The sequence below is a fragment of the Pinus tabuliformis genome, chromosome 8 (genome assembly GCF_031772625.1).
Source record: "Pinus tabuliformis cultivar Carrire ecotype Pingquan chromosome 8, CPIR1, whole genome shotgun sequence".
In the NCBI taxonomy this organism is placed as follows: Eukaryota; Viridiplantae; Streptophyta; class Pinopsida; order Pinales; family Pinaceae; genus Pinus; species Pinus tabuliformis.
In genome coordinates this window covers 1,620,724,407-1,620,796,495 of record NC_142294.1, presented here as the reverse complement: position 1 = coordinate 1,620,796,495, position 72,089 = coordinate 1,620,724,407, and the positions used below count along the sequence as shown (strand labels likewise).

The window sequence follows — 72,089 nt, the reverse complement described above, 5'->3', positions numbered from 1 at the left end:
CTCCACGCAAATGCGGCAAAGGTAAAGATACCTTTTTCCATTCTTTCTCGATCCATCTATAGGAATCTCCCCAATGAATTTCCAATGCCTTATAAAACTTGATGGTGCCAAAAAGGCAACGGGAGGTTGTGTAACCTTACCCATACCATCATCTTTGTAAACATCATTATTGTGGCATCAAAAGCTGGAAACCATGGAGTGATGAAGAGACCCTCCCTTCCCCAAAACCATGGTCCTTCGTTTATGACATATTACAGATATTTTGTATTGTCGAGTTAAACCAAAAAAAATCCCTTGGCACACAAGTACATATCACATTTTTTTATCCAGATGAGGTAGATCCATTGATGTAGATCTTCATACTTGGGTCAAAATCCATTAAATCGGAAAATTAGAGCTCTAGCTTAAAGAACAGTGAAAATCCCACTCACTTCTGACAATTTTAATGATAGATATGGTGCTTTCTCCATCTTCTCAACTAGGTAAGGCACTGGGATTGTCAGGTTTGGGGTTTGTCTGTCTGGCGTGGCAACTTTCCATCTCACTACATCCTTAAAAGAACTTAGACCCTTAGTCGTTGAAGTTGTTACATGTGGAATGCTCGTTCCTAAGGCTCCACCCCGCGATCTCAAATTTATAATGATTGTATAATTGTGTGCGATGTCATACTATTTCAATTTGATGACATCTTGTGTAGTATCTCTCCCCTTAATAATAAATAATAAATAATAAATAATAATAATAATAATAAATAATAAATAAATAAATAATAAAAATAATTAATCATTAATAATAGAAATAATAAATAATAATAAATAAATCACTTAATAATAAATAATAAAAATAATAAATCATAAATGTTAAATAATAAATGATATTAAAAATATATACAAAGAAAATAAATAAAAATAAAAAATAGTAATAACCATACTAAAATTCTAAATAAGAATAAATAAAAATAAAAACAAGAAAACTATCAAAAAGAAGGAAATAAAACAAGAAAAGCTAAAAATCATAAATAATAAAAATAATACATAATACATAATACATAATTCAACATAACTTATGTAGTATCCCTCCCCTTAATAATAAATAATAAATAATAAATAATAAAAATAATAAATAATAAAAATAATTAATAATTAATAATAGAAATAATAAATAAATCACTTAATAATAAATAATAAAAATAATAAATCATAAATGTTAAATAATAAATGATATTAAAAATATATACAAAGAAAATAAATAAAAATAAAAAATAGTAATAACCATACTAAAACTCTAAATAAGAATAAATAAAAATAAAACAAGAAAACTATCAAAAAGAAGGAAATAAAACAAGAAAAACTAAAAATCAAAAGAAAAGTAAAGAAATAAAACAATAAAGCTAAAGAAAGTTGCATGTAGACACATGGAATGTGTGCATGTGGTTCCCCTTCCAATGTTGTTCTATTTAATAGATGGTGAGGAAGATGAGAGGCATTCTTGCATTCCATCTTTCCGAGATTTTGTCTTCATTCTCTTGGGAGAATGGTATACTAAGACCTAGGAGTCACTGACAGTAGTATGTTGATTGAGGGCTCGGGGGTGACCAATTGTAGCAAGACGTTGCACAATTGAGCCTACGGTTGGGTGGAGAGTCGTCCCCAAAACCTTGTTGTGGTAAGCGTACTTCGACCACAGGTAAACAGGTAAGCACTATTCCTTCAATTTGAATTTAGTTAATGTTAATAAGTTAATTAGATATTTATTTTGGGTTGTTACATCTTGCAATAATTTTCCCTCGTAAATTAGGTTATGAACATTTTCTGGTAACCCCAATTTTTCCTGCACCTTCTTTTTAGATTTGAAACTAGCTCCACTAACCAAGCCCCTGTGAGGATTGATTTCTTGTTTAGGGTCTTCAAAAAAAATTGAAATTCTTACCCACGATCCAAATGTGAAACCCCAAGTTGATGCAGAAGCATTAGAGCTTCAAAGTCATCAAGTTTTTCGAAGATAAAACTCCAAACGAGGTTTCAATATTGTAAAGGAATTGTAAATATTCCTAGTTATTTTATTTATTATATTGTAAAGGAAGTGTAATTCCTTAATAGTAAATATTATTATTTATTATATTGTAAAGGAATTGTAATTCCTTAATAGTAAATATTATTAGTTCTTTTAATTATTATAGAATATTTTTAGAAAAAACTATGGATAGGAAAATTGTGTCTATAAGGCAAAAGCTAATTTACCTTGACAAGCATGAGAGCTTTATGGAATAAATCATTAGAGAAATCATGAGAGTTTTATGAATGTAGAAAAATATACTTTTATTCCAACTTTGTATTTAATCATTGTAAGCCTACAAGCAAAGCTAATGGCCAAATGACTGTAGAATCCGGTCAAGAGAGAAATGAATGATTATGAGTTATGCATATATAATTTTCCTTTGTTTAATGGAAATGTGGATTTTCCAGAGGCTTTGTGTATGACTCTTTGTATTATTATGTGTGTTATTTTAAATCCTTTGAGATGTGGTGAATAATATTTAATTGAGTAAATAAAGAAATATTTGCATGTAATCCAGATTGAGAAGTGGAACTTTACAGGAAAATCCAATTTTTCATGCATCAAAGCAGGAGATCTAGAGACAACATAAGAATTTTGTGCTACAGTATGGAGAAGAATTAGAATGACATTAAGACAACCAAAGGTAAATTGATTTTGGGTTTTTTATAATTTGTGGATATTGATGATAGGTAGCAGCGACTCGAAAGGAGGATGTGGTGAGAATTATGATAGCTAGCGCAATTGTGATGGAGGAAAAAGAGTGACTATAGAAACCGGAAGAGCAAGGAGTGCTTAAAAGGAGTTCCAGAGGAGGGAACTAAAAATACAAATAGTCCACGCTTAGAGGAGATAGCTTGGTGAGGCATGTGTAGCAGGAAGGAGACATGTTATTGTAAAGGTTATTTGTAGTTCATAGTGGGCAGTGGAAAGCTCACAAAGGAAGAGGAGAAGATGAAGATGACTATGGGAAGTCATTTGAAGAATTCAGAGGGAAGCCACAAAGATGCCAAAGTAGTTGGCATAAGGAAAATGAGTGATGAAGAATATGAGAGGGAACTCGTTGAGATAAAAGCACGGTTGAATGTGCTTACAGAGTTGCTACAACAAAATGAGGAGAACCAGAGGTATGGGTGGAACCTGAGGAAAAGGGTTAAGTGGCATGTTGAAAGATTATGGGCCAAGAAGCAGAGACAAAAGTTGAGACACAAGTTGAAGGAAGAACTCAAAGCTACTAAGTGTGAGGAGGAAATTCACACAGGTGAACCTGAGCAAGGAGAAACCCTTGAAGAGGATGGTCACAAGGTTGATGGAGATTTGATTTTTGATACATCAAATGAAGCTACAAATCATTACGTTTTTTTTTTGTTTCCCTGGTGATTCGTTTATGGTTGCAAGTGTAATTGTAGATGATGGACAATCTTTTGAAATTCTCATGAAGAAAGAAGAAGATATTGGAGAACAAAGTTCAAATTTTGTTCTCAACAGAGAGGAGGAGCAATACTTGAATGGGATGCTCACAGGGAATGATGAGCCGATGGTAGAGACAACATTTAGTCTTAACATTGATTGTGTGCATGCAGGTGTGGCAGAAGTGATTATCAGTTCTCAAAATCATGCAAGTGGAACAAAATTCAAGGGTGAACAAGTTGTTCTAAGCGAGGATACAACAAAGTCAAAGGAGGAAGAGTTTGCTCCAAACATGGAGATAGATCTCAATCAATAGATGTGTTCAAAGAGAAACTTTACATGTGTGGAATGAGGATGAAAGTATGCTTGGATGTTTGTATCTTTTCTTTGTTTTTGTGAGCGATAGCATGGTGAAAACAACTGGTTTGGCAAGGAAGGAAAAAGATGAATTATAGTGGAACTCAAAAAGGAACACTACAACGGCATGACAAAGTCAATCCTCGGCAGCAAAACTATGTATGGAATCCAAGAGGACCTCAACAAAAACAAGTCCTGGTCAAGAGACCATGAAATTCTTTCTACCTAGCTTCAAGTCATCAAGCTTTTTGGAGATAAAACTCCAAACGAGGTTTCAATACTATAAAGAAATTGTAATTCCTTAATTGTAAATACTCTTAGTCTTAGTTATTTTAATTATTATATTGTAAAGGAATTGCAATTCCTTAATAGTAAATATTATTAGTTATTTTAGTTATTATAGAATAGTTCTAGAAAAAACTATGGATAGGAAAGATTTGTCCATAAGACAAAAGCTAATTTACCTTGAAAAGCATGAAAGTTTTAGGGAATAAATCATGAGAGCTTTATGGATGTAGAAAAATATACTTTTATTCTAACTTTGTATTTAATCATTGTAAGCCTACGAGTAACCCTAATAGCCAAATGAATGTAGAATTAAACCAGAAGAAAAATGTGGATTTACCAAAAACTGTGTATGACTCTTTGTATTACTGTGTGTTATTTTAAATCCTTTGAAATATAATTAATAATATTTAATTAAATAAATAACTAAATCTTTACATATAATCCAGACTGAGAAATTAAACTTTACAGGAAAATTCAATTTTCCATGCATCACAAGTGTGCCTGGTTTGAATGAGTGAGTGCCCATGACTTAGATCCTGGACGGATTTGTTTTAGCCTTCGTCTATCCAATCCATGAGCTATCCGCAAACGTAAGCGAAACAATACCCTTGCTTCCATAAGAAAAGAAAATTCACAACGCCGAGCATATATTCTTGGATCCAGATCATATATATTTATTAGTGATTGGGTATAGATTCGACGTATAGCCACCAGTTCTGCGAAAAGGTGCTGCAAATGGAAATCGAAACATACCCGCTGACAAATTCCACAACTAAGAGCCAAGGCTCGATGTCAATATCATAGGAAAGAATTGCATCGATACTGTCCTGGTAAGCCTCCAAGTTTTGCTGAAATTGGCTAGCGATCAAGCCGTCATAATCCATAAATTTTGTCATCTGCTAAAAGGAAAATAGACTAACCAGTAACAGTGTTCGGCTTGCAAAACTTCTTAAAGCTACGAATTCCATAAGCTAGGAGTCGCATGGAGCCATGCATTAAGAGTTCCCTGGAGCTACGAGTTGAAAGCCTCAAATTGGAGTCGCACTGACCCACGAATGTCAACCTCCATAGACTTGTTGACTGGTGTCTCGGAGGCCATGTGCTAACTTGCATAAACTTGTTATCTGGTGTCCAAAAAGAATTGGCGTTCGCAAACCACAGCCTTCTCAAACCCAATTTCCCACATATATGCACCAGCACACAACTTGAGCCGTCAAATTGCTAACAAAACCCGCCACCTTTATTTCTTCCACGCCTGGCGAAGAGCAAACTGGGCAATTGTTGAGAGGAGTCGACTTTTGAGAGGGACATTGGAAAAGTATCGCCGGCTAAATAGCATTCCAAATTCCCACAAACCCTTCTGCTAGTATGACCAACCATAGACAAATTTGAGCATGATACTTGATTAGGGCAATTGATAAATTGAGAAGAGAGTCTTACTCTGTGGGAGAGTCGAGTTGTCACAATTAGTCGAGCTGGCCAATTGTAACCCCCAAGAGACCATACAAATGTAGAAGGGAAATGAGGGCCCAACGTGAAGTACAGGGAAATACCATGCCTTCAATGTCTCGCGAACCAATAAGCACCAAAAGTTGGGGCGACTATCAGGTGCATAGCAATAGTAAAAACCTAAGACATGACTGCCATGAATGAGCATAGTTGACCACAATTGAAGAAAGGCAGAGTTGCTAACCAGGCGCCAAGGCATGTCTAAAGGAGAGCTCCACCACCACCTCCTTATACCACCTATTGCCATGAACGCGAAGAGCACCACCTAATAATGATTATCAGTAATTAATAACAGGCGAACCCGATAGGCATAGGACGCGAACCTGACAGGCATAGGCATACTTCCGCCCGAGACTAATAAGATTTCCCCGCATGAGAAAATATGATGGCATGCTCCACTACATAGTTGGGAGTGTTGAAGAAGCTAGGTGGCATTTGTCCGCATTATGGATAAGATGAGTTGCCTGATTAACCCTCATCGTGGGGTTACAAGTTTTAATTATTATTATAATTTTTTTATTTAAATTTTTAGATTAAAATTTTAGTTTAGAATATGTTTATAGGTTATAAGTAGAATTTTGGCTTAAATTACATATAGAGAGACTTTTGTCGACGCGTTTCGAACCAACCAGTGTGGTTCATTGTAGGGACTTTTAAGTCAAAGTCAAAATTACCAGTGTGTTCATCGTAGGGACCTTTCAAAGTCAAAATTAGTGGTTGGTCAAGATAGCCGTTGGAGGCTCTGCTCAGACTATTTAACATGCGAAGCTGGATCTGTTTCTTCAACTTGTCTTGAGGATGAAGCCTCAATTCAACAAATGTTTATAGGTTTTGAGGGTTTTTAAATCCATTAAAAAAACATTAAATCAAATAAAATTAAATTAATTAAATGATAAAAATAATAAAACATATATAAATATATATTTTTTTAAATAAAAATTTATCTTTTAATGAATAATAAATTTAGAAATAAGTATCTCATATTTACCCAACATTGAATTCATATCATCCAATGATCGCTTTGAAAAAGATAATGTATCTCTAAATGAAACAGGAATATATATATATATGTCAAATATATATTTTCCAAAATAAAAATTTATCTTTCAACGAATAATAAACTTAGAAATAACTATCTCATATTTACCCAACATTGAATTCATATTATCCAACGATGGCTTTGAGAAAGATAATGTATCTCTGAATGAAACAGGAATATATATATAGATATTATTTACTAATTTATTTAAAAATAAAATTATAAATATATAAAAAATAAATAAATATGTTTTGAGATTTTTTAAAAGGGTTATTATTTAAATCAAAAATAAATTATAATAATAATGGTATTTATTTAGAAATTGATGATAAAATAGAAGTATAATCTAGATTTAGTAAAATAAAACAATATTTTGAAATATAAGTTCCATAAATAATAAGAGATGAATTAAAAAAATTCAAAATATCTGAAAACTCTTAAGGTCATTGATTTACATGATTTATGTGATTTATGTGATAAAACAATTTACAAAATTATTGATAAATTGTGATTATTTATTTATTTATTAACTTTCATAGATTAAGGAATACTACCAAAAAAAATAAGTAAACAATTTTTTATTAATAAAGGTGATCATTTATAATGTAAAATAACACATTATCAAAAATACATGATTTTAAGAATAAATTGTGAATGTGTAATAAGGTTTTGTAAAGAAAATTTCTCATTTAGAAATTTGAAACAGCACCTTACATAAGTTTAAAAAATAAAATAATAGAGGTTGAAGTTGTCAATAAAGATGACCCAATTGAATTAAATATATTGTTCAAAAGCATCTACTAATACATAGGTTTCAACAAATTCAATCAAACTTAAGAGTGGGAGTGTCCTTATTAATAAAATATCAAAAGTTAACAAAACAACACAAATATATGACTTTGATATAAAACATAAAATGAAGCAGGAGCATCCTAAACCTGATATCAAGAAGAATCAAGTTAAATCACAAGAGTGACCAAATTGATTGATAAACTTATCAATATGATTTTAAATGGAGACAATCTTTTGTGTATGTTCCAAAGAATCCTAATTCCAATGCAATTTGGTATCAAAGGTCAAAAGCATTCTTGGAATTGGAATCCGAATCTAATAAGTTTTGTCCAAGGGCCTTGCAAAAAAGCAATGCCACTGAAAATCGATCTATTTACAATGTAACAACATAGTTTATAGTTTCTAAAGTCTTTTAGCTAGGATTCCTTAACTACTTCAAATATAAAGCATAAAAAGTGATATATATAATTAATATAACAATACATATACATATACAGAAAATGCAACCAATAAACTAAATTCTCAAAAGTTTATCCATCTATACTTCATTTAATGGTAATTGTAATGTCATAGTTATAAATCTTGTAACTCATTTATATAAAAATGAATGAGTTGCAGATTCTTTTTTGTATTTATTTTTTATGACTCTGTATAACAACCATTGTGACTTGATGTCTATTGGTGTGAAATTCATACATATTCAGATTTTAAATTAATTACACATTGCAATACAAGAAAAGGTACTTTATGATGTTATAAATTGACTATAATCTTTATATGTATATAAATATTTCTAGATATACTAAAAATTATTAATCATTATCAAACAGCTTGTTTCAAGTAGGATCAAGAAAAGGTACTTTATGATGTTATAAATTGACTATAATCTTTATATGTATATAAATATTTCTAGATATACTAAAAATTATTAATCATTATCAAACAGCTTGTTTCAAGTAGGATTAAAACTAGGGTTAAAAGTAAATCCATCAAGATACTTCATAGGAATCTGAACCTACTCTAAAATCATGATAATTTAGAATTTGAACCAAGAAATAATTTTTGAATTTTAAATGATATTTATTAATGAAAGTGTCAAAATTCAAACAGAAAAATTGCATTTTCTCCAACCCATCATGCAAATTTCAATGATGAGTATAAAGGATTTGGGTCTTTACTCTCCATGATGTATACAAAGGATTTGAGTCTTTACCCTTCATGATGTGTATTATCATGTCCAAGGAAAAGTTTAAGAATCCATACTTGTGTAGAATCCTTGGCAAATTTGACTAATTCTTAAGATGCCAACAAATTGTTTGGAGACTTATTTGTAAAAGTACTCAAATTTCTAAGCTTAAGATGCCAACAAATTGTTTGGAGACTTATTTGTAAAATTATTCAAATTTCTAAGGGTTTTATTTTTAAAAAATTGAGAATTTTTAAGCAAAATAATCTTATCCTACAAAATTTAGACAAACTGGCTTTGGGGAAATAATGGAAATTAGGGAACCATTTATGGAAGAAGTAAAATGAAAAATTAGTCAACTGACGAAAATCTAGCCCCTTAGATTTTTTGTTGTTGTGTCACTACAACATGCATCACATCAAAACTCAAATATCATTTAATTGTAAACAAGCAAGATTAGTGTTTAGTATTTGGCCACTTTTAGTTGGCCAAAATTTATTGTTTGAACAAATTGACCACAGCTAACAACAACTTCAGCTACATGCAACAGATTGATCAAGATTTGACAAAATCATCAGCAACGCACCAATCATGTGACACATGGCATTCTTTCATTACCTGTACCATCCAATGCATCCCCATCTTCCCCTAAGTCATGCCTCATTAATTATCACAAGATAGAAATTTCTTACCATTAAAGATAGATATTTCTTACCATTAAAGGTGCCACAACATGGCAATTGTTAATTAAGAAGCTTGTACAATTTGCTTTTTGGTGGAACCTCATTAATAGATTTAGATAAGGGAGTTTATACAATTTGTGCTTTGGCACAACCTTATTTGAAAATTGTTTTGCAGCCTGAGGCACCATCGATCCTACCCAATAGTAGGTATTTAATATGAGTTTCAGATGCTCAACAATATGCTCCTGCATGATTCATCCTTCTTTCTTTGTCTTGATCCCCATTCAACAAGCACAATTAGTCACCTGCATGATAGAAATTTGTGATGGCTAGCTGCAGGACGTGGTTTTATGAAGTGAACATTGGTCTCCAAGCATGTTGGTGGCAACAAGCCCATCTGACTCAGCTCTCCCCATCAATTTGCAGGGACTCTGCTATTTCTAAGTCCTTTTTCTTAAGACTCCTGGTTATTATTGATATTAATACATTGATGTAGATGTGAAACTATGTCAGCAACCCCATGCTGAATCACTATTTTGAATTTTCTCTATTGCACCCTTTCAAGTGTGTGAAGAATTTATAGTAGATTGTTTCTGAGTTTGTGGCTATTTGTTTGTTATTCTTTGTGTAATTTGAACACCCAAATTGTTGGCCAACCATTCAATGCACATAATTCTGGTTACTAGCTTGACAGACAGCATACAATACAAAGTACCCAGGAGGTAAGTTTGTTCATAATGATCAAAGTGGAGGTCACTTCAATAAAAATAAAAATGATTCAATAAAATAAAAGAGCTTATCTAATTATGACAATTTTGACGCGTTACTTTAAAAGCCACAGTAAAATTCCATATTTCTACAGTGTCATGACGATTAGAATTTAATTTAAAACTCTACTTCCCCATTTTGGACTTATCCAATTTATGCATTTCTTTCCATATTCGTATCTGCATTGTTCATTTTACTTCACAGCTTAGGATTTCATACAATATGAATTTCATGTGTTAAACATGAAAGAAGTAAAAGTGATATTTGGGTTCGAGGGAACCAACTTTTGAACGAAGTATTGGGTACAATGAGATATATAGTCTCTCACTAACAATTGGATAGCAAAGTAATATTCATTTGCCAAGAGTTTAAAAAGATTCTTATGTTTTAGTAAAACAGATGCACTTGCTTGAACATTATGGATTAACTTTAACATCATTGCACTTCGTAAAATAAATTAATCCGAGCTAATGCAATATTTGCGAACTGTAACTTCAATTTTTTCAATTTCACAACTATATTTAGCTCAGATTGCATATTTTATGTTAATTACTTTATGTGAAGTTTTACAGCCATGTCGCCCAATTTCACATCGTTGTTTTAATTACACAATCGTATTGCACACATTTATGGGTGTGAAATTCATGTTTCATGAATATCTTGACATTGCACACTAAATATAACTCATAATTGCACATTTCAAATATGATTAGAAGGTAATATTTTATTTAGTATTTTTTCATATAATGTGTACTAGTTCATCCATCAATTGACTTCTAATTATTCAAGTAACTTTCTGTCATAACAAAGTTATCCTTACTAGTCCCAAAAACTAGTAATCATATGAAACTCTTCGATCGAAGACTGATAATTATGTTGACCTTTTAACTTCAACTCTCATGAAGTGATTTATAAAACCCTGAAAAACTTAATTGCAAAGATACTATAGGCCCATCTAATTTGATATAAAAGAAAGTCGGATACATTATTTTATGAATATGGATTTACCTCGATAATTCCAATGCAACCTCATGAACCATGTTTAAAAATTACTATTGTGCCATTTACAACATCAAATGAATTAATTAACAACAATTTTAAAATGGTGTGAACTATCAAAATAATTTTGTTTGATTTGGAAGATTTGAGAAATAGAACTCCATGAGGTTGCAATGCAAAGTACAGACTTTCTTTCGCTTTAAGGGGTATATATTCCGGGACTTCCATCTAACCTCATCCCTTATTGAGCTCATGCCAAGCAGGTGCTGCAGACCACAGCAGGAATGGAACCTTGAAAGACAGCTTGGCAATTACCAAAGTCACCAGTGAACTAATGCCCCATTAACAACACAAGACTTTTACCACCATTGCTTAACAAACAGAGAACTAGCAAACTTACAACATAACTGAGGCCTTATCATTGGAATGACCCTTTTCTACCTATAGCTCTTTACCCTTTTCCACGTATAATTCTAGCATAAACTAAAATTATCAGATGCACCTGCATTTATAGATATAAAAATAAGGTCCTGCTGTCCATGTAATAGTGAAGGAAATTGGTCAATACAGAGTAGAAATGACAGTCAAATAACATCAGAAATTACATTTACAATGAGAAATTTCTTAAAAAACTATTTCTCAAATTGCAACCCATGTTAGCATGATAGCATCCAATGTCCCAATCTTATTAAGCAATATTTCTCAAACCGTAACCCATGTTAGCATCCCGTGTCCTATTCCTCAGAATGAATAAAGCTCATCCCTGTTCCATTTTCCTTCTAAATACACCAGCATGAAAGACAAAGTTCATTTTACTGCTTTGTATCAACAATGGTAATCCCCACTGAACAAACCTAGACAATCAGAGAGCAGCATGAACTCATCTTCTCAAAAGTGCTCCACAATGGAAATATTTTTGCAAGCTTTATACTGCATAGATGAGTCCAAAGAACATAATTAAGAAGACAATGAAAAGCTTAGATCCTCAAATCCTTTCAGCCACTTCTATCTTTGCACTCTAAAGCTATGGTACAAGTTTCAAAAACCAAAAGAAAAAGAATAAACTGGAAGCTATCGCTTCTAATAATAGGGGTGTATAGCCTCCCTGGGCTTTGAATTAGTTTCTGTACTTCCTCGAAGATGGATAAAAACAGTTTACACTATACAGGGAAGGCAGTTGCTTTCCTTGGTCAAACCAACAGGCATTACATCAAATTTAAAAAAAATCGAAATCTAAATAATTCCCTGAAGAATTTGAGTCTGCAGCAATCTTTTTCTCACTGGCAGTAGTAGCTGTGGCCACCTTCTTTGCAGGCAATTCAATCTCAAAGGGCTTTGGAATGTCAGGGGGCGTGGTACAGCGAATAAGAGCCCAATTTACACCCTCAAAGAAAGGGTGCTGTTTGATTTCAGTTGCTCCTCGCTTGACTGCCAAGCGATGTTGAGGTTCTTTTACCAGCAAACCTCTGATCAAGTCCCTGGCTGCAAAACTTGCTGTGGGTGATTCAGGAAACCTTAGAGGTTGCCCAACTACATTAAAAAGAGTAGCACGATTGCCTGACCCTTTGAATGGTGTCTTTCCAAAGATAAGTTCATGTAGAAATATCCCAAAGGTCCACCAATCTACAGCACTACCATGCCCTTCTCCTTTGATAATTTCCGGTGCCAAATACTCATGGGTTCCTACAAATGACATGGAGCGGGCACTAGTTGGCTCTGCAATGAGCTCAAGAAGAGGAGTCACTTGATTGCCAACTTCCAATTTGTGTTTTCTTCCTTTTTTTGATCTTTGAGGGAAGAATCGAGGTACAAAACACGAAGGCTGTACACAAGAAGGCTGAACACATACTGGCTGAGCACAAGATGGTTCAATGCAGGCTGGTTGAACACAATATGCTGGAACTCTCTTGGATGGATCATGATCAATAGATGATGATTTAACTAAAGTAGGATTGACAGCACACCGCAAAGACAAATCAAAATCTGAAAGCATGATATGTCCATCGTCCCTTACTAGAACATTTTCAGGTTTGAGATCTCTGTACACAACTCCGAGCATATGCAGATACTCCAAAGAAAGAAGAACCTCTGCTGCATAAAACCTGTCACACATGATATCAGTTAAAAGCCAATGCAATCATTTTATTATAAAAACAACTACTAGGGTTTTAGATTCGTTTAACCATGCAGTCAATCCTTGTTTATCATTATTTTCAGGTTAAAACCAACTGCAAGTAGAGAACCCTCTGTGCAAGGAACTTCAAGAGAGAAGATTTTCTGTGAACAAATATGAATGTTGAATAAGCTTAGTTAAATATGAAGCAACTCATGGGTATTCAAGATGACCAAATTTTCTTCCATCTAACCATGTTAGGAAGAAGAAATGCAGGCATGAAAAGCCAAAAACATTTTCCATGCAAGAGAAAATTAAGATGATCTGGCTATTTTCAATTAGCACACTGTGGTATATGGCTATTTTCATAATAAACTACAAAGAAATCCAATATATTTTATTATTTCTGTATAAGCTGTTCAAGAACCATCAAAATCATTCTCAGGGAATGCTCCACAGGTTTCCCGAAATAAAGTTTGAGGATAAATCTAGCTAATAAAAGGGGAAATGGAGAAAAAAATTATGTTAAAAAAGCAAACCAAAAAAAAAAAGTTATACCTCTCTGGTCAAAAAGACCCTTTTGGACTTTCTCGGCAAATCAAAAGAGCACATTCTAATCATTCCTAAGTGAAATAATACCCCCTAAAGTAGTGATTTTCAGAAGCACTGATAGACATCATTTGGAAGACAAAATAGATACTGGTTCACACAAGATGCACTCAAACAGATCTTTTCTGATCAATATCAATCTCAGGTAGCAGCAAAGGTTACTGAATGATGAAGGGAGGCAGACATCATTTCCTTATTACTTCTGCCTCTCTTAACAGTGCTCAGTTCTATCCAGATCCTGTAGGTAGCTAATTGAGAGGGCAGGTTTGCAAAACATTGTGGATGATCTTAGAATTTCTTGCATCAGATTCAACTCGATCTGGAGAAAGTGATTTTGGTAAGTGGATATTTTGTTTCAAGTGCAGGAGAGGATTGTGTTGGTACTTCACCAACTGTCCAAGGTAAATGTTAACAATGTGCAAGCACAGGCAGGCTCATATTCAAGTTGAGCAATGGTTCATTGGGGGACTGAAAATCTCTATCGGGACTGATTTGAGATGATGATTCTCTGCATTGTCTATGCTTATTTTAGCTTGTACATTGCTAGGTCTTACCTTATTTTGCGGTTGTTCATCTTATCAGTAAGCTGCAAAATATTGGTCATTTTGGTGGCTGAAAAAATTATTGAGTAGCTTTCAAAGTCTTTTTTTACAGTACTGGCTTAAGAATCATTTGTAACGATTTTATCTTATAATAAAATCACTGTATTCCACCAAGGTTCAGGGATGGGAATGAGGGATATGATTAATTTCAAGTATGGCTAAACAGAACTCCCAAATTTCAGTGGACAGCATAGGGGATATAACCCCATGAAAAATATATGAGATTATACATAACATTGAAAACTACATTCATAAAATGATAGAAGTAATTAAAAAAACCTTTTAGATAATTGAATTGATGAATCCTGAAACTTAGAAACTCTACTGCAATGAAATAATTTCAAGTAGCCACATTGTTTTTCTCATTTGTAAACATAATGAAAATATATTGATAGATACATCATTATTAAAAATGAAATTTAAATCTAATTTGCATCCATGTCCATAAAGGACCAAAGAATATTTGAGACTAGAATAAATATACACGAAATAATAGCACCAAGAGCCCCAAAAGACGCAACTCCTCCAACTAATATATCAGTGTCTCATGACGACATATTCCCCAGGTTGGGAGACCTGTTACCTACCAAAGGGGGACAGGGGTATGCATCCCACATCCCTAGGATATTGGGGACACTAGTTTGACATCCTTGGGATGTCTCCAACGCAGGTCATGTCAAGAGTTAATACCAGGTCTGATTTATTTTTCTCCACAACTGTTTTATACCCAGAAAAATATTTATGCTCAAATAAATTTTGAAATTGCTGGAAAATAGATACACTGGTATTTATAACTTTACAACCAAATTATGCAGCAGCAAATAATAGAAAAAACAATCACAAGACAACAGGAATTTTCCATCCAATGAATCTCCCTTCACTTGTATTATGGAAAATTTAGGGCCTTGACCCACAGAGAAACACAAAGAAATTACAGCAATTATTTGAACCTATAAACGACCCACTCGATTTTTAGCATAGAAGAAATTCGGCCTCTGAAATCAGCTGGCTCTAGAGAATAACTCTGCCCCTGGCAAAGTCTCAGCCCCCACCTATACAGCTGCACCATGGGAGAAACACAGCCCCTCTAGCTAAAGTCTCAGCCTCCTTAGCTCTACATGACCAGCTGGAAATCTCGGCCTCCCCCTTCAAGTCTTGGCCAGCACAAAATCTTGGCCCCCTAACTCAGAATTCTCAGCCTCAAATTTCCTCCATAAATCTTTGCTGCACACTTTCTTCTTCTCCAGTCACTTGAGCCTCTCACTCCTTGAGAAAATCACTTCCTCAATTGCAATGTGTCTTTCACCTTTCATTTAGGATTATTTTTATAATTTCATCTTGGGTTAAATCCCTAACCCTCAATCTTCAAAGTGATAGAACTTAGAAGGCTAGAATCAATCCCTAACTCACATAGATCAACAGTAGAGATTAGATCTAAGTCACTTAAATAATTAAATTATTTATCCTTAGAAACTTAGCCCAATAGGCAACATTAATCAATCAAATTAATTAATGTGTTTTTCCCAAGTTATGAAAAAAATCATAATAATACTTACTCCTCTCAAGCAAGCACCTAAAGAGACAATATGACATCTTCTGCATGCGAAGACACCAAGCCTATGAAGAAACACCTGTCCAAGCTAATAACATCAACAGGTCACTGACAAATAAAACAAATAAAAAAATAAAATTTTCTTGCAATTGATTTCAATGTTTTCCCTGCTGCCAGGTCCTACCACTGAGTGACCACAACTATACTAAGGGTTTTTGAATCCCATCTGTCAGCTTGCATCATTTTGAACTGAGGAAAAGCGCGGTAACTGCCAACAGTTTTTCCAGCTAGTGGACACTTTTTTTTTGCAGAGAGCACATTTACTTTTTGAGTTCCAAATTGAATATAAAATGTTAAATTTTCTATTTATTTTCCATTTTTGGGGTCCCTTGAAATTTGGGGGCTTTATCCAGCTATCCCTGAAGTACAGCCCTCATCCCCAACAAATCAGTGTGAAACATAGTAGTATAGAGTATTATACTATGCACATGACACAAAAATACAAGCAACAAAATCATCATCAGACAGTACCAAGTGTTTCTTTTGCTTCCATGTGTTGCAAGAATTTTAGCATCATCAACATTAGTGCCACTCTCACCATCAACACTGAACATATCTGATTCCACTAGCATATCCTTACTTTCTTTAAGCACTGCAGAGAAAACAACCTGATACCAATCTTTGCTTGTGGTCAATCACCATATCTGCAACTGATGGAATAATAATATTTTGATTAGGTGTTGTGCTTTGCTGGTCCAGGGTGAAAGTAAAGAGCTACAGCAGATCCCATCTACCTATCAAGACACAGTCAGTTTGCACCTTTATCTGTCCAATTTGTTCAGGCCAGACATTAGGTGAATAATAATATTTTGATTAGGTGTTGTGCTTCGCTGGTCCAGGGTGAAAGTAAAGAGCTACAGCAGATCCCATCTACCTATCAAGACACAGTCAGTTTGCACCTTTATCTGTCCAATTTGTTCAGGCCAGATATTAGGTGTACACTGTAAAGTTAATGCAGGCACAGCCCTTAACAAGTCGAAGCTGGGTAACGCCACAAGAGGAAAACTGATTAAGAAGTTTGAACAGCTCCTTGAATTAAATGTGATCAAATCGATAACATAGACGACCAATAAAGGACCATAGTCACCCTTTCCAACTTGCAATTTGATGATGCCATGATGAATGAACTAATGAAGGGTTTAGGGTTTGCTATTGTGTCAAGTTCCATACCCATAGAAGAGGCTGTTTCTAACATTGAAGAAATATGAAAGAAAGAAGAGTTTGACGCCCTAAAAGAATCTTCAGAGATATGAAACCATTGTCCTTTTGAAGGAGGCAGATAAGGGTGAAGCAATATCGATGTTGGATAAGCAAGACTACCACAACAAGATGTTCGAACAACTTTCTTCAAGTCGTAGTTACAAAAAGTTTTCTAGTGACCCCTTAAATAAGCTCATGAATGAGGTCAAAAAAGCCATTAGATATTCCCACCATGTGAATGCACCAAGAAGCATTTGACTCATAGTTGCCTCATTGTCCCTGTAATTTCTGGATTACCCAAAATCCATAAGAATGGGGTTCCTCTACGGCCAATTATAAACACAATTGGATCTCTAACATATGAATTAACTACATTCCTAGCTGGAGCTTTAAAACCTCTTACAGGGCAAACAGGCTCTTTTATTAAACATTCCAATGCCTTTGTAGAAATGATCAAGGATACTACTCCTGTACCTCAGGATATGATTATCAGCTTCGAAATAGTGTCATTGTTTTACAAAGATCCCTCTCAATGGAGTAATGGAGGCCACAAAGGTCACTGACCTTGAAACTACTTAGTAAATAGAAGTTTACCCTAGGTCTATCTTTCTTAGTTTTCTAGGCAAGTTCTATGAGCAAACCAATAGAGTAGCCACAGAACGGGGTCTCTAATCTCCCCTATACTGGCCAATATCTTCTTCAAAATTTTGAAGCCAAAGCCATCAATTTTCCCCTTAAACCCAAGGTACTCTATATCTCTCTCTCTCGCTTGATTATTATTGCTTTATTATTAGTTAGTCTCTTGTCTTTGTTTCTTTTGCTTGGTTATAATTGTTTCTTCCATGACCTCCCAGTGAAGGTTACAAGTACATCATGAAGGTTGCCAAGGCTCTCATAGCAGATGAAAGCATTGGAAGAATGAAGCAAAATTTGTGGCAAGGTGATTCTCCTAGAGTGATTCGTGTTCAAGAGGGGGAAATTGTACTGACATCTAGAACCATGTCTGATGACCGGAAGAGCTCCTAGTTCAAAGGGAGCAAGAAGGCCAACAAGTTTGAAACATGCCATGATGGAGAAAATTGTGCCGAAAAGAAGTCAATGGTAACTTCCAACTGGATCTACAAGATGAAGCATGCGGTAGATGGCGAAAGTGAGAAGTACAAAGCAAGATTCGTGAGGATTCTTCCCAGAAAGAGGGAGAGGACTATGAGGAGACATTTGCTCCAATTGTCAAGTACACTTTTGTTAGAACTATTATTGTTGTTGCTTCTATTATAGGTGGAAATTACATCAAGTGGATGTGCAAACCGCTTTCATCAATGGAGTAATTGAGAAAGAAGAAGTGTACATAGATATATCTTTGTGATTTGACGTACATGAGAGGGAATCTCATGTCTACAAACTAAAGAAAGGTTTGTACGAACCTCGGGCATCGTATTCTTGGATTGATGAATATCTAACAAGTCTTGGTTGATCTTGTTATCATATGACTTATTTATGACAAAAGTAGAAGGACTCACATGACAGAGGTAGCAACAGTAGCAAGACGATTTGCTTCCATGATAGAGGGAGAAGTCAAGCCCTGCTTCAGTGTCAGAGGGAGTTGACCTCTAAGTTCGAGATGAGGGATCTTGGTTGGATACATTCCTTCTCGGGACCAGAAGTGTGGCAGAAACTTGGTGAGATCTTTCTTGGTCAAAGGAAGCATATTATTACGATCATTCAAAGATTTGGGATTGATGGACAGCTAGTCCATAGCCACTCCAAAGGTAACTAATTTGAAGAAGCTAAGTGGCAGAGGGAGTAGCCAAGGCTGCTACAGCAAGATCTACTTTAGTGTCAAGCAGTACTGGTGATGGATCCAGTGAAACCGGTGAAATTATGGTTGGGTCGAGGCATGCAGCACAGCATGTGTTGAGGTTTCGACATGGTACACGTCTCAAATGATGAAGTACAACTGCAAGGATATACAAATTCAAATTGGGCAGAGAGTGTTGAAGACAGGATGAGTGCATTAGTATGATGATTCAGTTTGGATTCTGTTATGATATCTTGAATGGAAAGGAAGCGAACATTGGTCACACTCAGACTCAAGACTGCAGAGGCAGAGTATATTGCAACTTGTTTGGTGAGTTGTAGTATGGATTCAAAAGCTACTCGATTGTTTGATTAGGTGTAGGAGACGACTGTGATGATAGGTCGAAGCACATCGAGATCATGGTACAAACACATCTGGAACATGGTATAGAAGCAAGGAGTAAGGCTCCTATGCATTTCTACAAACGTGCAGGTTGTTGACATTCCACAAAGCCTTTGTCCCAAGGTGAAGTTTGTATACTTCAAGGACAAACTTAGAGTAGTTGAGAATGCTTCCCTCAATTAGAGGGAGTGTTAATGTTGTAGCATCAAGGATAGACATTCTCCCTAGGTCAAAGGTATTGATCAAGTTGTCACGTAATGTGGTTAGGGACAATGGTCCAGAGATCATCAAGGCCTCGAGTGCTCCATATTGCTAACAGGTGCTTGGCTAGTGGGCAGAGTGTGTCTTTAGCATTCAATTGGCATGCAATAATGGTAATTGTCGAGGGTTTCACCATAGGTCAAAGGTGTTGACCAGGTTCCAGGTGACGACTTGGATAATTCGTGACCTAGGACTAGTCTTGTTGACCCCAGAAGGAGGCCTTTGGCCAATGGGTGACTAGATCCATTTGCAAAGGAGAGTTGACTAGTAGGCAACTAGATCCATTTGCATGGTGTTGATGCAGGCAGATTTCCACATGTAGTGGATGGATACATAAACATAGCTAGCTCATTCAACCTTTTTATTGGGATGGAGAAATTTTTCAACAAGTGAGCATCTGAAGTCAAAGAGAATACCTCCCTAGCTAAGAGGGAGTGTTGAATTTTTGTAGTTGCGGTCGGTATTCTTTAATTGTTTTAGCCCACAAAAGAAAAAGAATAATGAAAATACTAATTTGAATTCAAGTCGGCTCCAAATAAAAGAGGGAAAAAGTTAAATTTTGAAATTCAAAATTATTTTGCCTCCAAAAATCAAGTTGGCCCTCCAAGAAGTACAAGTCAACTTAGTGAAAACTTGACCTCGGACACGTCCAAAAATTGTGTTGTCCCTTCCTCTTCAGCAGCCCTAATTTTGTGTTGATACACGACCTCTTCAAGATTGTTGTTCAGGCACACTTCAAGACACCAAACTAGCCCTAAACTAGAGCTCAGTCCCACCAGCAACAACACGGAGAAGCTCGCCCTTGATCCCAAGAGATCAAGCATATCAAAAATAGCACCAAACTGCCCAGAATTTGTACTTTCTTTCAGCTAGCTCCTAACCAAACTCAGGTACCCAAAAGAAGATACCCCAACACGGCCTCCTTCACCTTATGCTAGATGTACTTGTGATGATGTTAAATATGTTCCAAGAACTCTAATACCATGTACAAAATCCACGAAATTCTACAACTGCTAATATGAACAATTTGAATATAATTTCTTTTCATATAAACACATAATTTCTCTACTTAATTTTGCAGTGGAATAGGAACAAAAATAACACAGTCACACAATATCAAAAATAAGTTTTTTTCTAGGGAACCCAACTGGGAAAACCCTTTGCTTGATTATTGATAGAAATTGAGCAATAGATCTCTTACAAATACAACTTGTTTCAATCTGAAAACAACCTTGTTTTCCTGCCTTGAACCAGGCTTGAAACCCTTGCAAGATTGTTGATCCCTGCCTCCTAAATTTATGCACACTCTTGAGCCCTATTTCCTTGCGCTAGAGCTCCTAAATCCTAGCGCAATAGGCCTCCTATTAAATAGGGATTCTCCCTATTTCTGTGCGCACTCTCCAAGGAAATCTGCTCTCTATCAAACTCGCACAAGCCTCAACACACAAGCACCAACCTGTGCTCTCTACTGCCTTGTCTCACCAACTCGTGCTCACAAGACAATGAATCAAATTGTGCCTTCGTTCCTCCTTTTAAAGCAATTCGAATGGCTAAGTTTAGTGAGTTTCTAATTAAGGAGTTTGCTTTTGTGATTGATTGAGTTAGCATGAGTTAACTACTCATGCAACTCGTCCTATCTCAAATCAAGGACTTGAGACTCAAACACGCGTTCTTTTCCTCAATTAACTCGCACTAGAAGACTAATAACTCGGCCTTCCACTATAAAACATCAATTAACTGCTTCATAACTCCAAACTTTTAGGAACTCTCCTAGATCTTAGGATTCGTCCTAACTTATGGGAAATTTGAGCATGCCAAGGGGAAACTCGTTGTGGTTCCTTTGATCAAGGCACAAATCAAGGAACCCTTTTCTCGCTATCATTTTCAACAATTTTGTTTACAATCGAGATTTTCTACATATAATTGCTTAATGATGTATGTAGCACAAGAAGAATTAATTAAGAAATCATTAGAAGTAATTATCATATTAGAAGGCCATGAAAAATCAACAGGAACATCCAAAAGTCCCCTTTTTATGGGGGGTGGTGTCCAAAAGTCCCCCTTTTCTTGGAGGGGCATCTAGGAGTTCCCCTTTTTTGGGTGGAGCATCCCTACATTTGGGGCGAACATTCCCCTGTGAGTTTCCTGGAGTCCTCTCAAAAAGGGAGTGTGGGGAAACAACCCCAGTGGGGTGCCCACATCCCAGGAGCAAGTGGAGCATATAACGTCCCCTCAGGAATGCATCCCTATGTGGCACTAGCTTTTAAGTGTATTTTTACAAAAGATGATAATGATAAACCAAATCACATAATCAATGTTGAGAAATGTAGAAATGGCAAGAAATTTCCTACTACTATTGAATCGAACTGAAAACAAGAGACACAAATTTCTTCTACTATTCTAGGAAAGGAAAACACATGCAATAACATGCAACCAACAAAACACAAGGAACACAATGATTTTCCAGGGGAACCCAACTAGGAAAATCCCCTCCGTTGTTTTGCATTAACTCAGATGAGAATATGGATCAATTACAATGACTGCTTCACACATGAAGCACACCCTGCACTGCAATTCTGATCTCCTGCTCACTGACCATCTCTGACCAACACTTAGCCAAAATAGGTCATCTCCTTCATCCTATTTCCTTGTGCAATTCTTGAGGAAATTAGCCCTAAAAAATAGGAGAATTCCCTATTTCCTTGCACAAATCTTGAAGGAATTGATCACCTGCTCCAATGCAAAACCTGTACACTCAACTAGTATACAATTGACAATTACAATGTGCTTTTTCCTCCACTCCAACTAGGCAATTTGAATTCCATGCATGATTGGGACTATTTTTAGTAAATTGATCAATTAACTAAGAGATCAGTGAGTTAACAACAGTCATTACTACTCAACTAAACTCCTACTGACTCTACTAATGACTAGAGCTCAGATAACTGAGTTTAACTAACAATAACTCCACTATATTGCTAGATTTTAGCAATCAACCCATGCACAACTCTACTTCTAGCCTACAAACTCGAATTTACTAATTTAACTAGGAGACAAGGCCATGTCACTCCAGCTAACTGCAATCCAAGTCATCCTGCTGATGTGGAAAATCAAATTTCTCCATTTGACTAAGGCACAAGTCAAATGAAGTCTTTTCTTGCTACACTATTAACACTCCCTCTTAGCAAGAAAAGGATTTTGCACAACCCCATCCTACTCCAATGGAATTTACTGTAACACAACTAACACTCCCTCTCACTGTTGTTGTTGCTACTGCAACAACTGCAACTGAGAAGTATCCAAAATATTGAATCAGTTGTCTCCGAGTTGTAGCTGCCTCTGACTACTACTAGCCTGCAACCGTTGCCCAAGATTCAACTGCATCAACTTACACAGATCCTTCTGATACTGAATATTGTGGGTCCCTATAGCAAGGGTAATGATCCATGAGAAGAGAATAATGCAACTATTATTGCTCTCCTATGGACCCTTCCCAAATCTTTGCAACTCTTGGACTAAGGCTCTAGATAGACCCACCTCACTCTTGGGGGTATAATTGCATGCATGGCGAAATCTACCTCTAGCTTGTAGAGATTTTTAACTTGAACACCAATTTGTTTTAACTTTTAATTGTCCAGTAGCAACATGCTTCAAATATGCCTTCCCTCTACTGAACAATACATCATATCCTCTATCCTCAAGTACAGCGACAAAAACTAGATTTTTCTTCAGGCCAGGCACATTCATTATATCCTTAGTGAATATGGGAGCCTGACTCCCTCTTAAAGGTGACAGTGCCAATCCCTTACATCATCTCCAAGCTCTATGTGTAATTGTAGTCCTTCTCCTCTAAGTTGTTGAAGAACTCCTTAGATCTTGCCATATGAAATGAGGCTCCAGAGTCCAAGTACCATACACTGCCTCGTACAGTACTTACCATGCATGCAATGAGGGTGAAATTTAGTTTGAATTGTGATGCAAGAGCATCATCTCCTGCAGGCTTCTTCCCAGATTTCTTGTGCAAACACTTGGTTGCATAGTGTCCATATTCATGGCAATAAAAACATTTAATTTTTCTAAGGTCATTCTTCTTGTCTTGGTTCTGGCTTGATTCTGGCTTTGCCTTGGGCCTTTGGCTTTCCTTCCCGTCCCTGCCAAGGCAAAGTTTTCTCCCTCCTCAGCTCTGCTTGTGACAACATCTCTAGTGTTTCTTTCGATCTCCTCTTGCACCAAATCATCCCAAAATCTCTCCCAATTTGGTAACTTGTCTCTTCCATTAACTGGCTCCTGATAGTTGTGCCAGGATTTCGGAACGCCAAGGAGTGCTAAGCTCACAAGTTCGAATGATGGCACATTTTCTCCTACTCCTCCAAGTTCATCCCGAACCCGAGTGAATCTAGAAAGGTATTGTGGATTGGTTTCATTTTTTTGCATTTGAATGCCCCTGAGTTTATCTCTCAATGCCAATTTCCTAGCATCATTGCTGCTTTGGAATAGATCTGTGAGAGTTTTCCACATTGCAAAAGGAGTCTCCTTTCCATGCAAGTTTGAAACTACATGATCTCTGACACCCTCCAGAATAATCCTCCTAGCCTTTGTTGTGTCTTTCTTCCACTGAGCAAGTGCTTGTGCATCTGATACTGTTAGTTTCGGAATATCAGTTTATGTATATTCCCATACTCCATTATCAGCCAAGACAAGTTCCATCTTGTCTTTCCAAGCACAAAAATTTGAGATGCCCTCCAATGCATACTCCAACCTCAATCTGTCGAAAGACATTTTTCCTGCACTAAAGAGAATCTACACCAAAAACTCTGCAAATCAAAATTTCTCTGAGAGAAGATCTGGAACAAAGTTTCTATGTAGTCTTATGATGGTTTGATACCATGTAGAAATTGCAAGAAATTTGTTACTACTAATGAATTCGAACTGAAAACAAGAGACACAAATTTCTTCTGCTATTATACGGAAAGAAAAACACACAATAGAAACACATGCAATAACATGCAACTAGCAAAACACAAGGAACACAATGATTTTACCGAGGAACCCAACTATGAAAAACCCCTCCGCTGCTTTACATTAATTCGTATGAGAATATGGATCGATTACAATGACTGCTTCACACATGAAGCACAACCTGCACTGCAATTCTAATCTCCTGCTCATTGACCTGCTCTAACCAACACTTCGCCAAATAGGCCTCAACCTTCCTCCTATTTCCTTGTGCAATCCTAGAGGAAATTAGCCCCTAAAAAATAGGAGAATTCTCTATTTCCTTGCACAAATCCTAAATGAATTGATCACCTACTCCAATGCAAAACCTATACACTCAACTAGTATACAGCTGACAATTACAATGTGCCTTTTCCTCCACTCCAGGTAGGCAATTCGAATTCCATGCATGACTGGGACTATTTTTAGTAAATTGATCGGTTAACTGAGAGATCAGTGAGTGTTAATTTTAGGTATGTTCTATGCTTAGAGCAATTTATTTCAATTTTCACAGTTAGCTCAATATCTTTTCCAAATTACCAATCACATCAGCATTAAAGTAAACTGCAGATAGAACATAAACATAAATATCAGAAGACAAGCCAAGACAAGAGGACACAAGATGTGGCACTAGCCAGGGACAAACCCCAATGTGGGGAAACCCTTGATCAATTCTTCTTATATGTTCTTCAATAGTTCAGCAAAGAGAGAGAGATAGTACGTTTACAACAGAAGTCAACACTTTGACTTATCTAGATAAGAGCATAGATCATCTCTAAGAAGATGATACATGAGATCAGTTGAAGACATGTTGCTTCAACTGATTCTCCAAGGTGACTCCTTCACCTATCGTTGTGTTGCATTTCGTCATCATGCTGCACCTCACCGTGTTGCACCATGCTGCACCCATCATCACTATGCTGCATCTCATCATGCTTCATTAATCATGACTGTACCCATCACTATACTGCATTATGTGCCATTGTTGCACCATGTTGCCATACTGACCTATGTGTTGGCTGCATCTTGCTTGCTTGTTGTCCCTAGCATGCTCGTTGTCCTTTGCATGCTTGTTGTTGCATGCTAGTTGTCCCTTGCATGCTAGCTGTAACATTGCATGCTTGGTGTATTTGCTGCTAACTAAGTCACCTGACACGGGGATTCGGGACACGTAGGATTCGAGATTCGTGGTGTCGGATTCGGACACGCTGACTCCCCGGAACAGGACATGTTAGGACACATTATATATTATTTTATTAAAAATATATATATATATTTAAAAAATATACATATATATTAAAAATTAGATATTATCATATTTCTTACACAAATTTTAATTAATGATACAAATTTATTGATTTCAAACATAGATCTTCATCTATAGCTATTAGCATGCATAGTACATACAAAATTCAAATAAATGTCAGTGGTACTAGTCACATAAATGATAAATCTATTAAAAATTTAAATCATGATTCATAATTCATAACTGAAAGACAACTTACAACTACAAGATAGTAAGATAAACACACTGACAACTGTAGTTTTCTCATTAAGTCATCAGATCAAAATGTGTTACATAGGTAGTGTTGGTGCAATGCCAATGGCAAATAGAAATAGAAAATATAAAACAACTACAGGTATACAAGCCTCAAGGCATCAATCAGCATCAAAATCGCATCAATGTCCCCATCATCATGGTCCCCACTGCTCTCCTCTACATCCTCCTACTCCGTTGTATCCGTAGTCGCCTCTGCATCTGCTGGTATGGAGGTTGACCCCTCTAAGTCATCAAATCTAACAGGCTCTAGCACTGGATCATTGAGATCCATGTTGGCCAATGCCAACTCAACAGTGGTGTCCAGACCCATATCATCAGGAACAGTGTTACTTGGGAGCGAGAGCGAAAGCGGGGAGCGGGAGCGAAAACGGGAGCGGGAGCGACATATTCAGAAGCTCTTGGTTTGGTGCTCTTGATTAAATACAAGTTCCATACCCTTATACATGACAAAATTCAATGGAAACATTGCAATCCCCCAATCCTAAAATCCTGAAAAACTGATAAGTCTGCTGGATTTTGAATGAAATTTAAAATTCTACTTTCTCCATATGAAATCCAATGAGGCCGGAACCACTCTCAAACATCCTGAGTCATTTCATGGTAATGTTAAAAATTTAAGTAAAAGGATGAAAATGAAGATTAAGGAGAATGTCACTTTTACTTTAAGAATTTAACATTACCATGAATAGCATATCAATACTAGGGCCTAGACTTGATCATGAAGCTGCCAAAATGCTTTACTCCTTGCTCCAACAGCACAAATCACTTGCCAACATCACAAATCACTTGCCAAATGACAATTTTAATGAGCAAACACGCCCTTTTCATTCCCGCGTTGAGCTTGGCAAGTCCTAGAAACCGGACACGTGCCCTAAAATCGCGACACGCTTTTGAAAATCACGACACACCCTCGGACACGACGTGTCCTGTGATTTGGACACGAATCCGGACCGAATCGTGTCGGATTCGCTGGATTCGGGATTCCGACAATTTCGGCTTTTCCCGGCAGTTCCGACAATTTCGGCTTTTCCCGGCAGTTCCGGCTTTTCCCAGCAGTTCCGGCTTTTCCCGACAGTTCCGACTTCTGCCCTCTGGATTAGGGCAGAGTTATCCCTTAGGATCTCTCCTCCTACTAAAACCCAAAGACAAGTAGAGAGGAAGAGATCCCAAGTGTGTTGAAAATGACTTGAAGGCCACCTCTATTTATACTAAAACGTTGAGCACAAGTGGGGTTTATTTGGTTGCTGGTCAACCTTGACGAATTGTCCCATAACGCAAATAAATTCATATCTCCATGAATACTTATCGGAATCGGATGATCTTTAGATCAATCCTACACCTCTCGATGAGAGAGATCCAAGAAAAATATCAGCTCCCATTAATAAGATGACCCACATGGAGTTTGGCCCTAGTTGCCAATTTTAACAGTGAGTTAACAACAATCATTACTACTCAACTGAACTCTTACTGACTCTACTAATGACTAGAGCTCAGATAATTGAATTTAACTAACTATAACTCCACTAAATTACTAGATTTTAGCAATCAACCCATGCACAACTCTACTTCTAGCCTACAAACTCAAATTCCCTTATTTAACTAGGAGACAAAGCCATGTCACTCCAGCTAACTGCAATCCAAGTCATCCTGCTGATGTGGAAAATCGAATTTCTAGATTTGACTAAAGCACAAGTCAAATGAAGCCTTTTCTTGCTACAATTTTAACAAGAAAGCAGATCAGTACCTATGTAACATGGACATTTTTACCCACTAAAAAAGGTGTGAAACCTATACGAGATGTTCTTCTCCTCCTTGGACAATCAGCCAACCAGCAACCCCATATGATCAGCACATAACATGATGCAAGAATCTTCCACTTCTTGTTCCAGACATATTTCTCTCTCCCATCTGGCATTCTTTCTTGAAGAAAGGTGGATCATCCATCGACGAGCACTTTAACCATTTTGCATCCATGTGCTTTCACTTAATACTATGACCATACTAATGTCGATCAAGGGGCAAACTGGATGATTGACCAATCTTGACTATATTGTCGATCCCTTACTTCACCGAGAGGGGTTAGCCTTTGAATCTAGTCCAATGGGACCTCCTTTGAGGCCTCAAGGTTTTAGGAAGGACATTATTGGGGATGCTCTAATTGAAGTAAAGTGTCCATGATTATTCCATGCCACTTTTCATCTTTTCCCTTATTCATTTCCATTCTTCATATTGGTGGTCATAGGTCATTGGGGTTAGCACCCTTTCATACTCATCCATGAATCTGGGTCCATAAACTTTTCCCTAAAGGTAGATGCAGTTGAAAGAAAGATAAAAATGTAAGAAAGCCACAATGAAAGAAAAGTGAACACTGCAAAAGACGACTAGGACATTTGATTAGTGTGTGGGCAAAAGCCTAGCATGAGCTCCACCTCCGTAATTAGTCATCACCCAATTCCTCAAGCAAATGACGCTTCATCTATAAAAGGAACTCTTGTATTCTGCCAATCCTGATGAGCAATAAACTAACTCATATTTAAGGCGTAGTGTAAAATTTCAAAAGCAAGTTTGGGCTCCTGAGTTATGCACCTAAATAAAAATAAATCATAAAAAAGTAAAAGGCATACCAGAGGGGTGGAAAAAGCAAGTCGAGGAAAGGGGTAACTCGTGCCCCCATAATTGCTCCCTCACATCTATATACTCAAGATGTTGGACCTCCATTAGCTGGTCACACGGCTATAACACCCTGCCCTAGAGTCTTTCCCACTCCGCAACCACCATTTTCACACACACCTATGGATTGATGGGCTAACTTGGAACATGCTACTTCCCCTTGGAGGTTGGAAACCCCTAGTAACGTTATTTATCTAACCATCCCTATGATAAAGAGGTAACATGTTTATGGGATGTAATCCAGTGTTTTTAAAACCGTTTTTAAAAACCGGTTACCGGTCTAACCGGCCGGTTAGCAAGGCCGCCGGTCTAAACTGGCCAAAAAACCCGGTTTGAAAGGCAGTTTCTCCAATCTTTGGCCCTAACCGGTGAAAACCGGCCGGTTTAGGACGGAACCGGCCGGTTTGTATCAAACCGACCGGTTTTAGGCATGCCCACCATAACTTGCAAAAAGCGGATTTCTAACTGTGGTTTTGGGGTTTTGGGGGGGAACTAAGGGTGTTTTCCCTCCAAAAACACCCTCTCCAAGCTATAAGAGGCCCCTCTCACTCTCATTTGTCTCACACAACTGATTTGGAGTGTTTGTGAGTTTGTTTGTGAGCTTGGAGAGTGTTGAGTTTTTGCTGAAGTAGTCATCTTGGAGTTGGAGTTGGAGCTATTTTGGAGATAGTGTGTAGCTGTCAGTGGAGTTGTCATCTTCAAGAGGAGGCTAAGGAAGCTAGTTTGCATTTCCAGGTAAGGATTTGCACTTGAAAATTCCTTATTTGACTGTTGTCTACCATCCAGGGAGTCATCATGCCTCCAAAAGCCAGAGATACTGCATGGGCTCATTGTGATATGATTGATGGCAAAATGATCTGCAAATATTGCCAAAAATCCATTCAAGGAGGGGGTATTAACAGGTTCAAGCAACACTTGGCTGGGATAGGAGGCCATGTAAAGCCATGTGGAGCACCAAATGAAATAATAGGGCATATTAGGGCAAAATACCTTCATAAGTTTGAGACTCAAGTCACTGAACCAATAGAGAAGTTTGTGACTGCAAAGTTTGGGAGTCGAGACTCAACCAACTGAGTTTGATCATGATGACTGAGACTCATGAGAAGTTTCAATTTCAAGTGATAATGTTGATCACTATTATAGTATTTACTATTATCATATATGTAGAGTCTAGACTGAAGTCTTGTAGTAGGCCACTGGCCCCATAGTTTGTAGGCTTTGTTTTTGCACTCTAGAGGCCATTTAGAGCCTCATTGCTTATGTATTTTGTCGATGATATGTATTGCACTCGGTGCCATTTTGATATATTCACCTTTACATAGTATATAAATGAGCAATCTTTGCATATTTTGTCTCTATTGGCTTGGAATCATGGTTTTAAATCTTAAAAATAGTTATTTTCATTAAAAAATAATTATTTAATGTATTTTTCTAAAACCGGTTCGTTTAGACCAAACCAGTCCCGGTTAGACCGGTTCCGGTCGGTAAACCGGTTCATTAGGTGGACCGGTTCAGTCACCGGTTCCGGTTTTAAAAACATTGATGTAATCTAGTTAGACATTTAGGGGTGAGCTTTCTATGAAGTATTCTTGTGCCCTTAAGATTAGGTATGGTGGACTATGACGCATTTATGGATATTGTCCCTAACAAATGATGATTTCACTTGATTTTGAGTAAGGTTTTGTCAAGTGGTATTATCCAAACAGCAGAGGCCTCTTAAGAGATGATTATCCTCCTTAGCAGCACTTTAGAGGTCATTTTACCTATGTTGCATGAGTTTCTAGAACGTCGGAACGTTGGGAACTTGGGTACGGGTGTCGGGAACGGCTAGAGGTTTCCCAAAATTTACAGGAAACGGCGAATCGGGAGCGGTAATATTATATAACAAAAAAAATAAAAATATAAAAATAAAAAATATTTTTTTAATTATATAATTTATATAATAATTAAAATTAATATTGAATCAAAATATTCAAATATTAAAATCAATTTAAATATATAAATAATAAATATATCATCTCTCTTATATATAAATATATTCTTTAGGTGTCTCTCTCCCTGAGTCTCTCCCTTTTATATATATAAAATATTAAAATATCAAGTTCATTATGACACATGACGAGTCTTTGAAACAATCTGGCTTAAAAATACAAAAGAACAGTTTTACATATGTTTCTCTAGTTATTCTTAAGAGAAAAAGTAAAGCAACTCTAATGTTTAAGCATTGACTGCCACATATAATTTGCACACACAATCTTCTGCGATATATATACATAAACAACAAAAGAAATACTCATCAGCATGACATCCCAGATATCGCCCTTACATCGAGGTTCCACACGCTTCTTTAACCCATCAAGAGATTGCCCCAATTTCTCAATTAAGGATATTGGTGTTAAGGATGCCTTTGACCTTTCTTCCTACGAAGATTTCAACTTAGGCTCGTGTTTTGTGGGCAGTTCAGCGTATTTCTCTTTTGTATTCCCCAACCCGAGGGAACATCGAAACTCCAAAAAAATAGTCTTCAAAGCTCTCGGAACTTTCCCAAGCTCCTATTGCAGCTCCCACTGAAAAGGGAACGTTCCCATACAGTTCCAAAGCTCCCGGGAGTGCGAGAACCATTGGAACAGGTTTCCCAACTCTTGGGAGCGGTTCCCGTGTAACATAGCATTTTACCCATTCCAGAGAGCAGATATGACCTTGTTGATGTGGCATTACCCACCTAGACCAGAGTGTTGGACTATGGGATGGTTCCACATGATACTTGACACTATGAGGTATTGCTAGATGCTAAAACGTTGAACCAGTGAGGCTTGGCGTTAGATTTATATATGATGTGCCCAGATAGAGCCAGAACACCCCCATGCTCGCCTTGGAAGTTGACATTGTTTGATGGGTGTTGCTTGTTCCAGAGCCTAGATGATGATGGTTATCCTTGAGATCAAAAGGGAGGTCTTGCACATCAATATTTGACCCCAATGCTCGAGTATATTGGTGCCATGTCACCCCTCTTGACCTTTAGAGGGTGACGTAGAGCACCTTGGTGATGATGTTTGGATTTGGAGGCACTTTGGAGGCATACTCATGGGCTTTGAGCTACCTTTTTGGAGCATGGAGCATTCATTGGCCTATTTGTCACTTGCTTTCTAAGCTCCTTTGGAGGATAATGTCATAGTGGAGGAGGTTTTTCTCCAACACATGTGGGTTCATTAGGAATTACTTATGTTTATAAGTTATTATGAAGTTGGCATGTAACCTTACACTTTTTTAACACCTAAGTAAACTCGTAATAGGGTTTTTACTTGTAATTTTGTAAAAATAAGGGTGGTAAGCCTCATATAAATAGAGGCACCCCTTATTTCATTTTGATCATCCCACATTTTATCATTCTACAATAGAAAAGAGTGTGAATTAGCCCTTTTTAAGTTATTTTGACGTTGACTTGTAAACTTACACTTTTTGAACAACTAAATAAACTCGTAATAGGGTTTTTACTTGTAATTTTGTAAAAATAAGGGTGGTAAGCCTCAAAAATAGAGGCTCCCCTTATTTCATTTTGATCATCACACATTTTATCACTTTACTCTAGCAAAGAGTGTGAATTAGTCATTTTTCACTACTTGGGCAAATATGTGACTTTTCTATGACGCAAATTCTAGTGGAGATGGTCTTTTGTATTGAGATGTTTTCTTGGGATTGAAAGAAATATTTCTTAGAGAATTTTGTAAGCTTCATGCTTATCTTCTATATTTTGCATATTGTATTTGTGCTAGAAGGGTTTCTATTTTGTGTCGTGACCAGATGCTAATCCTATTTTGAAATCTTGCTCCATTATATTATGCAAAATTGTGATATTATGCTAAACTTTGATTGTGATTTTTAAATCTTGCTCCAATATATTATGCAAAATTGTTCTCTTGAAACCTATAAGGAAACTTTGATTATGCATTCCTTATATTTAAATTCTCCCCTCACAAGGAAAATAGTTAGGGTTTTAAAAGTGGATGCCCTAATCACCCCCCTTTACTCCATCAAAACCTTTTCATAGAATTTTAGCCCGAGAAGACCATTAAGCCCATTTAGGATAAGGAACTAATCATTATTGTGTTGATCATCCATAAAATTTATTAAATTTCCTCTTATTTTCCTTGTTCCTAGATGTCCAAGGTTAGCTACTGGGGTTTTAGGCAGAATTTTGAATAAAAAGTGAATTTGTGTTGGATGTTTATGGCTAATAAATTAAGAATTGCCAATATAAATCACATAAACGCAAAAACTAGCATTTTGCATGGTTAATTTGTCCTTTTAGGACTAATGTCATCTGTATTTGTTGTCTATGCATGCTTTTCAGCCCTAAATTCCCATTAAGTGACCATAACCCTCGATGTTTATTAGAAGGCCTTAACTCCCACTTGTTGAATATTCTTAAAAGGCCTTTTCTTTGACTATTATATGACATTGTGCACCCGACCATTGCAAATCAACAAAACCCTAAATTATAACAACCATCCTTTTGGTTTAGGAATAGAGTACTTGAACTTTGGTATAGAATATCTAGGTCTTTCTACGCTTTGTTAGTACTTTATTTAACTTATTATACCTTATCTATCACCTTGAGCCACAGTGATTGAATATACTTTAGGTGATTTAGGGAAGGCTCCCTTGTGGCCAAATACCACTAAAGAGTAGGAGACAAGTTGTTGAGGTGACAATGAAAGTATTTTTCTTGTTGCCATAAGGTTTGGTTCTGCCTAGTGGGGCTTTGCACTACGCCTACTAGATTTTGTGGCAAAAAACACCAAATTCACCTTTAGAAGGAAAGCTAGAGTTAGAAGAGTTATTACACTTCAGTGCATATTTAGTTTAAGTTTATTGGCTTATGGCTTCCTACATGTAAATCATATGTGAGCAATTCTAGAATTATGGATTTACATGTTTTACAAGTTCAAAATATACCTCTAATGACATTTGTTGTGTTCATTGTTGAATTTTCTACTAGGATGCATAGTAGAAACCAATTTTCTAATCCGATAATTACTTCCTAATGATTTCCAGTCAATTTACCTTAAGCCACATATATCATTGAGCAATTATACATAGAAAATCTCAATAGTAATACAATGAAAACAGTAGGATCTAAGAAGAGATAGCCCTGCACACTAGAGACAACAAATTTATCTTGGGAAAACCTAGCAACTTTTCTTCTTAGGAGAAATTGTTCTTCAACAATATTTACAATTCCAAAAAAATCTAGAAATTTGTACCAAAAACCAAATCCAATTTTCAGTGACTTCATCCTTTTTCTGCTCCCATGTGTGTCTTTTATAGAAGAGAGATGATGAATTCGGATTGGTCAAATGAAGATGTTATATTTTATATATATACAAGTTAAATGGGTGCATTTACCCCAACGGACATGTCCCTTCATGAACTGGGCTGACTTGTCCATTTTTGAGCCTACATGAAGCCCAAAATAATTTTTTATTTTATTTTAATTTCCATAATTTTTCCAGACAAACCTAGGAGGCTCTTGGCATGCGGGAATACCTCTCGATGCTACACAAAAATCAACACTCCCCCTTAGCGAGGGGAGTATTCTCTTGCAACAGATTTCCCCTTAGCTGCTACTTCATAAGAAAATTCCATGAGCTTGCCATGATGATGTATGTCTATAGATGAGTGGGCAATGTAACTTTTCACGTGCGCGTTTTATAGGCCACTCCATCCTCCAGGGATCTTTGCCAAAGTCCTTTATGGTTCCTTGGGTAAATATGTCAATCTCCTTTGGTACAATTCCTCTATGACCTAGCCAGTCCTTTTGGCTTCTCATGAGAGAATCTACCCTTGGACCATTCACCCAACCAAAGTCCTTTATGGCTTTTCGGGTGAATTGCATCTATCTCCTCAAGTCAAAGTCCTTTATGACCTAGCCAAGTCCTTCTGGCTTTCTAGGAGAAAATTTGTCAAATCTTATAATTTGCCCTAAGATCATTCACCTTTGATCAAAGTCCTTTATGACCTAGCCAAGTCCTTCTAGCTTCTGTGAATGTATCCATCTCCCCTGGTCAAATTCCTTTATGAACCAGCCAAGGTCCTTTATGTCTTCAGGAATCCGCCCTATTCTTGTCAAAGGCATCATCATTCCCTCTCAACGAGGAAAACATTTTTCCAAGCTTGTTTTTGAAGTATACAAGCTTCACTCCAGAGAATGATAACAATCTACTCATATGTGGATATGTATTGGAGCTCCATTGCTCCTCTCTGCTCCATATCCAATTGTCCCACACAAGGACCATGTGCTTTTCTGCAACCTAATGTATCTGCCTCGACTAGCTCAGTGTGTTCACTGCAAAGCAAATATCAAGCCTGGTATTAACCAGGTACATCAAGATCCAATCAACTGCTTGTACATTGTGAGATCCACCAAATCTAAATTTCCAATCCCAAGAAATGGTGTATCTGGCCAAGATCCTTCATCTCAAATTTCGAGGCCAACTCCCTCTAATGTTGAAGCAAATCCTCTTGCCACTATTGCTCCCTCTATCACGTAAGTAAGAAATGATGTATCTGGCCAAGATCCTTCATCTCCAATCCCAAGAGATGGTGTATCTGGCCAAGATCCTTCATCTCAAATTTCGAGGCCAACTCCCTCTAACGTTGAAGCAAATCCTCTTGCCACTATTACTCCCTCTATCACGTAAGTAAGAAATGGTGTATCTAGCCAAGATCCTTCATCTCAAATTTTGAGGCCAACTCCCTCTGACGTTGAAGCAAATCCTCTTGCCACTATTGCTCCCTCTATCACATAAGTAAATCCTTTTGCCACTACTTCTCTCTCTATCATGTAAGAAAGTCCTTCTTCTATTGCTGCTCTCTCTTATTAGGAGAACCTTCTTGCTACAAACTTTGCTTGGCAACCCTGATGATGTACCTATAAACCTCATTTAGGATGTCATGGAAGAAATTATAACCAAGCAAAGAATACAAAGACAAGAGGTTGACCAAGGAATAAAATAATAATCAAGGGAAAAATATACGAATTACTTGTCTTTTAATTAAACTACTAAGAGTTGTAGGGAATAGTCAACTCCCTCTTAATCCTTGCCTCCTTACTAAAATCACAATCAAGCCTAAAATGCTCATCCTTGTCCTCAACATTAGCTACTAATGCATGTTGCTTTCCTTTCCCTTCTCTTGCATAAGAGCTAGGGTTTCTTCATCCTACGGATTCATCAAGTTATCTAGCCACACCAAGGGCTCAATAGCAAGTTGGCATCAATACCAAGTCATTCCATATGCTATCAAGGAGATGAATCAAATATGTATCACACAAACTCCACTTGTATGAAGCACTCTAAGTCTTGTTCTGTTTACTCCAAGATAGCTCTTCATCAACGTTGTAATACCTTCCCCTTGACAAAACCCATCACACATAACATCACCATGCAAATGAAATCCCCTAGTTGATATTGTTGACATGACCCAACCTAAGGCAACTCCATCAACATGTTGGCCACCAAAAGGATGTTGTTTTGGTGCCAACCCTTTAACTACTGAATTAACAAGTCCTTGTCATAATTTCAAAATTACTTGCACATATTGGAGTTTATACCTCGTTTGTCTCTTCTCACCTGCAACTCAAGCCTCACTTAGATGCTTTTGTTGGAACCTCCACTTGCATTCTTCTGCATGCCTCACATTTACATTGTGATTCACATTGAATTTCTGACATAATATCAGATTGCCTCTCACATGTACCACAACAATAGTATTGACGTTGTATGTGCCCATCAACTTTCTCCTTGTAATATTCTTGAAAATGAGGACAGGATATGTTGGTTCTTTGAACTGTGTGTTGGACTTACTTCACACTTTACCGCTTTCACACAACTCACTCAAGCATTATTATAGCAATCTTACAAAACAACAATAGCCACTGTCTCTCAAATAACAACGTTGGAGCACATGTTCCAACACCCCATATGCAAATTTGTTCACTAGCCCCTCGTGCTCCATGCAGATAGCTCCTCACACACAGGTTGCTCCTTCCTCAAAATTGTAACACTTTGACGCAAATCTCCACATGCAGTGGCTCAATGCATGTTTCTACATGAGCTCCACGTAGAAGGAAATGAAAGTTAAGGAAAATCTAGGAGATTATTTTGCATTCATAACGCTGCTCAACTTTGAATGTTAAAATTCAAGTTATCAACCATGACATTTACTCCATAAAATTGTCAGAGATTGCAATCTAATGTGTAAGACTAGCTTCTAGTGCCTCAACACCCTGACAACACTCTTGAAGTTGAGCCTCTTGAGGTCTACTCGTCCATACATGCGAAAATTTGTTTGTATAGCTAATCCACATATAATAGTCAATACCCTGCTAGGCCATTTGAACTCTGAAAGTGTCTCAATCTGCACCTGGGCTCTTTGAAACCCTTGATCTACATCTCTTCCTTGAAGATCACAATGATAATTTACTCAACTACTTCACGCACAGGTCTTTTGTGTCAGGTCTGACAAAGTTGGTCGCTTCATAGATAAAACAACACTCCAAAGGTTGCAGATGTGACGATGTCGAGCATCACAAGCTTTGAGATATTGTTGTTTAGATGTAACATAATTCAATGCTTCCCTTAATTCTGCGATTCAGACATTAATAGGATTGAGGTGTTCATCCTAAGATTTACAAATCGATATCTAATACCGAAGGCTTTGTTCAAAGCAATTTTGGATAAAGGTGTTCAAGGGGGGCTAAGATTTTTGGGCATGCATCTGGAAGTTATTGAACACTTATCAAATGTTTCTCTTGCACTAAAAATTGGATCTAAATTGAAGATATCGTTGTAAAATTCATCTTTAACACATATCCTCCTTGTTTCTCCAAATACAGGAATCTCATCAAACATAAACATGAAAACCCATTGGAAGGTGCTAACACCTAACACCCTTCTTCATGCTCTTTGGGAGATTGCATAAGAGATATACCTTGGGGGGTCTCCAAACACACCATTGTAATCATCAACAAAATCTCATGTGTATGTACTATGAATTACGAGCCAAATGCTTGGGTGATACATTTGGATTGAGATTAATTGCTCTCAAATTTTTCAAGAAGCCATAATTCATTCGTTTTGTTATTATCAGAATAAGAATACTCGTAATCTTCCATCTTGACTATGGCCAAATTTTGAAGATCAAGGCTTACGTATCTGATTAGTCTAGCTTACAATAATTCATCCCAAAAAATATAATTGGCAGAGAATACAAAGATGCCACAATGGAAGAATTAAAGGAAGAGCCATCAGAGTGAGTTGCAAATATGAAGAATGCAACAGAAACAATACCAAGGGCCCCATGGATGTTGGTCAATCTAATCTCCAGTTAGAGCTTTCCTAAAAGGCTCGTTGTGTAACGTAGTACCTCGTTCAATCTAAGCATTATCTTCGTTGTCTGCTACGTTCTAGTGTGCTTAAATATTGAGGTCAACATGAAGGAATTTGCTTGTAAATTGATCTGTTCTAATATCAAATGATGGTTTCACAAAAGTCTAGTTGAATTGTGGAAAGTACTAATGCTTCAACACATTTATCACATATAAATCCATATAGCTCACTCTATTTAGTCTTGGATGTCGAGATTTCAATACAAGAACTGATTTTCTAATCTTGATAATTGCTTCTAATGATTTATAATTAAATTATCTTATGTCACATGAATCATTAAGCAATTATACATAGAAAATCTCAATTGTGGAACAATGACAACACTAGGATCATAAAGAGATAGAAAAACACAAGAGACACAAATTTACCCTAGGAAAACCTAGCAAACTTTTCTTCCAAGGAAAATTCAATTCTTCAGCAAAAGTTTTCAATAAATATTGTCTAGAAATCTGTCAATTCTCAAGCCCAAACACTAGTCAAACCTAGTCAAAATAGTTCCAAATTGTAGTAGTTGGTCAAACTTTTCAAAACAATGAAGTCAATGAAGGTCAACACTAGTCAACAGGGTTGAATTTCAGCCTCCTGAGGTCTTTGGTCCCACAATCAAAGTTCAGAGATGATTTTGTCCTATAGTCAACGTCGTGGTCAAAATTCGAGTAGCAAAAAGATTCGATCAAGAGTCAATCTTGGTCAAACTCAAATTTTGGTCAACTTCGTACTTTTGTTGTCCACTCGTGCATCTACTTCAGATGATTTGTTGTTTTTTGATTGGTTGGTCGAATTGGATGTCTTCTTGTGTTTATATATTGATCAAATGGGTACCCTTTTGTGTCAAAGGTCACCTCCAATGGTGGCGTCGACTTAGGCTTCTTGGAACCTGCATGAACCACTAAAAAAGTTTGAATTTTTCTTCTAATATTCATGATTTCTTTTGTTGATTTGAAACGATCCTTGGCATGCGGGAATACCCCCCAATACTACAAAAAATCAACACTACCTCTTAGCAAGGGAGGTATTCTCCTACAACAAATTGCCCTTTTTCTAAGAATTCTCCTTCATAAGAAAAGTTTCATAATCATGTTGATGTCTATAAATTCAAATGGAACAGACAATGGGACTTGTTTTTATGTGCACGATTGCATTAAGTTATTCCACATTTAAACATTCGGGCCTTTCTTGTCAAGGTCCTTTATGACATTAATGGAAAATGGATTATGGTCAAAGTTCTTTGTGACCTACCCAAGTCCTTTTGACAATTTTAGAAAAGATTTTTGCCTTTAGACCATCCATCTAGCCAAGGTCCTTTATGGCTTTCAAGGTAAACTACATCTATCTCCTTTGCTCAAGTTCCTTATAATCTAGCCAAGTCCTTCTGGCTTCGAGGAGCAGATCTATCCAATTTTGCCCCGTGATCATCCACCTCTAGTCAAATTCCTTTGACACTGCCAAGTCCTTTTGGCTTTGGTGAGTGAATCCATCTCCCCATTGATCAAAGTCCTTCATTATCCATCCAAGTCCTTTTCGTTTTAGGAGATGGCCTACACTCTATCTAATTCAATAAAGACATCATTCCTTCCTCTCAACAAAAGAGGTATTCTAAACTACATCGAGCTTATCTCTAAAGTATACAAACTTTACTCTAGATAGAGGCTTATTAAGAATATATGCAAGTTGTTCATCAATGGATATATACTTGAGTTCCACTACTCCTTTCTGTACCAGGTCTCGAATAAAATGATATTTGATTTCAACATGTTTAGACTTGTCATGAAAAACTAGATTTTCTAAAAGCTTTACAGAACTTTGGTTATCACAAAATATCGCAGTTGGTTCAAGCTCTTTATCAAATAAACCAGCAAGTAGTTTTTAGAGCCAAATTGCTTCTTGACTTGCTATACTAACTGAGATGTATTCTGCTTCTGTTGTGCTAACTGCAACTTAAGTTTGCTTTCTGCTAAACCAAGATATCATAGTAGATCCCAAAGTGAAACAACATACCGATGTACTCTTTCTATCTTATGCATTTCTGCCCAATCTGACTCAAAATATCCTTGTAGGTATATTATATTATTGGAGACATATCTTAATCCATACTCAATGGTGCCACACAAATCTCTCAAAATATGTTTTGTTGCAATCTAATGTATTTGTCTTGGCTTGACCATATATTGACTCAAGGTGTTAACTACAAAACAGATGTCTAGCCTAGTGTTAACTAGGAACATCAACGATCCAATTAGTTTCCTGTACAAATTGGGGTCCTCAAAATCATTGAAGAATAATTTAACTACTTTAGATTAGATACCATGGGTTTGGCCATGGACTTACAATCCATCATCCCAAATTTCTTCAAAAAATGAACAACATACTTTCCTCGTCCAAGAAAGATTTCATCAAATTGTTTCCACACCTCCAGTCCTCATAAATAGTGCATTAGACCAAGGTCCTTCATTTCAAATTCTAAGGCCAATTCCCTTTTACATTCAATAATGATTTTGTCAATTTCAGTGAGGAGTAGATCATCAACATATAACACCAAGATCAAAGTATTTCCTTCGACAATCATAAAGTAGAGATCGAGATTAGCTTCACTTCTAGTGAAGCCTAAACTCATCAGATATCCATTAATTCTAGAATGCCATGCTCGGGGAACCTGTTTTAAACCATACAAGGCCTTTTTCAATCTGCAAACGTGGGATTCTCTTTCATGTACTTCAAAACCTTGGGGTTGCTCAACATATACTTCTTCTTCAATCGTTCCATTTAGAAATGCAGTCTTTACGTCCATTTGATGTATTTTCCAACCCATAATAGAAGCAAGAGAAACAATAGTTCTAATAGAGGAGTACCTAGCAACTAGAGTAAATGTTTCGTCGTAGTCAACTCCCTCTTTTTGTGAAAATCCTCCAGCCACGAACCTTGCTTTGTACTTTTCAATGCTACCGTCTATTGCATGCTTGATCTTGTAAATCCATTTGGAAGTCACTACAAGTTTCCCTTTTGGTCTAGGTATTATTTCCCATACATCATTCTTCATAATAGATTGGTATTCTTCTACCTTGGCATCCTTCCATACCTGTTTACTTGCTTCTTCATAATTTGATGGTTTTGAATCAATGAAATGAGACAATAGAGCCATATAGCTTAAGTACCTTTGAGGTGGTCTGCTTTCTCTGAACGTTCCTCGAGGAGTTGCATGTATTTCTGCATCATGCAAGGTGTGATGAAGCCAAGTTGGTATTTCCTTGTTATAGCAACTTCTTTGGGAGGATCAGCTTGATTTGATGGTTCTTTTGATTCTTCCTGATCTTCTGAAGGATGAGGTCTAAGAGGATCTGAATTTGTAATTCTTGGAGCCTCCTTCTCTTCATCATCAATCTCCATGTGTGATTCTTTGAACTTTTTGAAGGTTGCTTCTTCATCAAAGATAACATCTCAACTAACTTCAACTTGACGATGTTCTGGAATGTAGATTCTATATGCCTTTGAAGTTTCATTGTATCCCATGAAGGTACCCTTCTTTCCTGAAGGTTCCAACTTCTTCCTCTTCTTCTTGGACACATGAACATATACTGGACAACCAAAAATTCTTAAATGATTGACTTCAAGTTTGATCTGGTACATACATCTTTAGGAGCCTTGTCTTCTAAAGCTTGATGGGGACTTCAATTTTGAATGTAAGCAGTTGTGTTTGTTGCTTTTGTCCATAAGAACAAAGGTAAGTTTTGATCATGAATCATAGCTTTTACTACTTCCACAATAGTTTTATTCCTTCTTTCTGCTACTCCATTTTGTTGAGGGTTATATGGAACTATGAGCTCCTTTTTTATACCTGCTTCCTTACAAAAATCGATGAATTCTCTAGATGTATATTCTCCATTATCTAATCTTAGAATTTTGATCTTTCTTCCTATCATATTTTCTACCTGGGCTTGGAATTCTTGAAATTTGCTAAAAACTTCATCTTTAGTCTTCATAAAGTAAATCCATGTCTTTCTTGAAAAATCATCAATAAATGTTACATAGTATAAATAACCACCTAAGGATTTTGCTGCCATTGGGCCACATACATCAGAATGAACCAAATCCAAGATTCCTTTGGATCTTTACCAAGAGCACATCCTTTACAAACACCATCATGTTCAATTTGAAGTTCTAGAATACTTGTAACCATATTTCTTAATGCAGGTAAAGCCTTGTAGTGTAGATGAGCCAATCTTCTATGCCATAGCTCACATAGACTAATGTTGTCATGGACTAATGCTTGAGTTGGTCGTCCTATCAACCTGTACAATCCTCCTCGAACACCAATTACTTCTGCAGAATTTATGTCTGATCCTTTAAGCCATGCAAGCACTTGTCCATCCACAAATGCAACTCTAAATCCTTTGTCTTCCAAGGCTGAAATAGAAAATCAAGTTTTCTACAATCCTGGAACAAATAAAACTTCACTCATATGTAGAGTACTTCCAGATTCTAGTTGAAATGAAGCTGATCCAACTCCTTTTACAACATACTTTGTATTGTCTCCAAGTTCCACCTTTAATGTTGAGTCTCTTTTTGTCAAATTTGTAAGAACATCTAGAAAACTAGTCATGTGTTTAGAGGCACCACTATCTACTAACCAAACATCACTGCTAGTTGTTATGGAGCCTCAGAGGGAAAATATATAAACTACTTCCTCCCTCTGACTCCAAACTAGACTTCTTTTGACATTTGACTTCCATCCTAGGGCTTGAGAAATCCTGACCATAGATTTCTTTAATCTTGACTTCTCCAAGTCTCTTAATGGTTTCTCTCTCACCTAGCTCTAATACCATGTTGAATTTTCAATACAAACACTGATTTTCTAATCTTGATAATTACTTCTAATTATTTATAATTAAATTAGCTTATGCCACACGAATCATTAAGCAATTATACATAGAAAATCTCAACAGAAGAACAATGATAACAGTAGGATCATAAAGAGACAGGGAAACACAAGAGACACAAATTTATCATGGGAAAACCCAACCTTGGAAAACCCCAGCAAAATTTTCTTCCAAGGAAAATTCAATTCTTCAGTAAAAGTTTACAATAAAGATTGTCTAGAAATTTGTGTCAATTCTCAAGCCCAAATACCAATCAAACCTTGTCAAAATAGTTCCAAACTGTAGTAGTTGGTCAAACTCTTCAAAACAGCAAAGTTAGCGCAGGTCAACACTAGTCAAAATTAATCAATATGGCCAAATTTCACCCTCCTGAGGTCTTTGATCCTGTAGTCAAAGTTCGGAGATGATTTCACCCTATAGTCAATGTCCTGGTCAAAATTGGTGTAGCAAAAAGATTCGGTCAAGAGTCAATCTTGGTCAAACTTCAATTTTGGTCAACATCGTCCTTCTTTTGTCCACCCATGCGTCTACTTTCGATGATTTGTTGCTTGTCGATTGGTTGGTCGAATTGGCTGTCTTCTTGTGTTTATATATTAATCAAATGGGTTCCCTTTTGTGTCAAGGATCACCTCTAATGGTGGAGCCGACTTAGGCGTCTTGGAGCCTACATGAACCATATTTAAAATTTGAATTTTTCTTTTAATATTCATAATTTGTTTTGTTGATTTGAAAGGCTCCTTGGCATGTGGGAATACCTCCCAATGCTATAACAAATCAACATTGGCTCTGAAACCCTGTTGAATTTTGTACTATGATGCACAGTGGAAACCAATTTTCTGATATGATAATTACTTCCTAATGGGTTCTAATCAATTTATCTTATGCCACATATATCATTGAGCAATCATACACAAAAAATCTCAACAGTAATACAGTGAAAATAGTAGGAACAAAAAGGAGATAGCCATGTACAATGAAGACAACAAATTTACCCTAGAAAAACCCAACAAGTTTTCTTCTTAGGAGAAATCGTTCTTCAGCAATATTTACAATTCCAAAAAAAATCTAGAAATTTGTGCCAAAAACCAAATCCAATCTTCAGTCACTTCATCCTTTTTTTGCTCCCACGTGCATCCTTTATAGAAGAGAGATGATGAATTCGAATTGGTCAAATGTAGATGACACATTATATATATAGATATATATATATATATATATATATATACACATTGAATGGGTGCATTTACCCCAAGGGACACGTCCCTTCATCAACTAGGTCGACTTGTACATTTTTTTGCCTACATGAAGCCCAAAAATAAATTTATTTTATTTTAATTTCCATAATTTTTCCAAGCAAACTTAGCACCTCTTGGCACGCAAGAATACCTTTGATGCTACACAAAAATCAACATTCATATCATCCACAGGGAAGTAGGAAAAGAGTGATCTTTTGAATATTTTTAATAATTAAGAAATAAGAAGTAATAACTAAATATTGAAAACAGAAGGAACACATGAACCCAACCAAATTAAAGAATACATTTATCTAAATTCAATTAATGATTGACCAATATGCATTCATGATTCTAGTCTATATACATATTTCTTACTAAATTAGTAAAGTCTAAAGAGGTGAGCTCGATCGGTGAAAACAAGGAGCTTCTATTGCCCCAACTAAGGTTTGAATACCTGAAAAAGTGACATGTTTGCTCCTTGGTGGTTGACGTGCCCCCTCGAGGGTGGTGTTGAATAGCGGAACCCATCATGGTGATTAACTCAAGCCAAGAGATTGTGCACCCCTATAAAAGTGTATAAAAGGCCCTGCCTCTTGATAAGTGGTGAGTGTTCAACACTTATTTCAAATGCTTATTCAACTTTCCATATCTAATTGATAAACTTCGACTAAAACAAAACAAAAGATGAAATCTTTGGGCATGGATTAGGATCCTTGGGGAGAGGTCCTCTAAGAAGATATTACATATTATTCCCCTTTAAATCCATAACTCCCATACTGGCATGATTCCACAAGCTTGTGAAGATCACCACTAGCAAAGGTATAGAAGAAGAGTCTTTCTACAAGATAGGTTCCAGACAAGTCATCAATTCAGTCCTTGTCATCTTTGTGCTCAATCATTGTAGAAATATCCACTAAAACATATTGAGAATCATCTATAAGATGCAATGAAAAAGATCCTCAAGAACCGTGAAGAGGAACTTCACCAAAGAAGATATGATGATCCTTAACCCCTAAACTTGAATTCCAAACAATATATCAAAAATGCTCGACATTTTTTAATATCAAAACACTTAGGTAGGGAAACACCTTACAATGATCATTTTATGGAAGTAATACACACTTGTTCACCTGCCTCTTAAGGTTGGGCAACATGTTGTAGAAAATCCTTGAAATTCTACAACTACTATAATGAACAATTTGAACACTAGTTTCTTTTCAGTAAGACACAAAATTTCTCTACCATAGATAAGCAGTGGAAATTAAAGAATATGCAGAGATAAAGAACCAATCACACAAGAACACAATACAATTTTTCCTAGGAACCCAATTGGGAAAACCCACTTCTTTTCTTGAGAATTTTATTGAAGAAGTTTGAGCGATAGATCTCTTACAAAAACAAACTTATTTCAATATACAAAACACTTGTTATCCTTGCTTTACATAAGCTTGAAACACCCTATTGGTATCCTTGATCTACTCCCTGAATCCTTGCCCAACTTGAGCCCTATTTACTAGCACAGGAATCCCTATTTCCTAGCACAATAATAGCTCCTATCTTATAGGGAATTCTACCTATTTCCTAGCGCAAATCTGGCAAGAATTCCTCCCTTCAATCCTATGTATGGGCTTCTCCTCACACACTCTCCTTGCTAGAAGTCTTTGCTCACACAACCTTGTGCAAACAATAATGATCAAAGATGTGCCTTCGTCCTCCTTATAAGCAATTCAACCCATCTATATCTGGCAAATTTATTTTTGGAACTCCGACTTGTGATTGACTAGTTAACTGAGTCTAACTGACTCTTGCAACTCATCCTAGCCACAAATAACCTTTGAGACTTTGTCACTTGTCCTTTTCCAACTCTAACTCGCACTAGGAGACAAACAATTGAGCCTCCAACTATACGCATGAGTTAAATTGCTTCATGAACTCATCCTAACTTTTAGGAACTCGTCCTAACTTATAGGAACTTGTGCATGCTAAAGAAGGACTGCTTGTGGTCTCTTTGACTAAGGCACAAGTCAAAGAAGACCTTACTCGCTACTATTTTCAACACTCCCTCTTAGCGAGGAAGGTGCTTTTGGAAGAACCTCGTCCACTTGGATCTGTCTCCAACACTACCATGTTCTCTATTATTGTAGTTGTTATCTCTGAACTAGAAGACTTCCCTGCTTTCTTATGTGGAACCTGATCTGAAGACCTGTTCTTTCCATCCATGCTCTGTGAGTCCATCACTTCAGGTGTAAGTGCCATGTACCCTATGTACCTCTATGGTTTCTTCCTCTAATTGAAGGCGATACTGAAAGATCCAACTCTATCTTGATCTCCCTTAAACAAATCCTTTGCCCACTTGGCTCAAACTCTCCCTATATTGGGAGTCACTGACTGAGTGGCTGCCTCCACTCGCCCTGGGCTATGCTCCTCATCATCCTGTTGGTCATCCCAACTGCCAACTATCTTAAACTCTAACTGAGATATTGGTTGAGGCTCCATTTGAGTAGCTTCTTCTCAGGTACTCTAATATGCTCTTGCTCTAAAGACGCCCTCTAAGTTTTGCTCTCCTCAACCATCACTTCTCTATTCTGAGCTCTCCTTGCCTTGCTGCTCAAGGTTGCACCTGTCTCTACCTAGAACATGTAGAGATTATGCTTCCTTACACCTATTTGCTTCTTACATCCCGAAACTAAGTGTTGGAGGTAAGCCTTATCTCTGTTGAAGATGACATCATAACCCTTGTCCTCAAGGGTAGCTCCAAACAAGATTTTGCTTTAATCATGGAACATATAGGACATTTTGAGATGAAGAGGATTACTTGACTCCCTCTGAAAACTGACAATACCAATTCCTCTAGCTGTATACATGCCATAATCTCCTACCTCAATCTGAAACTACATGTCCTTCTCCTTCATGCGGTTGAAATTATTCTTGTCCCTAGTCATGTGGAAGGAAGCTCCTAAATCAATATACCATACATTGTTGTTTGTTGAGCTTGCCATGCAGGCAATCAATGAGAAATATTTCTCAAACTGGGCAAAAAATGCATCTTACCTCCATTGATGTAGCTACATGATCCTTACTGGACTCCTCCTTCCACTTAGGATGCTCAGTGGCATAGTGTCCAAACTCATGGCAATGGAAGCACTTGATCTTGCTTAGATCCTTCTTCTTGCCCTTGTGACTAGACTCAACCACTCCTTGGCCCTCTTTTCCCTTGGCCTTGCTACTCTCACCTGTCAGGGCAAAGTTCTCCTCATCCTCTGTCTTCATCAATCTACCATCTCTGGTCTCTCTTCGGATCTCTTCCTAAACGCAATCAGTCCATAGCTTTTCCCAACTGGGAAATTTTTCTCTGCCATTTACTACATCCTAGAACCCATACCAAGACTTGTGAAATCCTAGAAGAGCAAAACTCACAAGGTCATGCTCCGATACAGTCACGCCCACACCACCCAGCTCATCTCGTACCTGAGTGAACTTTGACATGTTAATTTTGGCAGCTAGGGAGAAATTCCCTAGCCTACATTTGATTATGAAATACTAATTTCAAGTGATTAAATAAAAGGAATTTCATTTTGGTCATCATGTCGGCTTCAATCTATCGGAGGGAAAAATATCAATTTGACAAAATTGAAATTGGTCAAGGTCAACCTCAAGTCGGCTCACTCCTCCAACCGACGTGTCCCTTCGATCTCACAATCAACTATAAATACCCAATCGTGCCAGTCACTTTGGTATGATGATTCGGATCTCTCTCTGCAATTTCGCTTGATCTGCAACTTCGCTTTCGGATGCATCTCTTCTCTGGATTTCGCAAAGGTTATGGTCTGACATGCTACAAGTCTCTCACTCTGTCTACAGGATTGTCTCACTCAGCCACAAGGCTATACTCTATCGCTCAGCCATAGAACTATACTCTCTCGCTTTTGTCATTGTACTCTCGCAGGACTATACTCTCGCACCTTACTGATCTATGATTTTACATTGGTTGGTCTCACATCTCTGTTCTGGATATGATCTCGCATTGTCAGAATTGGTCTCGCATCTCTACAATGGATATGGTCTCACTTCACATCACAGTATGGGCATTAATTTATTACTTTGTTCCTCTACGATATAGTTGGCATTGATATACAGTTATATGGCATTGTTCCTCTGTGATATAATTGGCATTGATCCATGCACCATGTATGGCATTGTTCCTCTGCAATATAATTGGCATTGATACACAGTATGTATGGCATTGTTCCTCTGTGATATAGTTGGCATTGATACACAGTATGTATGGCATTGTTCCTCTGCAATATAATTGGCATCGATACACAATATGTATGGCATTGTTCCTCTGTGATATAGTTGGCATCTATACAAAGTATGTATGGCACTATTCCTCTGCAATATAATTGGCATCGATACACGGTATGTATGGCATCAAAACTCTGTCTTGAATGTATATATTTGTGACATCGTTACTCTATGGTTTGTCTAGTGGCATTCGCTCAATGGCATCAACTTATATGGCTCACATTATTTCTGAGATAAATGTTGAGATCTTGTCACTAGTGACCTTGACAAGAAACCCTAATAAGGATTGTAATCTTGATTCAAGTATATAAGCAAAGACCCTTTTGACTAACATGACTTTGGTTCTGAGCAATGATCTATGGCAGGGACCTTGAAGAAGACTTGCCTGTACACCTTGATGATGACAATTGACTGTAATGATATGAATGTAGCTTCTTGAGATAGTGACATGTCAGTTGCTCTCTAGAGATTAGATCATTCAGCCCTAGGAGGCCAGATGTAATGATATATCTCACTATAGATGTACTTTGTATCTCAGTTGAACAATATATGAATATCTAATAAAAGAAGAATTTGGATGGGTTTTTCCCTGGTCTCTGACCTAAAACATGGTGTCCCTATTCGTGCATGTTTTTCCTCTGATGTTTCTTTTATTGTTTCGCTGCATTGTTGATGATACTGTTCTTTCTAAATAATTGGTAATGAGGTTAAGATGTATGTGAATTTCATGTGATATATGTAAAAGTTCAAAAATGCAATTATTTAAAGCAAAGAACAGTATAGCTCTATGAAAATTAACATGACAAATATGTGACGATGGGCACATCCTTGCTCGTCTGGATACTCCTTAGCTTCTCCTTAAGAGCAAGCTTCCCGGTATCACTGGTACTCTAATATGGATCTAAAATAGTTTTGAACATCTCAAAAGTTGTCTTCTTCTCATGGATATGAGGAACTATATGATCTTTGCACCCTTCTATAATAATCCTCCTTCCCTTGATATCATTTCTTATTATGTTGGGCCAATTGTTGGGGATCTTGAGGTGGTGCTATCACCTGCTTAATAAACTCTCCCACCCCATTATCTTCCAGCACTATCGTCATCCTCCCATTCCATGGAACGAAGGTAGATGCTCCCTCTAACAGTGGTCTGCTCTCAATCCTTGGTACGCCATCTTGCTTCCCCAAAGAGCTCTCTAACACCTGCCCACTAACAACCTAGTAGTTCACAAGAGGCTGTACTTAGGGCTCAATAAGGCAACTTTTAACATCCCTCCAACTTGTACTTAAGTTGCCCACACAAACTGTCCAATAGGACCTCACCAACTTAGCAAAACATCAACTTGAGAATAACATTCAACGTACATTAACCAGCAAACTTCTTCTGCTTCTTTAGGTCACGACCATGTGTAATTACCTAAAGTTTTTCGGCCCTCTTATTAGGGCATCTTGCACCCACGTCAACCCACAATTTGCTATCTCAAAACTTCGCAAACCATTCTCCACAGATTCCTCCTTTCTGCACTATCACTTGTCCCCTTATATACTATTGTTCCAGCTTCTTAAGACCACAAACCAACCCTAAACTAGGGTTGGGTCCCTCCTGTAACAACACAGAAAAACTTGGCCTGTTTTGCAAGGTGTTTTCACCACAAATAGTGCACAGAAACACTGCCCAGAATGCTCCTCTTCCACATTGTCTGCTCCTACCTATCTCGTCCTAATCAGTCACAAAAAAACCGAACCAAAACCAATCCTCTTCTCCACTTCTTTAGGCTCCTTTAGGCTGCAATTATTTCAGAGAGATTCTCCTTACGATGTTGCACTTGGATGTGCCAATCAACTTGCATTGGTCTTTATTTTGTTCCTTGCTCTGATACCATGTAGAAAATCCTTGAAATTCTATAATTGCTATAATGAACAATTTGAAAACTAGTTTATTTTCATTAAGACATTGAATTTCTCTACCACAGATAAGCAACAAAAATAAAAGAATATGCAGAGAGAGATAAATAACCCAATCACACAAGAACACAATACAATTTTTCCTGGGAACCCAACTGGGAAAACCCACTTCTTTTCTTGAGAATTTTATTGAAGGAGTTTGAGCAATAGATCTCTTACAAAAACAATCTTGTTTCAATAGACAACACACTTGTTATCCCTGCTTTACATAAGCTTGAAACACCTTGCTTGTAGCCTTGATCTACTCCCTGAATCCTTGCCCAGCTTGAGCCCTATTTCCTAGCAAGGAATCCCTATTTCCTAATGCAATATTGGCTCCTATCTTATAGGGAATTCTACCTATTTCCTAGTGCAAATCTGGCAAGAATTCCTCCCTTCAATCCTGTGTATGGGCTTCTCCTCACACACTCTCCTTGCTAGAATTCTTTGCTCACACAACCATGTCCAAACAATAATGATCAAAGACGTGCCTTTGTCCTCCTCATTAGTAATTCGACCCATCTATATTTGGCAAATTTAGTTTTGGAACTCCAACTTGTGATTGACTAGTTAAATGAGTCTAACTAACTCTTGCAACCCATCCTAGCCACAAATAACTTTTGAGACTTTGTCACTTGTCCTTTTCCAACTCTAATTCGCACTAGGAGACAAACCACTGAGCCCCCAACTATACACATGAGTTAAATTGCTTCATGGACTCTTCCTAACTTTTAGGAACTCGTCCTAACTTATAGGAACTTGTTCATGTTAAAGGAGGATTGCTTGTAGTCTCTTTAACTAAGGCATAAGTCAAAGAAGACATTACTCGCTACTATTTTCAACACATCTCAATGACCTAAGCTCCAAATATAATATACTCCACACTTGATTCATAAGGAAGACTCCAGCCATATCTATATCTAACTACGAAACCCTTCCTAGCAGACTCTTTGCAATGAAGCCACATTTCATTTAAGCCATACTAACCACCTAGTCCACCATCGATTGAATGGCCACCATTGTTTCACTCTAATGGGCCCTTTGGCCCCCCAATCCACAAATAGGGAGGATCTCAATAATGCACCACTTTAGGAAAGGATTGCCCTCGATGCTTGTAGTGAGGAGTTGCAATCATAAACCAAGGTCCCATGGACATATGTTGACTACAATGTTGGAGAAGACCAGTAGACAAGGGAACTAGGGTTCCATGTAAAAATGTTAGCCACCATGCTAAAGTAGTTTAAGAAGCTCTACCATAAACCTAGGTCCCATATATAAGTGTTGAAGTAGTCCTCGAAACCAAGGTCCCATGTAGAAGTTCTTGATGTTTGAAGAAGTCCTCAAAGCTCACCCATAAACCTAGGACCTATGTCTAAGTGCTAATGTTGACTTCCAACATATGACACTTAAGCTCAAGGGATGGATGAGTGCTATGCTCCAAATGCCTATCAAGGTCATGTGGATCTAAATAAAGGGAACCCTCCATATCTAGAAGATCAAAATGTCAAGTGCAAATTTGGAAGCAATACTACCAATGGAGAATATGCAAGTTGAAAACTAGTAGTCATAAACATTCCTCGACTTCCCTCAATGATTCTTTTTACATGAGGTTGAGTAGAGTCATGAAATTGAAGGTGGAAGTAGTTGTCCTCCCATAAATGAAAATTGTTCATGTACCAGTCATCACAAGCATCATCTAACTCATACCAAGAATGTATGTCGCCAGCTACAAAACCTTGATGTTGGCTACCTAATTAACTTTCTTTAATGAGCACACGTTACATTTATTCCATACTAACCACCATGCTAAGACTTATTTATTAATAACAAACATAGTGAACCTAATAACCCATTGATTTGTTTGCAACACTAGATGGTTAAGGTTCAATTAGATTCCATCACATTGTTTCCATTGCATATGCATCTAGGTTTTCATGAAGATCAAAGCTTGCTACATTGTTAGTTTCATGAAATTCCAAGAAACTACTATTTTTAATATATATATATATATATATAAGCAAGAGTCTTGAAGCCCACATGTCAAAGATACATATATATCCTTGGTCCTTGCAAGCTCACAACCCCGATGAGCTAGTTTATGGTGACATGCAAGTAGTTTCACAACATTGTTACTTTCAGCATATATTTAGGCTTGCATGCCATTATTAAGCACATATTTGGGTTGCTTGCAAAAATCAAGTCTAATGAGATCGTCTCCATCAACATGTGAGATGTTGCTATTTTTTAGCGAGGTATATTTTTAGAGTGCTATATTTGACAACAATCACATAGTTGTTCTCTTCATTTTCACACTTTCCTACTTTTTAGGAGCTAGGTTGATTTTGTACTTGTCTATATTTAGTAATTTTATCAATAGTAGGTATAGGTTGTTGAATGAAGTTAGAAAAGGCAGGGTTCTACTAAATTTAGAGGTGCACTAAATTTGGCAGAAGGACCCACAAGTGAAGCTAAGGCGCAGTTTTACTTTTTCTCAATTTTGACTTAGGTTAGAAAGTAAATCAATCTCAGTCGTCCATCGAGATTTAATCTCAGTTGTTCGTGGAAGATGGAAGGCCAAGTTAACTTTATAAGAGAGAGCAAACTTGGCTTAGTATGCACTAGACGATTTGTGTGTTTAGCTCAAGAAAATAAGGGTTTTCCAGATCAACGCACCAGGGCAAGAAGAGAGGTCAAATAGCCTCAGCAAATTCTTCCAGCCAATGTAGATCTCTTCCAAGGCCAGTTAGCTTGTACAAGAGGGTCGAATTAGCCTGTACGAGTTTGTACAGTTGCACATACATGGAGGCCAAGTTGGCTAGAAGTGCGTATATCAGTGTGTTGAGGAACAGCAACTTGAAAGGAAAATTTTCCCTCAAATTTATAATCATTGTTTGAAGATTTTGCTGAGCAGATTAATAAAAAATCACATGTTGGCAAGTTTTCCCTAGTTGGGGTTTCTTGGGTAATTTCTAATGTTTTGTTTATTGTGTGCTTGTGTCTTCGTGAATTTTTTTTCCGCTGCAATTATTTGTTAAAATACTCTGCATATTTAGTAAAATTGTTCAGAGTTCAGTTTTCAATTTCTTCATCACAAAAATTTTATTAAATTAGCAGCCAGGTATTAGAAAACTAACATGGTATCAGAGCCACATCTCTAGGTGAAGACCAACACCTATGTTTCAATCTTAGGAATAGGTTTAAGGCGCAGTACAGCTAAAGGGTTGCAATAGGTTTCTAGCAATGCAACCTGGGGTTTTAACCCACAAAGCACAAATTTTGCCAACTAGACCAGCGTGCTAGGGTTTTTGAAGAATTCGACCTACAGAATGTCTTATCAAGGTTTGAGACTAGAGCACAGTTTGGAAGGTGCAACAAATTTATGCTCATGGAAGGAGAGGATTACCATGGTGCTTAAGGAGAAGGGTGTAAAGGAGTATGTGGAGAACCCACCAATCTCACCATCTAACCCTTTACAGTTGACTCGACATAACAAGAATGATGCCAAAGCGAGAAGGATCATTCTTGAGGGAGTCAAAGAACACATTATACCACATCTTTCCAGCAAGAAGACTGCCAAAGAAATGTGGACAACCATTTTGAATCTTTAGCAGGGCTCAAGTGAGGCCATAAAACTTATGCTCAAGGACAAACTCAAAAATATCAAGATGGGCAAGTCCAAGTCCATAACCTCTTATCTCACCAGATTCACTCAGGTGAAGGACGAGTTGGCTGGTGTGGGGGGGGCAGTAACTGAAGCAGATATGGTGAAACTTGCACTATTAGGGCTTCACAAATCATGGGATAACTTCCAAGACACAATGAGTGGCAAAGAAAAGCTTCCAGACTAGGAGTGGTTGTGGGGTGATTATGTCCAAGAGGAGATTCGGAGGCAAGCTAGATCTGGAGCTCATGTTAAGCATGAAGACGAGGATAAATTTTCCCTAGCTGGCAAAGGGGGCAAGGTCAAAAGCAAGAAGAGTGCAAGAGGGGTCGAGTCCAACTCCAAAGGGAAGAAAGAAGAAAGGATCTCAGCAAAATAAAATGCTCATAGTGCCATCAATTTGGACACTACGCCACCAAGCATCCTCAGAGGAAGAAAGAGTCCAAGAAGGACCAAGTGGCAGCTTCAACAAAGGTAGATGAGTTCAGTTCCAAGTTTGAGAAGAAGTTCTCGCTCATAGCTTGCATGGCAAGCTCAGTAGCCAGTGAGAGGATTTTTTCATGAAATGGTGCTTGACTCCTTCTCTTTCATTCGCTTGAGTAGTCTCCTTCTTCGCTTGAGAAAGAGGCCTAATAGGCACTCTTTCCTAGCCCAACCAATTCTCTTTGTATGACTACAATAGGAGGGTTGTTATGACAGCAGAGAGAGCCCCCCTTCCTGTTGGCATTTTGGCACAGGTGTGGCGCTATGGTACAGGTGTTGTCCTTGATGGCAACTCACGCTATGGTACAGGTGTTGTCCTTGATGGCAACTCACTTTGGTGACAGATCTCAGTTCAGGTGCTCAGAATGAAGAAAATCTTGTATACGCAGGTACACCTTGCCAAAGATGCGTATACACGCGGGTTATTCGTTTAGAAGTCGTGTATGCGTATACACGCACTTTTATGCACATAAAAGCGCGTACATGGTGGAAAACTTATTTTTGGTCCGTGGTTGTTAGTCCTTGGAACTTGAACCTATGGTTGTGGACCATGGTATCTCGTTAGAAGAGTTGACCCCAGGTTTTGGGCCCTTGGTATTGGTTATTATGGTTTTGGACCGTGGTATTGTGGAAGGCCTAAAACTATATAAGAGGAAGGAGATCATGTGGCAAGGAATCATCTGAATTATTATTGAATATCTGATAATGTACGAGATCTGAAATATTGGTGATTAGCATTGTGGAGCAGATCTGAATCTGAATGAAGGAAGAACCTTAGCGAAAAGAAGGATAAGTTCTATTGATGGGTCATAATCTCTTGGCTTGAATGATAATATCTTTGCATGATTTTGATCTGTTATATCTGGCACATGCGTGATCTATAAATCTGATAATCTGGGTTAATCAGTGCCTAAATACTTGAAAGAGTGAATTATGTTTGTAGATCTGTACGCAGGTTCAGTTCAGCTAAGGCGCGTATATACGCAGGTTCAGTGAAGGAAAATAGCGTATACGCAGAAGCGTATGCACGCAGGTTTCAGGCCATTAAAGTAGCGTATACATTTTGAGTTGTGTTTTTGCTGCTTCTGTTTATTGCTGCAGTGTTTTGGGTTCAGTTTTGGTGTGTGGTACTGTTACTGTGATCTAGGTACAGTCGTCAGAGAGGTGTTTATGTTGATTTAGTTTTGGTGAAAAGGTGATTGGTTGATGCAGAAATTCTTGATGGTTGATTGATGTTATTTGTGGATCCAGTTTGAAAATTTATGAAACGTGGTCCTTGAAAGAAAGAGAAGGTTGTAGCCTTCTATAGGCCAGCACCTACGTACTAGTATCTTGGCTAGTGCAAAAGCTAAAGGGGGTTGTAGCTCCCTTCCAGGAGAAGCTGGGAAACGAGAGAGAGTTGTAGCTCTCTGCAGGTTGCAGCCTGCGTACTGGTAAAAGGACTGCACCAGTACATTTGTAAAAAGAAGTTTCTAATTAAAGAAAAGATAGAGACGAATTGTAGCAGGTGGTTTTCACCCACAATGGGTTTCCACCTTACATCTTGTGTTCTTCTGTGCGATTGTCTTTCTGCTCTGCTTTACTATTTCTGGTTACTGGTTATTTGCTTCTAAATCACAGATTAACAATCAACATCAGAAAGATCAAGTAAATTAAAAGTTTGCATTGTATACGCAGGTTTTCTTCTGCATTATTGCGTATATACGCGGGTTTAATTAACTGAAGTAGCGTATAGCAGTTGATTTTGAAAAAGGAATATTTGACATAATAATACTGATTCACCCCCCCTCTCAGTATTATTTCCAACACTTCCTTCACACATGTGACTGTAATAGGCCTTAAGACAACCCTATAAAACTCGGTTTCCTTCCTTCCTTCTTCGCTGCACTAGAGAGTCGAGACACCTTTCTTTGTCCTTCTTATACCCTTTACTCTTCTTCCTTCTTCGTTGATTTCAGAGATGTGATGATAGTTCTTTTGTGATGTCGTATGACCCTTTATATAGGAGTTTGCCCCTCCTATTAGGCCGACTTGATGACTTGAGGCCGACTTGATCTCTATAATTCGGATTGCTTCCTTTTATGATGCCGACATATAGAGGAGGCTTGTGACTTTGCTTGGAGGTATTTCTTGGACTCTAATACATAAATATACATGGTGTAGCATGCCCTTAAGGGTCTTCAATATTTATTTTGACTCTTTGACTACCCTATAGCACTTTGACATGTGCTAGACCTATGCAATGAGCAAGAAACTCATTTCTATAATTTACAAAAATAATAGTTCTTTTCTTTTACAAGTACAAAGATCAAGATTACATTTATGAAGACCGAACCTAGTTACACTTTCTTCAACACTCACCACACCTTATAACCCTCAACAAAACAAGGTGGCAAAGCGCAAGAATAGGAACATTCTTGGAGCGACAAAGGCCATGTTGCATGACCAGGGACTGCCATTATTTCTTTGGGCAGAGGCATGCAACACTACAGTCTTTCTGTAGAACAGGAGTCCACATAAGGTGCTTGGACGAGTTACACCAAAGGAGGCATTCACCGGCAAGAAGCCAAATGTTTCTCACTTCTGGATTTTTGGCAGTTTGGTTTACTGCCATGTGCCTTCAAAGAGCCGAAAGAAGCTGGAGCCTATAGCAGAAAATGGTATTTTTATGGGCTACAGTGAGACATCCAAGGTGTACAGGGTGTACGTACCATCACTATGGAAGACAGTTATTAGGCGTAATGTCAATTTTGAGGAGGAAAAGGCTCTCAAGAAGTCCTTAGAGTGTGAGTAGGTTACAAAATAGGTGGAGGAGTTACGAGCTCCTAAGCAAGAGGCTCAGCCAAGCCCTCGAGCCACGTCACAGCCAAATGTTCGGCAAGCCATACAACAATTAGTTGAGGAGTCAGCACAAGAGCAAGAGAAGAGAGATGAGGGAGTAGGGCCCACTCCAACAGTGACACCTAGCACAAGCGAGAAGAAAGCCAAGGTGGGCTAATCAATTGATTCAAGAGGCTCGGGACAAGGTTGGGACACCCAGCTCTACATTCAGGTAGAGCGAACAACCACATAGATACACAGGTTATATGGCATTTATGATTGAGGCTTTAGACTCAGAGCCTTCTAGTTAAAAGGAAGCAGCCTCTCAGTAGGTTTGCATGATGATATGGTGGAACAGTACTCTTCCATCATGCAGAACGATGTCTGGGAGATTGTGCCAAGGCCAAAGGGAAGATCTGTGATTGGATCCCAATGTGTCTACAAGATTAAGCACAAAGGTTATGAAAGCATGGAGAAGTATAAGGCTAGATTCGTAGCCAAAGGGTTCTCTCAGATGGAGGGCATTGACGACAAGAAGACTTTTGCACCCATGGCCTACTATTTGTCCATTAAGACCATTATAGCACTTCCAGCACAGATGGGGTGGAAGATCCACCAAATGCACATGAAGACTGCCTTCCTCAACAGTGTGGTTGAGGAAGAGATCTACATTGAACAGCCAGAGGAGTTCAAGGCACATAGCAGGGAGACGCATGTGTGCAAGCTCAAGAGGGCTCTATATGGGCTCAAGTAGGCCCCACGAGCGTGGTACTCTCGCATTGACAACTATCTTCTGGGATTGGGCTTCACCAAGAGTGAAGTTGACCCTAACCTATACTACATTATGGTTGGGGGCAGCCTCTCATTCTTGTGTTGTACGTAGATGACCTCATATTGACAGGGGACGAGAAGCTCATCAGTGACTACAAGAAGGATCTTGCAACAGAGTTTGACATGAAGGATATAGGGCTTATGCACTATTTCCTTGGGTTGGAGGTTTGGCAAGGAGATGGATAGATTTTCTTGGGATAGGGCAAGTACGCTTTGGAGATTCTCAAGAGGTTTCGCATGCAGGATTGCAGGCCCATGGCCACACCTCTGGTGACAAACTAGAGGAAGGTAGATGCTAGCAGAGCAGAGTGAGTTGATGCCACACTTTACAGACAATTGATTGGGTTGTTGATGTATCTTGTGAACACACAACCTAACATTTGCTATGCAGTGAACCAGTTGAGTCAGTTCATGGTTGAACCTACTAGAGTGCATTGGGTGATGCCAAACATATCCTCATATACCTCAGAGGCACATTGGATTATGGGTTGTTGTACGGATGCAGATTGGGCAGGAGGTTCCATTAGACAAGAAGAGGACTTCAAGTTGCACCTTCAGTGTTGGGTCAGCAGTTGTTTCCTAGTTAAGCAGGAAGCAGAGATCAGTAGCATTGAGCTCACCCGAGGCTCTGCCATCCTGGCAACTTGTGAGGCCATCTAGTTGAGGAAGTTGCTTGTTGGGATTTTCAGTCAGAGGTTGGAGCCTACAGCCATACACTGTGGCAATCAAAGTTGCATTAAGCTCTCTGACAATCCAATGTTCCATGACCGCTCCAAGCACATCAAGATCAGGCACCACCATATCAGAGATTGTGTTCAGAAGGGCAAAGATCATACTTCAGTGCATTCCTACAGCAGAGCAGATAGCAGACATATTGACCAAGGCTTTGCCTAATGGGATCTTTGTCTATTTCAGGGACAAATTGGGTGTAGTTCAGAACACCTTCCTCTCTAAGAGGGAGTGTTAAATGAAGTTAGAGAAGGAAGGGTTCTGCTAAATTTATAGGTGCATTAAATCTGGTATAGGGACCCACAAGTGAAGCTAAGGCGCAGTTTTACTTTTTCTTAATTTTCACTTAGGAAAATTCTAATTTTCTTAGAATCAAAAAGTAAATTGATCTCAGCCATCCATTAAGATTTAATCTCACCATTCGTGGAAGATGGAAGGCCAAGTCGACTTTATAAGGAGGAAAAAGGGGTAAACTTGGCTTAGTATGCACTAGTCGATTTGTGTGTTTAGCTCAGCAAAAAAAGGGCTTTCCAAATCAGCACGCGAGGGCAAGAAGAGAGGTTGAATAGTCTCAGCGAATTCTTCCAGCCAGCATACATCTTTTCTAGGGCCGATTAGGGCCGAATTAGCCTGTACAAGTCCATATAGCTGTGCATACAAGGAGGCCAAGTTGGTTAGAAGTGCGCAGATCAGTGTGTTGAGGAATAGCGAATTGAAGGGAAAAAAATTCCTCATATTTGTAATCATTATTTGAAGATTTTGTTGAGCAGATTAATATTTCCTTAGTGGTGACAGTTTGAAAGGGTGGCAGCTATCCAGTAATATATATTGGCAGCGCAGCACTAATCTATTATTGTTCGGCAACGAGAGTTTGCAGCTTATAAACAGAGGGTAGGCTGTGATGTTGCAACTGAATGGAGCACACCTATCAGCAGCATTACTGTTAAATCAGAAGTTTAGGGATAATGTTAATATTATCTTTTCATCATGCTGCAGATGTTTTATTCTGATTTTTTTTCAGATAACGACTTTCTAGGCAAATGCAACGTTAAAAGTGCTTTAATTCTGCTTCCACCATGTATACTGCATCTGCACATTTCCCCCTTTTAATACTGCAGATACAGAAACGTCTATGACTGAATGTCGCAGCAGCTCAATCACTCAGATAGTTGCCTGTGTTTTTTATACCATTTCTTAATACTTTTGTCTTCTTCCGTTTAATGATTTGATGAAATTATTGGTTAGCAGCCAGAGAGAATTTTGGCCATAAGCCAGGGAAGAATTTATTGCCACAGGTAGATGAGACCACAGGCCTCAAAGGAGCAAAACTTAATCTGATACCGACTGTAAGGAACCTCCTTACTGATTCATGCATGATGGCATAGTAAAGACATCCATAATGGTATAAATAATTAATAATGAATAGAAGTGATGATGAAATAGAGTACATCTCAAATGTTATATATTAACAAGTGAAAAGGGAGACCACAACTAAGGGTTGTCATGCCCAGGTCACAAATAACCATAATCAACGAGTATATTACAACCTCCCAAGCCTAACCTGGCACAAAGTACATTGAGGTCCAAGTCTGAATCCAAGCAGAAGAGAGGAGGCAGTAATGGGAGCCACCACAAGCAAAGGAACCCCAACTCATCCAAATCTGGCAAAGCCCCCTCTATAACCAACAGTAAAGTGGCATCTTCACGAGTAGTGGAGGAAGGACAAAATAATGACGAATGGAACAAGTTAACAACAATGGGGGAAATCCATCCACTAAAGCAAATCCACGTGTTCTAGCCTAGTCAGAGAAGGATGATCATCAAAAACTGCCTCTAGTTAAATGTGCGACAGTATATATAACCAGCAAAGAATCATTTATAACTAACAGCAAAAGTAGCATCTCCACAAGTAGTGGAGGAAGGACAGAATAAAGATGGATAAAAAAATGGGGGGAATAAATCCACTAAAGCAAACCCACATGTCCAAGCATAGCCAGAGAAGAATGATCATCAAAATCTGTCCCCCGTTGGGCAAGCAACAGTATCTATCTTAATGGGCTTGATTTTAATATTTGTCGTTCTAAGCATAGCACTTTGACTAGGTAGATTTCAATCATTCTCTAAATTAACGCGGATAGCTGCATATAATCATCGCAGTTATTATCCATGTCACCTAAAGTACTGCATCATAATCAACAAAATAATTTTGAACATAAAGCCCAGAACATTTTCATAATAGAGAAGGAACTAGAGTCTCATAAATCACATATGGATATCAACATCGTACACCTTGATATTTTTGAAACATCAATTTTACTCAGTCTACAAATGACAATATGCCAACATCCCTGATTCTCTAGCATATATGTAGTTAACCTGCAAGCTGCAAAACATTTGACTTTATGACACTTGCTAGTGCACTACATGCATAGATGCTCTTGCATCATCATTTTATATAGAGGTCATTTCATTTAACGTAGAGAATGATTCTCTATACTGCATGCTCAAGAAGCAGGAAGAGTATACTTCAGAGTCCAGATATAGGCCACAAGGGCTCCAATGACACAATCCATTTGACCTATCCATAGATCAAAACCATCATAACTAAGCAGTGCTAAAGATAAGTGCATGAACCTGACAAAGGAGAAATTCAATAAGTTTTATATAGCAACTGAAATAGAAACAACAAACATCTTAGTATCAGGAATTTTGGCATTGTAAAGTTCTAGCTTTATCTGTTTCACAGAGTATCATTTCAAGTCGACTAATCAAAAAAAAAACTGTTGACTCATGTAAACCTTAAACACAAACGCTTACATGGGGAAAGGAATAAATAAAATGAGCATTTCACCAATCCTTGGCTGCTGCTAGGGTCTCACCTAGCCACTATGTGCCCCTCACCTCTATGCATCTCGCACTGAATCTCAACTCACTCCTGATCGATCATGGCTGCATCTTTCTTCCAGCAGTCCACGGCAACTGAAGGAGAAATGGCTTCTGCAACTTTGCCTCCTTGGACACTGATGCAACCTTCAAGCACTTGGTAGTCCCTTCAATCAAGAAACCCAAACCCTCGAATAAACCAGCAAGGTTTGCTAAGAATATTTCTCATCCAATGGTCCAGACTCCAAAGAGGAAAGCATCATTGTTTACCAATCAAATCCTGGTAGGAAATTCATGGGGATGTGGTCAAATCACAAAACCATGGACTCTTGGATCCATAAACAATGGGCACCCAGACTACAATGTTTTTTTGTGGTAAAGTTTCTTTTTGCTTCCATTTTCAGCTTAAGGAGGATAAAGACTTTGTTTTTCTTATCAAGCCCTGGTTTTAAAGGACCAGCAGGCTATATCTAAGATAAGATAAGATTATTTTATCAATATCCAATGAAAGACCACAAGTGTAGGCCAACGGGACTAAGATAGTACATCCAGTGTTAGCAATTAATAATTACCAATGGAGAAATGGCTTCAACAAATTAGCCTTCCCTGAACATTGAGGCTACCTTCAAGCACTTGGTAGTTTCTTTTGTCAAGCAAGCTAAACCCTCAAATAAACCAGCAAGGTTTGTCAGGAGCTGGACGGGATCCAGAAGCTTCACCAGTCATTCAAATGGTCCAAAGAAGAAAGTATTGTTGTTCATGAAACGTATCCTAGTAGAAAAATTTACGGGGGTGTAGCCAAATCACAAAACCCTTGACTCTTAGTCCAGATACAATGGGCACTCAGACTGAAAGGTACACGCCAATATTATTTCCATGGTAAGGGTTCTTTTGGCTTCCATTTCCAGCTTAAGGAAAATAGATATTTAATTATTTTCCATCAGGTACTGGTTTTCAGAGAGCAGCAAGTGTATCAAAGTAAGATAATTTATTAATGTCTAACAAAGACCACTAAAGTAGATCAACAGGACTAAGTACATCCACTGTTACCAAAAACCAACAGAGAAATGGCTTCTGCAAGTTCACCTTCCCTGGACTCTGAAGCTACCTTCAAGCACTTGATAGTTGCTTTTGTCAAGCAAGCTAAACTCTTGAAAAATCTTGGGAGAAAAATTCACAGGGGCATTGCTAAATCACAAAACCGTTGACTCTTGGATCCAGAAACAATGGGCACCCAAATTGAAAGGTAGACCACAATGTTATTTCCATGCAAAGGTTCTTTTGCCTTCCATTTCCAGCTTGAAAAAGATATAGACTTGATTTTCCCCATCAGGCCCAGGGTTTTACCGACCAGCTGGCTATATCTAGGATAATTTAAGATAATTTTATTAATGTCAAACAAAATACCATGAAAGTAGATCAAGGGGACCAAGATAGTACATCCAGTGTCAATACAAAATGGGAGTGCTAGGGAATTTCATAAAATGATGCTAAAAATAAAAAGATAACAAGATCCAAAGTGCAGGCTAGAGACTAGACACTAAATATCTAGCTAAAGAAAGCTAACAACAACTAATAGAGAGAATATAAGATAAGGTGTTGATAAAATAGAAGTGCTAGAAATTGAAAGGCTCTGAAAATATCGATACCAAGCAAAAGAGAGGGAGGATGTCATGACTTGCTGGTGTTGGTGGCCAAGGATGAGTGAGGAGGCCAAGAGGTGGGCCCATCATCGGAGTCCTCAATCACTATAAAAGGACTGATACACTGGCAGAAGTTAACCTCCAGGGAGTGGCCTAGACTAACAGGACCTGGCTGTATGATCCCAGGCAGTGCACTTGAACAAGCGAGTCCCACTTTCCAAATATCCAAGGCCAAAGGAAAGAATCTCCTAATGGAAACCTACCTACTTTGCTGAACTTGATGAGTAATATACTGAGGTGGGAACCGGCAGGGGATTAACTTTGGAGCTGCCTAAAGTTGGTCTATCTACTTGTTTGGTGATGTATGACCCGTGACCTAGAATGGCAGATCCTAATAGGCCTCAAAGGGATAGTTCAACCCACAAGAGGAGGAGGTCAGGAGGAAACATGAGGCCTCACTCATCCAAACAAGTGATCTATCAATTTTGATCTGGAAGAGGAAACTCCTGCTGTTCCAGTGTGGGTCAAACTGCCAAATCTTTCTCTGGACTCTAGGGCAATGAAACACTTGAAAATCAGAAACAAGATACAGATGTATTTTGACAATGCTAAACCAAGATCAAGCATGTTCTCTTGTGCTCAGGTTTGTGTGAAAAATGGAAGAAGACCTTCTCAAGGCTATAGAACTCCAAATAGATAACCAGATCCATGTGCAGCAACTGCTGATGAGCAGTTTCCATTGAAGTGCATTGGTTGCCATGACTATGGAAATTTTGCAAATATTGCACAAAGAAATCCTCCCCACCCCCTTTTTCCCCCTACCCCACCGAACACCCCCCCCTTCCCCACACACAAACAGAAGAAAGAAGACAGGTTTTCATAGGGTTAATTCTAGACCCTCTAGTAAAAAGAAAAACACAGGGCCCTGGCTGGAAAAGAAAGGGGTTGATAATCAAACACGAAAAACAGCTTCAAAGTTCTAGAGCAGATTTTGAAGAAGACCCACTGGGGAATAATATTGAGGCTGAATTAGTGTATGTGTATGTATCCATCATCTGGGAGGAAGACGAGAAAACCAAGGAGCGAGGGGACAAATGGGGCCCTCAAAAGATCTCAGCACCACTCTCCAAAAATGATACCTGGACTACCACCACTGGAAGCCCCCAAGAGAAGATCCAGTGGGAGAATCTCCTGAATCAGATTCAAAGGAAAACGAAGGACTGGATGAAAAAGAAAGGCCTCAGCAGGATGGGAAATCCACCACCTCGAGTCAAGGAGACGAAGATGTCCTCAGAAATGCTTACAACACTTTGAAATAGAGCTAAGGGTAGAAGATCTACTAAAGGAAACTCCCCAGCAAAATAAAGAGATATCTCTCATACAAAAGGTACAGCAGAATCAAGTGGTGGACACATGGACTGAAAAGCCCCCCAGGGGAAGTCCCAGTGTCGCAGATAGACGTGAACACAGGAATACTTCGGGGCGTCTTTCAAAAATGACAAGAAAAGCTTTCTGCCCCATCTTCAACACCTCACACAACAGGGAGATGCAAGGAGGAACACGGAGAATGAGGAACTGAAAGAAACAAAACTTTCATGTCTCAGATCACCTTAGCTGCATCATTTAGCAGCAATAAAGGTTGTATTGAAATGATCCTTCATCTCTCTCGAAAGTTATGTTCTGCTTTTGCTTGCTATTATGTAGCCAATTTGTAAGGCAATACTCTATGCAAATTTGGTAGAGAATTGAAGCTTGTTAGTAAAAAAAAACAAGTCCAATTTATGAGAGCTCCAGCATAGTTCTAGAAATGACGTTCAATCTAAAAAATGGAATCCCTCTGAAACGTGCACTCTTAGCCTACAGGTAAAACCTAGGCCTTTTGAATTTCTAATACAACTATTTTTGTCCAAAAAATATCTCAAACAAGGATATAAAATAAAGGACCAAAGAATTGCCACTATTCCCAGTTTTGATGCGATGGAATATGCCATCACTTCAAGGTTCAGCAAACCAAAAAAGGTTTTCAGGATCCCCCGCAATAAATGACACCACAGAAGTTATGGACAGAATCTGCATAAATCATGTGCATCTCTTTCCAGTGCAGATCTCTATAACATATACATTAAAATTTAATATTTAAAAGTTGGTATAATGTTGTTTGGTTTATTATTATGTCAGTTTGGGAACTGTTTGATTTTTTATTGTGTTTTTTGGGAATTGTTTGGTTTTTGCACTGCATAATACCATATTTCCTTCTGCAAAAACAAGTAATCGGCTAGTTTGAAGTCAAGATTTGCTTATAATGCCTCCCAATTATTCTACCAGTGCAAGTGGAAGTAGAAATTTTAAGAGATTGCCCAAACTTTATCAATGGATACCAATCCACAAGAAACTAATGTGCCAGAATTAACACCACTGTTTTTTAAAACTATATGCAGAACAAGTGAAATGTACCAAAATAAGTTCACATAGAAATTCAAACCCATAGGTTAACATCACAAAATCACAGTTTCATACACATGAAACAGAAGTTGAAAAGGGTTAAGCATCATACCGTGCTGCAAGCTCAGAGAAGTGCTTGCCTGGCTGTCGTTGCCGAAGTGTGTGCAGATCTCCTCCAGGGCAAAACTCCATAACTAAACATGAAAACTTGTCTGTTTCAAAGTGTGTATATAATGTTGGAAGAAAAGGATGATCCAATGACTGTAGGATTTCTCTTTCAGTTTGAGCCCTTAGCAACTTTTTCCGACTTGCTAGAGATGCTTTGTCCATAACCTTCATTGCAAAATAACACCTTGTACCACTCAACTCTGCAAGATACACACTGCCTATGTCACCACACCCTAACCTTTTCAACAATCTGAAATGGCTCAGTCCTAAAATTCCATCTCGCTTCTGAATTGCTAGTATGGCTTCCCATCTTGGATCATTTGCTTTGTGAGGCTTGTTGACTCCCCCAGTGATATTACTCCAAGTGCTTTCATCACTGACCGCACTGCTATTACTAGCTCTGCTTACACTACTTTTTGCGCTTTCAACAGAATCTCCCCTTGCACTAGCTTTAGCACTTTCACTATTGTTTGCTGCACTAGATTTCTCATCCCCAATTATTGCCTCGCTTATGTTTGCACTAGTGCTATTCTTGACACTACTCGTTCCTGTAGCAATGCCACTACCATCAATACTGCTCCGAGGACTAAGGCTGCCACTTGCAGGTAAAGAAGAATCCCATATGCAATCCTTCGCCTGTTCAGATATCCATTTGTTCTGCTGTGTATGCCCAACTTCTGATGAGTTTGATGGTCTGCGTTCTGTGTGCTGACAAATTCCTTCCACTTCCTGTGATGTGCTTGCAGCTGTTGATAGGGAAGTGCCAAATGCAGAGGCCTGTCCTATTGAGCCTCCTTCAAATGCCTTACCCTCTCCACTCTTCCAAGTTGATAGATTACCAACTTGCAATTTCTGAGCAGTGGTTGTTCCTTTTGGTAGCTTCCCAGTAGCTGCCTCTAATGTTTGAAATGTAACTGGCACATTGCATGTTTGTTTTGCAGTTTCCGTTTCCTCTCCTCCTGATAACTGTCTGGAAGAGGCTACTTCTGTTGAATGTGAGGTAATTGCCCCTTTTAAAGCTTGTTTTAATGTCAGTGTTTCAAATGCACCTACTTCAGATGCTTCCAAAGGGTCAACTTCACTCAATGCTTGTTTCAAAGTGGGTACTTCTGATGCAAGAGATACATGAGAAGAAGCTGATCCTCTTAATGTTTGCTTCAAGGTTGGTATCTTTGATGTGTGAATTCCAGATGATTGAGAAGAAAACTCTCCTCTTAATGCATGTTTGACAGTAGGTGTGTCTAATGTTCTTACTTCTGATGGTTGTTTTGAAACAGCTGTCGTTATAGCCTGAGCAATATCTTCTGCCCTTAATGCTTCTCTCAAAGTAGTTGTATCTGATGCCGGTGGTGTACCTGTTCCCCTCAATTGTTTATTATACAAAGCATTTACTTCTATTCTCTGGGAACTGCCTATAGCTGAAGACTGTTTAGAAATGCTTATTTCTCCAACATGTGACGTTCCTTTTCCCAGTGACTTCTTCAAGCTACCTTCTTCTGATGACTTTTTCAAACCAGCCTCAGGTGCTCCAGAGGTTGCCATCAGTCTACAGGTAGCTTTTCCGACGCTATCTTATTACAAAATTCCATGAGGTGCACGGTGCCTCCACACTCCCATGTTCATGCTTCCCTTTTCCATCCTCTTCCACAAGATTGCATTACATTTGCGACAAAATCAATCACTTCTGCTGGATTAACCTGGAATTCCATGTAACCCTGTACAAGTGTTAGCCAAAGACACACAGTTCATCCTAAAGACAGTCATATTAATGTGAAACAAAATACTCAACAACGAATAAACCATTTTGTTTTTCAGTGAGCTTGCAACAAGAAGGCATCATAAAGAAAACAATCACAATAGAGAGGGCCCACAATGCAAATCTAGGCCATGTTAGTTCTAGAATGAGGTGGAGGTGGGGGGCAGATATGGGACGTCTTATAGGTGCAACTGTTGGGAGTTGTGTCGAAACATCAAACACAGATACAGTCATATATATAAACGAAAACACCAGAAGTTGCAGATCCTTTACATTCAACAACCACCACGCCCCAAACTTGGATCGTGGGCAGAGAGCATTACAAAAACGCACAATAGAAAACTACATTGAACACAAAACAAAACCTCCTGCGAAATATAAACCTGCAGAGTCTGTAGAGCACAATAAGAAATAGAAGACCATAAACATTTCCTCCTAGACTGCATCGCCTATGAGCCAACCCATTACAAGTAAATCCATAAATATTTACAATTAAAATTCTCTCCAATACATTTCATACGAAACGAGGAAATTTCATTACAGGGATGTTAATCAAAGAAACAAAGTCTTCAAACCCCCACATTCTTCAATAAATTCGATTTATGATTTTGACTCTAGGTGCTACAGACCAAGCAGGTCTGGTAAAAAGATAAGTATAAGCATGAGACAGAACAAACCTATCACTTTTCACCCAAATGCCTGCATTGGACTTCCGAATACAAAGAAACTTAACCACATTCTAAATATTAAATCTCTATCGCCCGTTTCTTATAGATGGGTGTATCAGTTTAACCAGCAGGGTCAAGTTGCGTAGCATTTGACAAGACCGCATTCTACATATTAAATCTCTAATAACCATTTCTTGTAGTTGGGTGCCCTATTTTAACGAGCAGGGTCAAGTTGCGGAGCATTTGACAAGTCTAAAGGGTGCTATCATAACATTTTTTTGGATCATTCTCAGCTGTCCATTTTTGGGCAATCCCAGAAAATCTGTGTAGCAAGAATCTCACAATTTTTGGTGAAAAACTGTTACAAAAATTTGAGATAGTGACAAAGCATTTACCAATTCGAAGACCCTGAGATTTCCAATTTGAGCGCACCCTATCAATCGGTTCACTTTGTGGTACTCAGTGGGAGATCCGCTGAGTGGGTTCTGTAAATTGTGGCAAACACGGCCTGTTAACACGGAATAAATGTGTGGGAAACTGCCCGATCTGACTGCCCTACGCCCTTGTCGTTCGGTCTGGTAAAGTTGTGGCTACTCGGCCTGGAAGTAAGGAATAAAGAGACTGTAAAACAAAAATAAAAAAATAGAAAAGTTGTGAGATTATTAAATTTTATGAGGAGGATATTCTTGGTAAGTATTCCATTGGATTGCGTGCATTTAATATAGTTTTCTTTGAGAGGATCATCGTCTTAGCTTTAAAGGCACTGAGAGCGTTTTTGTCATGTGAAGTGAAGCATCATTAATGAAAAGAGGAGGTTAGAACAAAATGGAGGGTTAGGGTTTCCTGTGTGTTGTGGTGGTCTTTTTCTTCTCAATGGCATGTCAAAAAGTGATAGTCGAGTTTGCAAGCCTGGAATCATTCATAAATGTGTCGCAAGGTTGCCATCCAAGTCAAGGAACTTAGTGTTTGAGTAGCATTGAAATTTGATGTTATTTTTGTTTGTTTTAATATAAGGAAAAATTATGGTTGTGATTGTGACATATATATATATATTTTTTATGGAGTGTATATCAATTTATATTTATTTAAATGTATAGAGTATATATAAATATAAAGAGTGTATACTAATTTAGAAGATATAAAATATATTATATAAGTGCAAGTTATAACATCAAGAATGATATAATATGTGGCCAGAGGAAAACTAGCAAAGTGGGGGCAGTGTTATTTTCTATTTTTCTGAAAATTATTTTTTTTAAATTAAAAAATTTTAAAATGGGTGTTGGTAGAGGAACACAGAATTAAGTATAATTATAATATATATAAATATAAAGAGTGTATATTAATTTACAAGATATAAGATATATTGTATAAGTCTAAGTTATAATATCAAGAATGATATAATATGTGTCAAGAGGAAAACTAACAAAGTGGGGCAGTGTTATTTTTATTTTTTTGAAATTAAAAAAAAAATGGGTGTTGGTAGAGGAACAAAGAATTAAGTATAATTATTGGCATGTAAATTTTTATTGGTTTTTGTAAAGGAGAAAGGTTATGATAAGATTTAGTTTATGGTGATTTTTTTATTAGTGATAAATTGGATTAATGGAGTATAAGAGTGTAGAAATATTATATTTGTTTTAATTTTGGATGAGATTATCAGCTAAAATTAACTTTTGACGATGTTTTATACAAATTTATTCACAGGGAAAGGAACTCTCAAGTGGACCATTTATTCAAAGAAGGTTTAGCTCTCGAGCGAGACTTATAACGGATTACTAAACAAAAACAAAAACTCTTCTTACGAGTTCTATCCTAGGCCATTTATAGATGAAATCAGAACTCTCAAGTTGACCACTTATCCAAAGAAGGCTTAGCTCTCAAGCGAGACATATGACAGATTACTAAACAACAACAAAAACTCTTCTTATGAGTTCTATCCCAGGCCATTTATAGATGAAATCAGACCAGTTGCTCCAATGAAATGAAAGACTATATATTTATGCCTTCATCTTTATTTACAGTTTTTTATACCATAGTAATACACTACTTTTTTTTAAACAGTTTTAGAGGCGAAGTATATCTTCACAATTTTGAAATTTTAATGTAAATCTGAATATGCAAGGGCCTAAAGGCAAACAGGGCTATTTTTACAAGCATAAGTTTTGAAGACACTTGAATCTATGATATCCAACCAAATGCACACAATGATGTGTATATATAGAATGTAATTTTGTATCATTTTCCAAATGACATAAAAATTATTGTTTTTTCCCAAGGAGAAAAAATAAAGTATGATATAATATATGTATTTTGATTTAGCCCAAAGGATTAGCTTAATTCGTCTAGTCCCTGTTGTTAAAGCACCTTTACTATTGAGAGGTCATGGATTCAATTCTCTTGATAGTCTCAGGGTCAGGCTTATATATATATATGTAATTTGTTATTCAATTTATAGAATTCATAAGGTGGATAGTTAATTTATGTTAATTCATAAGAAGGAGCGGGAGGGGTGATCCTTTGCCATGGAAAACAACAAGAGATTAATTGTGCTTGGGGATTAGGCACTTCAAACAATAATCTGGCTACATATTTAGCACTTTGGAAAGGATTGGAGCTTGTCATCAATAAAGTCATCAAGAGAATGATAGTCTTAGGAGATTCAATGATTTTCATAAGACAAGTCCTAAAATTAAAGTCTAAGAGAGGATCTCTTCATTCCGCAATATTGAATAGGATTGCTTTGCAGTTTGAGAAAGTCGAGGAGATTTCTCTCTACCACATATATAGCAATCTAAAAGCAGTTGCAGATAAACTTGCAAATCAAGGGCTAACACTAAGGTAAGGAATATTGGAAATAAACCAAAATCATATGATTATCTCTCATCTTCCATGAGGTTCATTCATTTGTTGTCAAACGAAATAGTGGGTCAATCTAGCCATTCCTTGAAAAGAGGACGAATTAAAGTGTTTGAAGGCCTCGCCATCAGAGGTGATGTTGGCCCCAAGCTCTACACAAATGGTGTAGGTTATTGTCATGCACTTGCACATAGAGGTGGTGTGTAAAACATTCCCTGCTCCTTGATTACAAGAATGTGTCGACTCGACAGTTGGCAGAGGAAAAATATAAGTTTTAAATGGGATGTGAACTAGTATACCTTAACGGTGATCCAATTTCAAATGTTTAGCATTTTGGTCTTAATTTCAAAGCTTTTTAGTCCAGGTCAAGGATTTAATACCATGGTAGTTCCCATCAGTTTTGCAAGGATCTAGATTTGGGCAGCTTTGG

General features: G+C 37.7%; 1 protein-coding gene across 2 annotated transcripts; it reads right to left on the bottom strand.

The window, feature by feature from the left end:
• Nucleotides 1-11,981: 11,981 nt before the first annotated feature.
• Nucleotides 11,982-69,687, bottom strand: LOC149242303 (serine/threonine-protein kinase D6PKL1-like). Of its 2 annotated transcripts, none has more exons than XM_089374203.1 (3): nucleotides 69,196-69,687; nucleotides 66,321-68,091; nucleotides 11,982-13,188 (listed from the first exon to the last, which is right to left on the bottom strand). In XM_089374203.1, exons 2-3 carry the CDS (start codon nucleotides 67,916-67,918, stop codon nucleotides 12,303-12,305), a joined length of 2,484 nt encoding a protein of 827 aa, XP_089230329.1. In that variant the 5' UTR covers nucleotides 67,919-68,091; nucleotides 69,196-69,687; the 3' UTR covers nucleotides 11,982-12,302. The 2 variants fall into 2 exon arrangements, with proteins under 2 accessions (XP_089230329.1, XP_089230328.1); XM_089374202.1 differs by having other exon boundaries at nucleotides 66,321-68,073.
• Between the last annotated feature and the right edge of the window lie 2,402 nt (nucleotides 69,688-72,089).

Coding starts and splice junctions, on each gene's coding strand:
- LOC149242303 (XM_089374203.1), bottom strand. CDS start 67,918: ATGGCAACCTCTGGAGCACCTGAGGCTGGTTTGAAAAAGTCATCAGAA. Junction 13,189..66,320: donor TTCTCTGAGCTTGCAGCACG/GTATGATGCTTA, acceptor CATGTGTGACAG/GTTTTATGCAGCAGAGGTTC.